At 58.1% G+C, this 67,405-nt stretch overlaps 5 protein-coding genes across 10 annotated transcripts in view; 1 reads left to right on the plus strand and 4 right to left on the minus strand.

Moving 5' to 3' along the window:
• PHLDB3 (pleckstrin homology like domain family B member 3) overlaps nt 1-730 on the minus strand; it is a 16,284-nt gene extending 15,554 nt beyond the window's left edge. The window contains exon 1 of the mRNA XM_078850409.1: nt 597-730. Coding sequence (XP_078706535.1) covers nt 597-730 — 134 coding nt within the window. The remainder of the gene's footprint in view (nt 1-596) is intronic.
• A 3,239-nt stretch (nt 731-3,969) lies between these two features.
• LOC140902730 (persulfide dioxygenase ETHE1, mitochondrial) lies at nt 3,970-7,606 on the minus strand. The gene is made up of 7 exons (XM_073323109.1): nt 7,457-7,606; nt 6,641-6,785; nt 6,224-6,372; nt 5,788-5,917; nt 5,276-5,365; nt 4,965-5,081; nt 3,970-4,769 (listed from the first exon to the last, which is right to left on the minus strand). Exons 1-7 carry the CDS (start codon nt 7,514-7,516, stop codon nt 4,717-4,719), a joined length of 744 nt encoding a protein of 247 aa, XP_073179210.1. The 5' UTR covers nt 7,517-7,606; the 3' UTR covers nt 3,970-4,716.
• Nucleotides 7,607-16,697: 9,091 nt separating this feature from the next.
• On the minus strand, nt 16,698-29,522 carry LOC140902992 (persulfide dioxygenase ETHE1, mitochondrial). 3 transcript variants are annotated; one of them, XM_073323585.2, is made up of 7 exons: nt 27,823-29,522; nt 19,726-19,870; nt 19,246-19,394; nt 18,808-18,937; nt 18,290-18,379; nt 17,979-18,095; nt 16,698-17,730 (listed from the first exon to the last, which is right to left on the minus strand). In XM_073323585.2, exons 1-7 carry the CDS (start codon nt 27,823-27,825, stop codon nt 17,678-17,680), a joined length of 687 nt encoding a protein of 228 aa, XP_073179686.1. In that variant the 5' UTR covers nt 27,826-29,522; the 3' UTR covers nt 16,698-17,677. The 3 variants fall into 3 exon arrangements, with proteins under 3 accessions (XP_073179686.1, XP_073179687.1, XP_073179684.1); XM_073323586.1 differs by lacking the exon at nt 27,823-29,522 and adding an exon at nt 23,624-23,642; XM_073323583.2 differs by lacking the exon at nt 27,823-29,522 and adding an exon at nt 20,568-20,735.
• A 207-nt stretch (nt 29,523-29,729) lies between these two features.
• Nucleotides 29,730-39,833, minus strand: XRCC1 (X-ray repair cross complementing 1). 4 transcript variants are annotated; one of them, XM_073323580.2, is made up of 17 exons: nt 39,605-39,828; nt 39,143-39,235; nt 38,492-38,599; nt 38,090-38,248; nt 36,655-36,735; nt 36,324-36,441; nt 35,870-36,018; nt 35,093-35,213; nt 34,641-34,857; nt 34,100-34,216; nt 33,699-33,798; nt 33,341-33,515; nt 33,190-33,244; nt 32,705-32,844; nt 32,322-32,412; nt 31,857-31,932; nt 29,730-31,461 (listed from the first exon to the last, which is right to left on the minus strand). In XM_073323580.2, exons 1-17 carry the CDS (start codon nt 39,653-39,655, stop codon nt 31,348-31,350), a joined length of 1,965 nt encoding a protein of 654 aa, XP_073179681.1. In that variant the 5' UTR covers nt 39,656-39,828; the 3' UTR covers nt 29,730-31,347. The 4 variants fall into 4 exon arrangements, with proteins under 4 accessions (XP_073179681.1, XP_073179680.1, XP_073179682.1 ...); XM_073323579.2 differs by having other exon boundaries at nt 33,190-33,515; nt 39,605-39,830; XM_073323581.2 differs by lacking the exons at nt 29,730-31,461; nt 31,857-31,932 and having other exon boundaries at nt 32,324-32,412; nt 33,164-33,515; nt 39,605-39,833.
• An 8,419-nt stretch (nt 39,834-48,252) lies between these two features.
• LOC140902979 (phospholipase A2 inhibitor and Ly6/PLAUR domain-containing protein) lies at nt 48,253-52,401 on the plus strand. Its single transcript, XM_078850410.1, has 5 exons — nt 48,253-48,301; nt 48,649-48,765; nt 49,852-50,004; nt 51,253-51,393; nt 52,244-52,401. Exons 1-5 carry the CDS (start codon nt 48,253-48,255, stop codon nt 52,399-52,401), a joined length of 618 nt encoding a protein of 205 aa, XP_078706536.1.
• The last annotated feature ends 15,004 nt before the right edge of the window (nt 52,402-67,405 follow it).

The following is a 67,405-nucleotide window of genomic DNA, read 5'->3' on the forward strand; positions in this document are numbered from 1 at the left end:
GACCACATCTCAGCACTGAGCGAGCATCCCTGTATAACCAGCCCCAGTGCCCCACCCCAGAGGTGGCCGCGTCTCCACGACGGGGTGCATTGGACAGGCTCTTTAGCAGGGAAAAATCACCCTGACCCTGGTTCATCCCGGCCTTGGCACCTTCCGCTTTATCTCTGGCGCTAGATTGTCCCCACTTCAACCAGCGCCAGGGGCTGGTGCTGGGAAGAGCAAAGCGGGTCAGACTTTTCCACGGGCCAGGGCAAACGGCTGATGTGGGAGCTGAGGACAGACCCCGGGGGATGTTTGTAGTTCACCTTCAAGGGGCGGGCGGGGGAGGATGCTCCAGCCAGTCTGTCTGAGGATCTCAAAGCACTTAAATATTGACTGATCTGTCCTCACAGCCCCTCCACCGCTCCCTTCCCCCAGGGGATCATTTTCTTCTGTTTGCTAGAGGGAGGAAGTGAGGCAGAGCCCAGGAGAGAACCCAGGAGTCCTGGCTCCCGGGCCCCCCATTCTCATTAATCAGTCCAGCAATCAATCAAGGGGCTCTCCCTTTAAGAGCCCCCCATAATGAGGGCCACAGCCCCAGGCCCGGCACCACTCACCCTGCAATCCGTGTCCCGGAGGGGGCGCGATCCCTGGATTTCTCCAAGCCCCTCCTCCCAGGTCGCAGGCAGAACCCAGGTGTCCGGGAGTTGCTCTGGGAACTGCGGAAGAGAAGCAGGGTCAGGCGAGCCATGGGGGGAAGGTCACGATCCAACCCCCCCGCCGCAGCCAACTTCCCCGCCCGCCTCTTTCTGTTTCTCTTTCTCCCCCCCCCCCCCCCCATGGCCAGGTGACGGCCGCTGCGCTCCGGGACCCCTGCCCCAGCCCCGCTCACCGGCCGGCCCCGGTCTGCCCTGCCCGCGCGTCTGGCTCCGGTCCCGGTCCCGGTCCCGGTCGGGGGGCAGCGGCTGCTCAAACTCGTTTTCCAGCCCGGGCTTGGAAACACAACACCTGTGACATCAGCGCCTGGGAGGGGAGGGCACGTCAGGGCCAGCCACAGCCCCAAGAACCCAGGAGTCCTGGCTCCCAGCCCACCCCCCCCCCCCCGCTCTAACCACTAGACCCCGCTCCCCTCCCAGAGCTGGGGGGAGAACCCAGGAGTCCTGGCTCCCAGGCCCCTCGCTCTAACCAATAGACGCCACTGTCCTCCCAGAGCTGGGGGGCGGGTGGGGGGAGAACCCAGGCGTCCTGGCTCCCAGCCCTCCCCCAAAAGCCCCCGGCAGGCCGGGTGTGGATCACGAAGCAGGGGAAGTTGAACAGTTAAACCGAGAGCCAGAGCCCTGCACGAGGTCTGGGCTGGGACTTTCTGCCCTTATGTAATGGCCCCTAGGCCAAGAACTCAGTCCCACCCATCTCCTTGGCTCTGGGAGGGGAGTGGGGGCTAGTGGTTAGAGCGGGGTGGGGGGGCTGGGAGCCCGGACTCAGTTTGAGCAGGTTCTTTCACCTCTCTGTGCCTTGGTTTCCCTGCCTAGGAGCAGGGAGATCAGCCTGCTCCAGGGAGCGGGGTGACTCTTCCCCTGCTGGGCCCATGTCTGCTGGTTAATTACCAGCAAGGTGGATGGGGGGGGGGGGAATCCACACGGAGCCACAAAGAACCCCACCCTTCCCCCTCCAGCCCCAAAACCTCCCCTGCCACTCACTGTGTGCACTCTCCTGGGTCAGGGGGCTAGGTCACAGGGTCTTTCCCCTCTAGGGGGCTGTGGCTCCCACAGGGCCCCAAGGTGGGGGTTTGGCTGGCTCTGGGGTGCAGGGAACAGAACATGGGCTCTCCCTGCCCCGCCTGGTTTCACACAACCTCAGGGATTATACAACCCCAACCCAGTGGCCTGTATAAACATGGGGGCTGGGCAATCAGCTACACCAGGGATTTCAGAGGCTTAGAGCAGGGGGCGCTGAGAGCCAGGACTCCTGGGCTTTATTCCCAGCTTGGGGAGGGGAGTGGGGACTAGTGGTTAGAGCAGAGGGGCTGGGAGCCAGGACGCTTGGGTTCCATCCTTGACTCTGTGACAAGGCTCCCAGGGAGGAGTCCGACATCCGTGAGAGAAACCAGTTTGTCTCCCCCGGGCCTGGCAGATCGAGACAGGCTGAGTCCTGCCGGCTGACACCCAAATTTACCTGCCGGGAGTTTCCCTTGGGAACTTTGTTCCCACGAGAGCCGGGCAGGGCACTGCAGCTGCGGGTTGAAAACCAGAACCAGTTTAAAAAATATAAGAGGGCTAATTCGAAGGGCCCCGTGCCCCCACTCCTTGCCCCCAGCCAGTTCCCACCTTGGGAACAGATGGGAGCCAGTGCACCTACAGGGGAAGGGTCCCATGTCCCCCGGAGCCAGCCAGCCCGCCCCCCTGGTCAGGGCCATCCCTTCTCTCCATACACCCCCCAGCTGCTCTGTCGCCAGCCACCAGGGGGCCTCAGGCAATTTGTGGAAGAGGGACTGGACTCCCGTGCCCTCCCCGATGGCTGCAACACACCCCAGAGCTGGGTGCAAAGTCCACAGGCCCTGATAAGAAGAGCTGCCCCCTGAAGGTCAGTGTAGGGGAGCAGTGGGGGCAGGGCAGGCAGCCAGCCATTGAAGGGTTAATTGGCCCCAGATCTCTGTCTTCCCCCTACCCCTTCCCCAGCTGACAGGTCTATGTGGGATGCCCCAGGGGCTTGTTCAAACCCACCACTGGCCTGTGGGATTCCAGCATTTGTGTGGGAACAGTCAGCATAGGCTGGGAGCCAGGACTCCTGGGTTCTCTCCCTGGCTCTAGGAGGGGAGTGGGATCTAGTGGGTTAGAGCATATGGGCGGGGAATTTCCAGCAGAGATTTCCCACCTCTGTGCCTCAGTTTCCCTCACTGTATAACAGGAATGAGGATCCTGACTCCGCTCCCCATGGCAAAAGAGTTTATGAGGCTCAACTAATTAACCCACATTAATGGCTTTGAGATTCAGGGCCGGAAGCACCAGCAGAGAGTCCTGCAATCAGCTGTCTCCCGACCCCAAACCAGAGCCGCTGGGGTTGCTAGTGCTGAGCTCTCAGCCCCTGGCTGCCTGAGGAACCCCACAGAGCAAGAAGGGGGCCCCATAAAATCCCCTCAACCTCTGCCCAAACCCTCCTCTTGGTAGACAGCAGCAAAGGGAGCCCTTTTATAGCCCTGCCCCCTTCCCAGCATGCCTCGCTGCCCAGCCTACAACCCTGAGGACTACATCTCCCACAATTCCTTTCTTCCAGGGCTGCAGCCTTAAAGGAGCAGCACCCCTCATTGGAGGGGGTGTCTGGGGGTGGCTCTATCCCAGCCCCATAGAGTTCACCAGGTAGAAAGACCCCTCCCCTTACTCCCTCCCCCCCCCACCGGCTCCTAGCTAGGACAGAGCCCCGCCAGCATTGCGCCTGGCTCTGGGGTGGTGTCCAGCTGGCTCGGCCTGTTTGCAGGGGTCAGGGTGGGTGGGAACAGACGGAGGGGTGAGAGTCCCGTTTTCAAGCGGGGCAGGGGGAATGCCATGGCTGTGGCTCTCCCCTCCCTGGAGAGGAGGGAAGGGAAAACGGAAGACGGAAGAACTAGCAGGATTGGATGAAGGAAGGATGGGGGGCAAGTTTGGCTCTGCAGGGGGCAGGAAGCCGAGTCTCCTTCCCTCTCACCCTTCTTTGGGCCAGGGCCATGTGTAGGCACCTGCGGCTGTTCCTAGGGGGGAGTCGAGGGGGCATGGGGGAGGAGAGTACCCACAACCCCCCAGCTGCAAAGCCGGAGAACAGGCCGGGAAAAGAGTGAGGGAGCAGCACCCTCTGGTGGGAAACTGCAGTAACAGGCTGGCCCCATGGGCCCAGCCAGCCTGGGGTCCTGCCCCCCAACCTCAGCCCCAGGAGCCCACTAGCCCAATATCCCACCCTGCCTGAGTCACATGGGCCCATCTACCCCGGCATCCCGCCTTGTGAAGCAAACTCAAGTCCAAATGGGTCCAACAGAATTTTATTCTCTTGGCAGCAGCAGCTCGTTTCCAAACCCCGCCGAGGTTCAGCCCTGCTCCCAGACAGGGCCCCCTTCCCTTGCCCTCGCCCCCTAAAGAGCAGGGAGTCCAGGGCCGGGCTCGCCAGAGACCCAGGGGGCAGAGATGGGGAAAGTCCAGTGAGTGCAAACAGCACTAACCCCGAGCCCCTGGGAGGGGGGGTTCCGCCCTGTTCAGCTGCAGGGTGGGGGAGGGACCTAACCAAACCAAGTGGGGTTCCCCCAGGGCACCCCACTATTCAAACACAGGGCATGGAGGGTTGAGGTCTCTCTCGAACCTCAATGCAGGCCACTGGCCTGTGTTGGGGGTTCCCTGCTATCAGCACTGCAGGCTCAGGGAAGAGGAGGGGTGTCTTTGCTTCCCAGGGGAGGCCAGGGGGACACCCCCACATGACAGCCAAAGCAGAGGAAGGTGCAGACTCCCTAATGCCAGACTGGGGGTGTCAGAAGAATGGGGGGGCTGGCGGGGGGCGGGGGAAGGGAACCTTAACACCCCCATTAATGGATGCACAATGCCGCCGAGGACACAGAGGAGGGAGCTCCCAGCTTTCACTTAAAGGTGGGGACCGGAGTGAGACTCAGGGACAGCCACCCCCAAGCCAAAGGGCCTTACGGGTCAATGAGAGGCCATGGCCTATGTGGAGGTGGGAGGGGCTTGTTGTGAGGGGTGTGGCCTTGGAGTAAAGAGGGTGGGGCTAAGGCTCCACATCCTGGATCCCACACTTCAGGTTTGCCGGGACAGCGATACCTGCAAAGGACAGAAAAAGAGACACAGGTTAGACAGAACGGGACAGGGTCCTGGCCTCCTCTACACCATCCACGGCCCACTACTGGGAATAGAACCCAGGCGTCCTGGGTCCCAGCCCCCCGCTGCTCTAACCCACCAACCCTTCTCCCTCCCAGCCCATGGAGAGAACCCAGGCGTCCTGGCTCCCAGCTTCACCAATTTGTTTGGGTTGAGGAAGGTTCAAGCTGTTCATCAGCTGGACAAAGGCCTCGCAGCTCTGGGTCAGTCGGGGGTTCAGGGTCCTCTCCTCCTCCACCGTGGACACCGTCTGGCCTGCAGGGGGCGCCAGGGGGCAGGTGAGAAACAGCACCAGCAGGGGGAGCCCCCACCCCTGCGGGCCCCCCACCCGGCTCCCTGGAGCACAGCGCCCCCTAGTGCCGGGCTGGGGCATCGGGGCCAGCCCTGACTGCCCCACTGAGCCCCGCCCCCTGCAGCACAGCGCCCCCTAGCGCCGCGCTCGGACTCACCCGTGTAGTCGTGGGCGGGGTAGATCAGACAGTCTCCGGGGAGCGTGAAGATTTTCTCGTGCACGGAGCGGTACAGGGTCTCCGGGGAGCCTGGGGGGCAGAGAGAAGTGGGGCCTGGTTACCATGGGGTGAGGGACACAGCCAACCCCCTGGCATGGCACCCCTGACATCCCCCAGTGCCCATGGGAACCCCAGCTCCCTCTTGCCATACCCCCCCAGCATAGCACCCTGCCCGTCCCCCAGAGCGCCCCCTCTCTGAACCCCCTGGCACAGCACCCCCACCATCCCCACAGCACCCACTGGCTGAGCCCCAGAGACACACCCTGCCATCCCCTTGGCAACCAGCAGCCATGGTCCTCATCGCTATGGCAACTGCTGGGCATGACCTGGAGATGTCCCCCGTTGCCATGGCAGCCACCGTCATATCCCAGGGATGTATCCTCTTGTCCCCACGGTAACCATTCACCAGCCCTCCAAGAACCCCCCCCCCATCACCCCAGCTCGCAGCTCACCCTGCTGGAAGTCGGTGCGGCCGCAGCCCCGGATCAGCAGGGCGTCCCCGGTGAAGGCCATGGTCCTGTCACTGAGCACGTAGGTCAGGCAGCCGTCCGTGTGTCCAGGGGTGGAGCGGGCTTCCAGGGCCTGCAGACAGGGGGAGCCAGCGACATGACCTCTTCATGGGACCCAGGAGTCCTGGCTCCCAGCCCCCCCTGTTCTCACCACTGGAACCCCAGGCCTTCCAAGAGCCAAGTACAGAACCCAGGAGTCCTGGCTCCCAGACTGCTACTCTGACTCCACTCTGCTCCCAGAGCTGGGGAGAGACCCCAGGAGTCCTGGCTCCCAACTCCCCCTCCCTCCACACACACATGCTCTAATCACTAGACCTCCCAGAGCCAAGGAGAGAACCCAGGAGTCCGGGCTCCCAGCCCCAGTGCCCAGGTGACTTACGAAGGCCCCGAATTCCAGGGCGTGGCCCTCGCGGAGGAGGATGTCGGCCAAGGCCCCGCTGTCCTGGGAGATCACACTGCGGCAGCCTGGGAGCATCGTCTTCAGCAGCCCGGTGCCCGTGATGTGGTCTGCATGGCAGTGGGTGTTGGCTGTGCGGAGCAGAACCAGGGATTTACAGATGGGAACCTGACCCGCTCCCCACCCGCCCCGCCAGCCGGTCCCTGCCCTGGGGCCGGATCGGGGCCGATGCCCTCTAGAGGGACATGGGGCCTTTCCCCATTCTCCACCCCCTGAGCCAGCCAGTCCCTGCCTTGGGGCTGGATCTGAACCGGCGCCCCTTAAAGGGGAACGGCCCTGACCCCATTCCCTTCCACAACAGGACAGTCCCCATCCAGATCCCATGGGAGCTGTTCTCACCTGCGTACAGTAAATTGAGGCCCAGCTCCTTCACCAGCTTCACGTCCCGCTTGGCCGTCTCCAGAACCGGGTCGATCAGAACCGCCTCCTTGGTCTTCAGATCCGCGAGCAGGTAGGTGTAGGTGCAGCTCACGGGCTCAAAGAGCTGTGGAGGGGAGATCCAGTTTGCACCGGCAAGGGAGTGGGGTCTAGTAGTTAGAGCAGGGGGCTGGGAGCCAGGACTCCTGGGTTCTATTCCTTTCCCTCCCCCCTCCAGCAGGGCATCAGTTGACGGTTGGTAAATCTCTCCCTCCCAGATATAATCACCCCTGACAGCCCAGCAGGAGTTACCGTCTCTTCACACCCACCAGCTTCGTCTCCCCTGCTCGGCACCGAGCCATGTTACTGGGTTCCCAGCCTGCGCCCTTGGGCCTAAAATCACCCCCCCCCCCCGCCCCGGAGCCCGCACAGGCCTTGTAACCACAGTGCAGCCAGGAGGGAATGATCACGGCACGGCCCCGGGGCTGGCCCCCAGGGACCCAACACCAGTGCACTGTATGCACTTATCTCTACAGAACCCAGGAGTCCTGGCTCCCAGCCCCCCCCAGGTCTAACCACTAGACCCCACTCCCTTCCCAGAGCCCCACAGAGAAAACCCAGGAGTCTAGGCTCCCATCTCCCACCACCAGCCACCTCTCCCCTCCCAGAGCCGGGGAGAGAACCCAGGAGTCCTGGCTCCCAGCCCCCTCTGCTCTAACCACTCGACCCCACTCCCCTCCCAGAGATGGGGAGAGAACCCAGGAGTCCTGGCTCCCAACCCCCATGCCCGGAGCTCACCTGCCGGAAGAGCAGCCCCTGGCCCTGGGCACGGCAGGTACAATGCGGTCTCAGGGTCATGGCCGGAGCGTGCTGGTGGCTGGAGCCTTGGGTGATGTGCTGGTGCCAGGCTGGAGGGGGGTGAGTCCTTTAAATGCCAGACGGTGGGGGCGGGAGGGGAGGAAGGGGGCGGAGGCAGAGGCGGGGAGGACAGGGCAGGCTGGAGATCTAAAAGTGGTTGGAGCTGGGGGGTGGGGCTGGGAGCCAGGACTCCTGGGTTCTATTCCTTTCCCTCCACCATGGCATCAGTTGCCGGTTGGTAAATCTCTCCCTCCCAGAGAGAATCACCCCCCAGCAGGAGTTCCCGTCTCTTCACACCCAGTGGCTCCGGTTCCCCAGCCATGTTATTGCCACGGCACGTCCCCAGCCTGCTCCCAGGGGCCCCAAATCACCGCCCGCCCCAGCCCCGGCCCCGGAGCCAGCACAGGCCTGGTAACCACGGCGCAGCCAGGAGGGAATGATCACGTCACGGCCCCGGGACTGGCCCCAGGGACCCCACAGACAAGGGGATTGAACGGTGTGCGCTCATCTCTAGAGAACCCAGGAGTCCTGGCTCCCAACCAGTCTAACCAGGCCTTTGCCCTTGCGGTGTAGTTACACTGAACTCTGCCCTTTCAGGCGGTGACAGTCGTGGCAGGCAGGATTCTCCCTCACCTGCCTTCTCAGGGACCCCCTGCCCCCCAACGGAGTCCCCCCTTCTCGCTATGGAAGCCCTGGTCACCAGCCGGCCAGGGGCCTCCTCCAGATCTCTAGGCTCCCCTGCTTCCAACCCTGCGGGTTTCTGCTTTTCAGGAAGCAGCTGAGCTGTTTGTAGAGTGGCTGGGGAGAGGTAATGGGTTGGGGAGGGGGGAGCCCGGACACCTGAGTTCTCTCCCCGGCTCTGGGAAGGGAAGGGAAGGGGGTCTCGTGGGTTAGAGGAGGTGGGCCGGAGCCAGGATTCCTGGGTTCTCTCTCCAGTTCTGCCAGGTCCTTTCCCCTCTTTGTGTCTCAGTTTCCCTGCCTTGCAGCAGGCTGATCGTTCCGAGCCAGGGCGTGGGTTGGCTCCCACCCCCGGGGGGCCAGTTCATTTTAGGGTGACCAAACAGCAAGGTGAAAAATCAGGATGGGGTGGGGGGTGATAGGAGCCTAGAAAAAGACCCCCAAATCAGGACTGTCCCTGTCAAACTGGGACACCTGGTCACCCTAGTTAATTTCAATGGAGTTGGATGTTCAGGGAGACACACAGCGGGGTGGGGGATCCACGCAGAGCCACAAACAATCCCCCCCCCGGCCCCCAAGCCACCCCTGCCACCCACTCCGGGCACCTGCCCTCCTGGGAGCCTTTCCCCGGGCTCAGGGCCCTTCTCCTCGAGGGGGTGCCGACTCCAATCCTGCGCCAGGTGGGCGACTGGCTATCTCAGGGGAGGCTGGGGGGGAAGAAATCAGACACTCATAGACATGTCAGCCTGGAAGGGACCTCGCTCGGCCATCCAGTCCAGTCCCCTGCACCGAGGCAGGGCTAGGTATTACCCAGCCCACCCCGGCCGGTGTCTGTCCCATCTGTTCTGCAAAACCTCCAGTGATGGAGATCTCACCACCTCCCTGGGCAATTTACCCCAGAGCTTAACCCCCCTGGCAGGTAGGAACGTTTTCCTAATGTCCAACCTAAACCAGCCTCGCTGCCGTGTAAGCCCACTGCTCCTTGTCCTGGCCTCAGTGCACAAGAACAATCTGCCACCCTCCTCTTAACTTTTTAGGTACTTAAAGATTGTTATCCTGTCGTCCCCCCGCCCCCGTCTTCTCTTCTCCCGACTAATTTCAATCTGCCCTCGTAGGCCATGCGTTCCAGACCGTTCATCGTTTTTATTGCTCGTCCCTGGACTCGCTCCGATTTGCCCACATCTTTCCTTGCGTGTGGTGCCCAGAACTGGACGCGAGACTCCAGGTGAGACGTCATCAGGGCTGAGCAGAGCTGAAGAATCACTTCTCGTGTCTTGCTTACAACACTCCTGATGAGACATCCCAGAAGGACGGCCTCTGGTTTTGCCACATCATTGCACTGTTGACTCACATTTAGCTTGTGATCCACTCTGACCCCCAGATCCCTTTCCACAGGACTCCTTCCTAGGCGCTCATTTCCCATTCTGTGTGCGTGCAACCTTCCGAAGTGGAGCACTTTGCATTTGTCCTTATTGACTGTCATCCTGTTTACTTCAGACCATTTCTCCAGTTTGTCCAGATCATTTTGAATCTTAATCCTGTCCTCCAGCGCGCTAGTGTGACAAAGTGGGGGATTTTCTTAGTGTTTTGCATGAACACTGTGTGTGCCTCAGTTTCCCTGTGTGCTGTGTGTGTAACGAGGGGGTGGGAGGGGGTTTGTGGTTGCAAGGGACCAGGTGTGACCTCGCTTAGCAGCCGGGACCCCAGACACCGGTCTGGAGATTGGGAGCCAGCCGGGTCCAGCCGGGGGCGAACAAAGGACCGCAGAGAGGGGCCCAGGCTGCCTGTTTACCTGGCATGGAAGACAAAGGGCAGAGGAGGGGCTGGTGGGGGAGGGGATTTAGGGGGCTCGGCTGGAAGGAGGGGCTGGGCTGGGGACAGGGAGCAGCCGGAGCCCATGGGGACGGGGACAGAGCCAGTTGGATGGTGCTGAGACTGGCCAGGCCCAAGGGCCCCGAGGGCCCTGAGAACTGCCCGGGCTGGGTCCAGACATTCAATAAACCTCCTGTTTTATGCTGGCAGAGAGTCCCTGCAGCTAGAGATTGTGGGGTGCTGCTCCCTCTGGGGGTGGGGGTCCCGGGGGCCCAGAGCGAGGGGACTCCCTGAGGGGGCCCACGGCAGAGCCAGGCTGCTGGAGGCTCAGACATGCGTTTCCAGGAGGCACTGGAGCCCATTAACCCCCATGAGAGATTGTGACCCCCAAGAAGGGCTGTCACACTGGGGGGTTCGTCCCAGGGGCTGTATGGAGCTGAGAGAGCCCGGGGCCTGGGAGACTGTGACAGCTTGCAACCCCTCCCACCCTGGTGTTGTCCTCAGACTTTATAAGTGCGTTCTCTATGTCATTATCCAAATCACTGAACAGAACCGGACCCAGGACAGATCCCTCCAGGACCCCACTCGAGGGGTCCTTCCAGCTTGACTGCGAACCGCTCACGCCTGCTCCCTGGGAGCGGTTTTCCAACCAGGTGTGCACCCACCTTCGAGTAGGTTGGTCTAGGTTGGATTTCTCTGGTTTGTTTATGAGGAGGTCATGTGAGACTTGTATCAAAAGCCTTACTCAAGTCAAGATAGACCACGTCTACCGCTTCCCCCCGATCCACCAGGCTTGTTACCCTGTCGAAGAAGGATCTGAGGTTGGTTTGACACGATTTGTTCTTGACAAATCCACGCCGAGTGTTACTTATCACCTGATTATCTTCTCGGTGCACACAAATGGATTGTGTGATTATTTGCTCCATTATCTTTCTGCGCACCCGAAGTGAAACCGACTGGTCTGGAATTCCCTGGTTGGCCTTATTCCCCTTTTTGTAGCTAGGTACAATATTTGCCCTTTTCCAGTCTTCTGGGATCTCTCCCGTCCTCCAGGAGCTCTCACAGAGAATCGCTACAGGGTTCAGAGTGGTGGCGGGTGTTCGTCTGTATCAGCAGAAAGAACGAGGGGTCCTTGTGGCACCTTAGAGACTAACCAATTTATTGGAGCATAAGCTTTTGTGGGCTAAAGCCCACTTCATCGGATGCATGCAGTGGAAAATACAGTAGGAAGATCGATATACACAGAGAACATGAAACAATGGGGGTTGCCACACTAACTCTTAATGAGACCAATCGATTAAGGGGGGCTATTATCAGCAGGAGAAAAAAAACTTTTGTAGTGATTATCAGTATGGCTCATTTCAAACAGTTGACAAGAAGGTGTGAGAAACAGTAGGGGGAAATTAGCCTGGGGAATAGTTTTTAGTTTGTGTAATGACCCATCCATTCCCAGTCTCTATTCAAGCCTAATTTAATGGTGTCCAGTTTGCAGATTAATTCCAGTTCTGCTGTTTCTCATTGGAGTCTGTTTTTGAAGTTTTTTTGTTGAATAATTGCAACTTTTAGGTCTGTAATCGAGTGACCAGAGAGATTGAAGTGTTCTCCGACTGCCTTTTGAATGTTATAATTCTTGACGTCTGATTTGTGTCCATTTATTCTTTTGCGTAGAGGCTGTCCGGTTTGACCAATGTACATGGCAGAGGGGCATTGCTGGCACATGATGGCATAGATCACATTGGTAGATGTGCAGGTGAACGAGCCTCTGATCGTGTGGCTGATGTGATTAGGCCCTGTGATGGTGTCCCCTGAATAGATATGTGGGCACAGTTGGCAACGGGCTTTGTTGCAAGGATAGGTTCCTGGGTTAGTGGTTCTGTTGTGTGGTGTGTGGTTGCTGGTGAGTATTTGCTTCAGGTTGCGGGGCTGTCTGTAGGCAAGGACTGGCCTGTCTCCCAAGATCTGTGAGAGTGATGGGTTGTCCTTCAGGATAGGTTGTAGATCCTTGATGCGTTGGAGAGGTTTTAGTTGGGGGCTGAAGGTGACGGCTAGTGGCGTTCTGTTATTTTCTTTGTTAGGCCTGTCCTGTAGTAGGTGACTTCTGGGAACTCTTCTGGCTCTATCAATCTGTTTCTTCACTTCCGCAGGTGGGTATTGTAGTTGTAAGAAAGCTTGACAGAGATCTTGTAGGTGTTTGTCTCTGTCTGAGGGGTTGGAGCAAATGCGGTTGTATCGCAGAGCTTGGCTGTAGACGATGGTTCGTGTGGTGCGGTCAGGGTGAAAGCTGGAGGCATGTAGGTAGGAATAGTGGTCAGTAGGTTTCCGGTATAGGGTGGTGTTTATGTGACCATTGTTTATTAGCACTGTAGTGTCCAGGAAGTGGATCTCTTGTGTGGACTGGACCAGGCTGAGGTTGATGGTGGGATGGAAATTGTTGAAATCATGGCGGAATTCCTCAAGGGCTTCTTTTCCATGGGTCCAGATGATGAAGATGTCATCAATATAGCGCAAGTAGAGTAGGGGCTTTAGGGGACGAGAGCTGAGGAAGCGTTGTTCTAAGTCAGTCATAAAAATGTTGGCATACTGTGGGGCCATGCGGGGACCCATGGCAGTGCCGCTGATCTGAAGGTATACATTGTCCCCAAATGTAAAATAGTTATGGGTGAGGACAAAGTCACAAAATTCAGCCACCAGGTTTGCCGTGACATTATCGGGGATAGTGTTCCCGACGGCTTGTAGTCCATCTTTGTGTGGAATGATGGCGTAGAGGGCTTCTACATCCATAGTGGCCAGGATGGTGTTTTCTGGAAGATCACCAAGATCGCTAGTAGCTCAGAGATCTCGCCAGCCAGTTCCTTACGTATCCGAGGTCAGATTTCGTCAGGCCCTGCCGACTTGAAAACATGGAACTTATCTAAGTAATTCTTAACTCGCTCTTTCCCTCTTGTAGCCTCAGATCCTGCCCCATGTCCGCTGACGTTCACTATGGTAGTCGGCTGATGAAAACAGAAACAAAAAAAGCATTTTACACTTCAGCCATTGCTTCGTTTTCTGTTACTGGCTTTCCATTCTCACTGAGTAACAGACCTGTCCCATCCTTGGTCTTCCTCTTGCTTTTCACGTATTCACAGAATGTTTTCTTGTTGCCCTTGCTGTCCCTAGCTGGTTTAATCTCGTTTTGTGCCTTGGCCTTTCTCATTTTGTCCCGACATGTGTCGTGTGTTTATGTTCACCCGTCGCAATCTGACCTAATTTACACTTTTTGCAGGATTCTTTTCTGCGGTTCAGCTCATTGACGATCCCCTGGTAAGCCAGAGTGGTCTTTTGCCATCCTTCCTACGCAGCAGGGTAGTTTGCTCTTGTGACCTTAATAACGTCTCTTTAAAAACTGCCCTGAACTCTGTGGCCCTCAGACTTGCTTCCCACGGGATCTCACCACCAATTCGCTGAGTTCACTGAAGTCGGCCTTCTCCAAGTCCATTGTCTGATCTCTGCTGTTTTCCCTCCTCCCGTTCCTTAGCAGCGTGAGCTCTGTCATTTCCTGACCCCTTTCACCCAGGCTGCCGTCCACCTGCAGATTCTCAACCAGTTCCTCCCTGTGGGTCAGAACCAAATCCAGAACCGCCTCCCCCTCGCTGCTTTCCCCAAAGCTGTCTCCAATGCATTCCAAGATCTGTGCCCGGCTGTGTTATTTTCCCAGCCGTTCTCTGGGTGGTTGAAACCCCCCGTCGCCACCACGGCCTGGGCTTTGCATGATTCTGTGAGTTGTTTAAAAAAGCCTCACCCACCTCTTCTTCCTGGCTAGCTGGTCTGTCGCCGACCCTCCCATGGCGTTCCCCCCCACCCCGGGTTGTTACCCCTTTTATCCCGACCCGGAGACTTTCAACAAATCCGTCTCCTATTCGCATCCCAGCCTCCGAGCAGGTGCCGACACCTTGGCTATACCAGCAACCCCTCCTCCCTCTGTCCCTGCCCGCCTGAGTAAACCGTGCCCTTCTGTACCGATATTGCAGTCACGGGAGTTAACCTGCCGAGTCATTGTGATGCACCGTGTGTCGTAATTGGGATTCTTCACGGGGATCTCTAGCCCTTCCTGTTGACTCTCCATACTTCGTGCATTAGCACACAGGCATCTAGGATGTTCATTAGATTTGCCCTTTAGTGTCTCCTCTGCCCCTGCCCACGTTCCCCCCAGATTCCCACCCTTCACCCAGGTTCTGCCACCTTGGCTGGCATCATATAACCTCAACCCAACACACCTGTGGCGTGGGCCTGGTATAAACATGGGGCGGGAGGGTGGGAACTGGAGAATCGGCCACACCCCGGATTTCACAGGTCACCTGGCTGAAAGCAGGGGGTCCTGGGAGCCAGAACTTCTGGGTTTGCTCCTCAGTTCGGCGAGGGGAGGGGAGTCTAGTGGTTAGAGCAGGCGGGGTTGGGAGCCTGGACTCCTGTGATCTATCCCTGGCTCTGGGAGGAGAGTGATGTCAAGTGGTTAGAGCAGGGGCCAGCTGGGAGCCAGGACTCCTGGGTTCTCTCACAGTTCTGGGAGGGGAAAGGAATCTAGTGGTTAGAGCAAGGGGGCTCTAGGACCCAGGGCTACTGGGTTCTATCCCCAGCTGTCCTGCACAGATTTCACCTCTTTCTGCCTCAGTTTCCCTCACTGTATAATAGCATTGAGTTTGCTTGACTCAGTTTCCCCAGGGAAGGAAAGGTTTGTCAGGGTCCACTAATTAACCTGTGTTAATTGCTTTAAGATCCAGGGCTGGAAGCAACAGCAGAGAATGCTGCTGGGGCAGCTCGGCGAGATGGTGCCAGGCTCCCTGCTCTGGGGGGAATTCTGCACCAAAAAAACAAAAAGATCTGTGCACAACATTTAAAAACCCTGTGCATTTTCTTAGAATTGTAGAATATCAGAGTTGGAAGGGAGGTCTCCTAGTCCAACCCCCTGCTCAATGCAGGACCAATCCCCAATTTTTGCCCCCTATCCCTAAAGGGCCCCCTGAAGGATTGAACTCACAACCCTGGGTTTAGCAGGCAATGCTCAAACCACTGAGCTATCCCACCCCCCAAATCCCATATCATCCCCTCACTTTCAACTACTTTGGTAATGTATTGCAAAATCCCTGTCAGCCAGTCTGTCTGTAACGAGACAGACAACCCCCCAGGAGCAGAGAGAGACAGAAACCCCTGTGCCCACGTGGATCCTTGCTGCAGGCTCAGGGTGCAGGTTACCCGGAAACACGGGAGCTGGGGGTAAGGCAGAGAGAGCTGATGGCACAGAGAACGCATTAGCATAGTGGGATCTGTCCCAGTCTCTTCCCAGGCAGAGGTGAGGGGGCTCCCTGCTTCTCAGTGGGCAAACACACCCCAAGACCCACATAGCTACTCCTAGCCCCCCCCCACGCTTCCTCAGCTTCCCCTCCCTCATCAGGATCCTTGTCCCATGGACCGTTCCCCCTCAGCCCTGTGCCCTCATCTCTCCCTTCCCCTGGAGATTGACTCCCCTTTCCCATCCCACAGCCCCCCCCACCCCCAGGCTCCAAAAAACCCCGTTCTACCACTGGGGAGCTCTCCTCCCCCATTCCACTGGGGTCCCTCTGCTTCCCCCTCACACCCCAACTGACCCCTTACTTGCCTGGCCCACTCCCAAGTCCCTAGCACTGGGAGCCGCAGCTGGAGAACCCCGCTCCTGGAGAAGCTGTGCAGCCTGAAAATCAGGGGGCAGGTGCCCCCCCCATGGCACCCCTGGCCAAGGCTCCCCATGGTTTCCCCACAGCTGCTTGCGTCAGCCCCACGCCTCTGCAGGGCAGGCGCGGCGACGTGGACAAGGGGCACACTCCGGGGCTGCCTGCCAGTGGGGGAGCGCGGGCCCCTGGCTGCACGGAGGTGGCGGGGCGGGGGGATCACCTGCAGCCCCCCCCCCGCCCCCTGACACAGACTCAGCCATGCACCCGCCACCGCAGAAGGGCCTGCTTTTCTGCAGCGGGCACGCCCAGCCCCAGCGGTGATTTACACCCCTCCCGGCTGCTCCCAGCACGCCCGCTCGAGACCACGGCCAGGGAAGGGCGCGTGGCCCCAGCGGCATCTCGTATTCTGCAGGGAAACACAGAAAAGCTGGGGGGGGGAACCCCCAAATTCTGCACATGCGCAGTGGTGCCCAGTTGCCCCAGGAGTGTCTCGCAGCGGCTGGCTAGCTAAGGTGTCCAACCCCCCATATTTACCCGGACCCTCCTCTTGGTAGCCGAAAAGGGAGCCCCCTTTTATAGCCCTGGTCGCTTCCCAGCATGCCTTGCTGCCCAGCTTACAACACCCATGGACCCTGGGGACTACATCTCCCACACTTCCTTTCTTTCAGGGCTGCAGCCTTAAAGGGGCAGCACCCCTTATTGAAGGGGGGTGTCTGGGGTGGCTCCATCCCAACCCTGTGGAGTTCGCTGGGCAGAAAGACCTTCCCCCTCCAGCTGGGATGGAGCCGCACCAGCGTTGCGCCTGGCTCCGAGGTGGTGTCCAGCTGGCTGAGCCTGTTTGCAGGGGTCAGGGTGGGTGGGAACAGACTGAGGGATGGGGGGGCTCCCTTTTTTAAGCAGTGGGGGTTGTGGCCGGGGTTTACCCCTCCCCAGAGAGGAAGGAAGGGAAAAGGAAAGAACTAGCAGGACGGGAGGAAGGAAGGAATGGGGGGGAGTGGCGAGTTCAGCTCTCAGGGGTGCGGGGGGGAAGCCGATTCTCCTTCCCTCTTGCCCTTTCTCTGGGCCAAGGCCACGTGCAGGCTCCTGCAGCTATTCCTGGGGCGGGAGGTGAGGGGGTCTGGGCCCCCTGGGGGAGAGCAAACCCCGGGAACAGGCCTGGGAAAGTGAGGGAGCAGCACCCTCTGGTGGACAACTGCAGTAACACGCTGGCCCCATGGGCCCATCTCACCCAGCATCCCGCCTTGGGAAGCAAACGCGATTCCGATGGGTCCAGCACAACTTTATTCTCTCAGCAGTGGTTCATTTCCAACCCCCTCCCTCCCCAAGACTGGGCCCCATTCATAAAGAGGGCCCCTCCCCCTTCCAGCCCAGAGTGGGGAACACCCGCTCCCAGCTCTAGGCCCACGGGTGCCGACGCCCCACAGAGCAGAGGCAGTCCAGCTGGTGCAAACAGCAAGTGGAGGGAGCCCTGCAGTGTGGGTGGGACCCCCCAGTTCAGGCACAGGGTAGGAAGCAGGGCCTGACAGAACTGAGCAGGGTCCGCCCAGGCACCCCGTTATTCAAATGCAGAATATGGGGGCCTGGGGCCTCTCTCAGACCCCAATGCTGGCTGCAGGGGTTCCCTGCTGTCTGCACACCAGGCTCAGGGAAGGGGGGGGGCTTTGCTCCCCAGGGGAGGCTAGCGGGAAGCTCCCACCCCACAGTGAATGCCAGACTGGGTGGGGAGGGGGGGGGGTCGGGAAGCTGCCATGGTTGAAGATCATGAACCCCCTCCCCAGTCAAGGGATGCACCCTCCCACTCAGGACCCCAAACAGGGAGCCCCCAGATTTCGCTTAAGGGAGGGACCAGAGTGAGAGTCAGGGACAGCCAGTCCCAGGCCAAAGGACCTTGCATCATCATAAGGGTCAATGAGAGGGTGTGCCCTATGATGAGGTGGGTGGGGCTTAATACAAGGGGGCGTGGCATTAGAGAAAGAGGGCTGGGCTAAGTCGCTGCATCCTGTATCCCACACTTGAGGTTCGCTGGGACAGCAAAATCTGCAGAGGATGAAAAAACAGACACATTAGACAGAGCGATAGGGGCCCTGGCCTCATCTACGCCCCCTGCCAGTCCTCAACTGGGATAACTCCACCCCCCGCTTTAACCACTAGACCCCCCACTCCCCTCCCAGCCCCGTGAGAGAACCCAGGCGTCCTGCCTCCCAGCCCCCCACTGCTCTAACCCACCAACCCTTCTCCCTCCCAGCCCATGGAGAGAACCCAGGCGTCCTGACTCCCAGCTTCACCAATTTGTTGGGGTTGAGGAAGGTTCAAGCTGTTCATCAGCTGGACAAAGGCCTCGCAGCTCTGGGTCAGTCGGGGGTTCAGGGTCCTCTCCTCCTCCACCGTGGACACCGTCTGGCCTGCAGGGGGCGCCAGGGGGCAGGTGAGAAACAGCACCAGCAGGGGGAGCCCCCACCCCTGCGGGCCCCCCACCCGGCTCCCTGGAGCACAGCGCCCCCTAGTGCCGGGCTGGGGCATCGGGGCCAGCCCTGACTGCCCCACTGAGCCCCGCCCCCTGCAGCACAGCGCCCCCTAGCGCCGCGCTCGGACTCACCCGTGTAGTCGTGGGCGGGGTAGATCAGACAGTCTCCGGGGAGCGTGAAGATTTTCTCGTGCACGGAGCGGTACAGGGTCTCCGGGGAGCCTGGGGGGCAGAGAGAAGTGGGGCCTGGTTACCATGGGGTGAGGGACACAGCCAACCCCCTGGCATGGCACCCCTGACATCCTTGGCACCATCTGGCCAAAGCTCCCTGGCATGGCACCCCCATCATCGCCCCAGCACCCACTGCCATCACCTTGGCAACCAGCAGCCATGTTCCCCAGGGCTATGGCGACTAGGAGGTGAACCCAGAGATGTTCCCTCCATCTCCATGGCAACTACCAATCACGTTCAAGAGATAACGCACCCCCCCACACCCCTCACCATGGCACCAGCAGGTCATGCCCAGCGGCTGTCACCATAGCCATGGCGGTTACCATCATATCAAAGGGATGCACCGTCTTGTCCCCACGGTAACCATTCACCAGCCCTCCAAGAACCCCCCCCCCCCCATCACCCCAGCTCGCCCTCACCCTGCTGGAAGTCGGTGCGGCCGCAGCCCCGGATCAGCAGGGCGTCCCCGGTGAAGGCCATGGTCCTGTCACTGAGCACGTAGGTCAGACAGCCGTCCGTGTGTCCGGGGGTGGAGCGGGTTTCCAGGGCCTGCAGACAGGGGGAGCCAGCGACATGACCTCTTCATGGGACCCAGGAGTCCTGGCTCCCAGCCCCCTACTCTGACTCCATTCTGCTCTGCTCCCAGAACTACGGAGAGAACCCAGGAATCCTGCCTCACAACCCCCCTGTTCTGACCCCACTCAGCTCCCACTCTGGGGAGAAACCCAGGAGTCCCGACTCCCAAGTCCCCCTCCCTCCACACACACATGCTCTAATCACTAGACCCCCCACCCTTCCAGAGCCGAGGAGAGAACCCAGGAGTCCGGGCTCCCAGCCCCAGTGCCCAGGTGACTTACGAAGGCCCCGAATTCCAGGGCGTGGCCCTCGCGGAGGAGGATGTCGGCCAAGGCCCCGCTGTCCTGGGAGATCACACTGCGGCAGCCTGGGAGCATCGTCTTCAGCAGCCCGGTGCCCGTGATGTGGTCTGCATGGCAGTGGGTGTTGGCTGCGCGGAGCAGAACCAGGGATTTACAGATGGGAACCTGACCCACTCCCCACCCGCCCCGCCAGCCGGTCCCTGCCCTGGGGCCGGATCAGGGCCGGTGCCCCCGAGAGGGGAAAGGCCCCGTGCCCCATTCTCCACCCCCTGAGCCAGGCGGTCCCTGCCCTGGGGCCGGATCAGGGCCGGTGCCCCTGAGAGGGGAAAGGCCCCGTGCCCCATTCTCCACCCCCTGAGCCAGGCGGTCCCTGCCCTGGGGCCGGATCAGGGCCGGTGCCCCCGAGAGGGGAAAGGCCCCGTGTCCCATTCTCCACCTGCCTTCCAGGGCTTCTCTCACCTGCGTACAGTAAGTTGAGGCCCAGCTCCCTCACCAGCTCCGCGTCCCGCTTGGCCGTCTCCAGAACCGGGTCGATCAGAACCGCCTCCTTGGTCTTCAGATCCGCGAGCAGGTAGGTGTAGGTGCAGCTCACGGGCTCAAAGAGCTGTGGAGGGGAGACCCAGTTAGCGCCGGCAGGAGAGTGGGGTCTAGTGGTTAGAGCAGGGGGCTGGGAGCCGGGACTCCTGGGTTCTACCCATGGTTCTGGTGCTATCCCTCCTGCCCCGTCAGTCATTCCCAGCTCCAGGCTCCCTTTACCCTGGGAGCTGGACAGGAAGTCAGGAGCCCCGCAAGCAGGGCGGGGAAGTTACAGCACCAAGGATCTGATCAGACCAGCAATAAGGCGGGCTGGGATTTCCTGACTGCCAGAGCGCCTTCTTCTGGGGAGAGAACCCAGGAGTTCCAGCTCCCAGCCCTGCCCCCCTGCTCGAATCACCAGCCCCCACTCCCCTCCCAGTGCCAGGGAGGGAACCCAGGAGTCCTGGCTCGCAGACCCGCCCCCGCTCTAACTACCAGACCCCACTCCCTTCCCAGAGCTGTGGAGAGAACCCAGGAGTCCTGGCTCCCAGCTCAAACCACCAGCCCCCACTCCCCTCCCAGTGCCAGGGAGGGAACCCAGGAGTCCTGGCTCGCAGACCCGCCCCCGCTCTAACTACCAGACCCCACTCCCTTCCCAGAGCTGTGGGGAGAACCCAGGAGTCCTGGCTCCCAGCTCAAACCACCAGCCCCCACTCCCCTCCCAGTGCCAGGGAGGGAACCCAGGAGTCCTGGCTCGCAGCCCCCAGGCCCGGCCCGGGGCTCACCTGCCGGAAGAGCAGCCCCTGGCGCTGGGCGCGGCGGGTGCAGTAGGGTCTCAGGGCCAGGGCGCGCCGGGCAGCGGCCGCTGCAGGGCGGCTCCGGGACAGCCACATGGCCGGGGCAGCGGGCGCTGCGCTGCTGCCAGCTGCGGGGACGGGCCCTTTAAATGCCAGGGGTTGGGGAGGACGGGAGGGGGCGGGGACAGGAAGCCTGGAGCCCTTAAAGGGCCAGCTGCACGAGGGGGTGGGGGCGTGGACATAGAGATGCCCCTGACACACGAGGGAAGGGTAACACACACACACGGGAAGGAGAACACAAACAGATACACACATTAGGGAAGGGTAACACAAACAGATTCACACACTAGGGAAGGGTAACACAAACAGATACACACACAAATACACACACACTAGGGAAGGGTAACACAAACAGACACTAGGGAAGGGTAACACCCACACACAGAGACACGTGCGCAGAGACATGGAGTGCCACACATGTACACACAGGGATATAATTACACACAGGGTTCCAGATACACACACAAGTCCCTCTCATAGACACACACTCTCCCTGGAATACAATTATACACACAGCGGCCCTGGCACGTGCGCGCACACACAGAGATACAATGCAACACACACTGGGTTACACACATATCCAGAGTCCCCCTCTCTGTCTCACAGTGTACACAGGGTTACACTTACACACACACATGCAGCCACAGTGGGCTACAGTCCCGCTGGCACACCCCAGGTGCACCGAGAACAAGACACAAGCACTCACAGGTCAGCCTCTTTGGAAACACACACCCACACACAGTAAAGATTTACCCCTGCAACCTGTTAATTGCACTGCTTTGTTGCTGTAGGGTCTTCCAAGGACAATTAGCAAACACATGGAAGAGGGTACAACACTGGGCCCACAGCTACAGATCGAGTCCCCTTTAAATATGCAAATGAAGGTCGCAATCCCTATCCTGATTGGTCCATTCTGCAGGACAGCTCCCGGGCTGGTAGTTTCATTTCCTGTTCATCTTATTAACCCTACAAATGCCAGATATAGGGGAGGCCGCATCACCTAGCGGAAAGGGGTGGGGTGGGGTATGGAGCCAGGACTCCTGGGCTCTCTCCCCAGGGCTCTGTTAAGGCAGAGGGGTGGAAGGGGCGAGAGCCAGGGGCAGGGCTGGGAGCCAGGACTCCTGGGTTCTCTCCCCAGCTCGGGGAGGGGAGTGGGGTCTAGTGGTCAGAGCAGGGTGGGGGGCAGTGGGCAAGGACCAGGGGACTTTAACTGTCCCTATAGATTCTTGTCCAGCTGGTCTCTGCCCTTTGCCAAAGAAGCAGCTGAGATTAACCCTTCTCCTGCCAGCCCTTTCCTCCGGGACAGGCGCCCGCAGCCCACCTGGGAGAGGGTTAGAAACCCACGAAGCAGCTCAGCGCTGGGGGTCAGGATAGGGATATGGGGAGGGGGGGAGAAGTGACGACATTGTTTATTGTCTTGGCCATATGGACTTCGTTCCCAGGGCACAAGTCAGGACTCCAAGCCCGGCCCCTGGCTCTAAGTACTGGGTGTGAGCTCCAGTCGTTAAAAGGGTGTGGCAGGCCTGCCAGCCAGGACTCCTGGGTTCTCTCCCCGGCTCTGGGCGGGGAGTGGGATCTCATGGTCAGAGCAGGGGAGCTGGGAGCCAGGACTCCTGGGTTCTCTAGAGATGAGTGCATTCTGTGCAGACCCGTTGCCTGTTGGGTTCCCAGGGGGCATGAGGCAATCATTCCCTCCTGGCTACTAGGCCTGTGTGGGCTCTGGCAGGGGGATGATTTGGGGCCCCCGGGAGCAGGCTGGGAACCTGCTGTGGCAATAACATGGCTGGGTGCAGGGCTGAGGAGCCCGAGCCGCTGGGTGTGATGAGACGGTAACTCCTGCTGGGGGCTGATTATATCTGGGAGGGAGAAATTTGCCAGCTGGCAACCGATGCCATGATGGAGGGGGGAGGGAAAGGAACAGCGCCCAGGGGTCCTGGCTCCCAGCCCCCTGCTCTAACTACTAGACCCCACTCCCCTCCCTGAGCTGGGGAGAGAACCCGGGCGTCCTGGCTCCCAACCCCCTTCCTTTGCCCTTGCGGTGTAATTACAGTAGCGCTGAACTCTTCCCTCCTTTCAGCCATTTTGGGTGGTGACAGTCACCGTGGGCAGAACTCCCACGCAATGGAGTCCCCCTATCTTCTCAAGGAAGCCCTGGTCACTGGCCAGCCAGGCGCCTCCTCCAGCAATCAGCCTGATCTCTAGGATTTCACATCGTTGCTCCCCTGCTCCCAATCCTGCGTTTTTTTACTTTTCAGGAAGCAGCTGGCTGGGGAGCTCTAATGGGTTAGAGCCGGGGGCCAGGACTCCTGGGTTCTCTCCCTGGCTCTGGGAGGGGAGTGGGGTCTAGCGGTTAGACCGGGGTGCTGGGAGTTAACCCTTCTCTTCCCCCCACCCCCCACCACAGGCTGTTTTCTGTATTTTCTGCTCCCTCAATGATCTTTTCTGACAGAAATTAAAATAAAATGTCGAGTCAAAGCCACTGAGCAGAGGGAAACCCTACGATAATAAGCCAGCCTGTGCAGTGTCAGTTCTCAGGGCAGACCCTAGAATAAACAGCATGCCTGGCCGCCCAGCGCTCATAAGCAACCCTACAGCAATAACCCTAGGCGATGCAAACCAAGGTCTCCGGAGAGACCCCGCAATAAACAAACCACTCTGCCCAGTCACCCTCCACGGAGCAAGGGAGCGTGCATAGCCCCGGAGAGAGCCAACAGACAACACATTAGTGTCTGTAGCCCCAGGGCACGTGAGAGACCCTACCGTAAACAAACATACCAGTGTTCACAGGAGACCCTACCGTAAACAAACAGGGCTCTGCGGCCCTGGTGCTCACAGGAGACCCTACAATAAACAAACGAGCCCGTGTGACCCCAGTGGTCACGGAAGACCCTACAATAAACAAACGAGACCTTGCAGCCCCAGCATGCACAGGAGACCCTACAATAAACAAACTGGGATGCCCAGATACTCCACCATCAACAAACCATCCTGCTGCACAGCCCCGTGGTTCATGGGAGACCCTGGCCTGGGAGGGGAGACCGAGCCTGGAACAGCCTGCTGCTGGGAGCTGCGGCGGGGGGGGGGGGGGGCGGGGATGGACGCATAGAAAGAACAGCCACCGCGCGTTGGCACGATGAATTTTGTCCCTCGCCCGAGCTGGTGAGAGAAACCAGCGCGCGAAGGGGGAGCCCTGACGCGCCCCCATGCGGGCACTTGGTATAGCCCAGCGCTCGCTCCCTGCTCCTGGCCCCTCCCAGCGGCTGGGTTGATTCGGCCGCGTCCGGCAGCGGCTCTTCCCCGGTGGATTCTGCTGCGTCCGCCCCCTGTTCCCTGGGGATTCCCCCGCTCCCAGGGATTCCCCCCCCCGGGATATTTACCCCCCTTCCCGCTGGGATTTGCCCCCCTCCCTCACTGAGCCTCCTGCATTGTCCCCTCCCCCTGCTCTGCCCGGACTCCAGGGTTCTCTCCCCGGCTCTGGGAGGGGAGTGGGAACTGGGGGAGGGCTGGGAGCCCGGACTCCTGGGTTCTCTCCCTGGCACCAGGAGAGGAGTGGTGTCTAGTGGTTAGAGCGGCAGGGGGCTGGGAATCAAGCCCCAGAGGCAGGAATGGAACCCAGGAGTCCTGGGGGGCATGCGGGCCCCGTATAAGGGTGAACCTCCCCTCTTATGAAACAGGGCTCAGCCGCCCGTTGGGGGAGCTGAGAGCCTGCATGGCCAGGCTGACACATAGAAAATCCTAGGGAAATTAAATGCAAACGACCCCAGTTAACGCTTCATTACAGGGCTGAGATATTCCACGCCCCGCAGCTTATCCCACCCCGCCACCAGCTCTGCCCTGACAGTCTCAGACACGGGATTTTCCCTTCTCCCCTCTGCACGTCCCAAACCAACCAGAGCCAGGGCTCTTGATGGCCCGCCAGTCCTGCACCCTTTAGAGTAGGATCCCTGAGGAGAAAGCTGCCCGTCTACATACGTCTGTCCCATCTTTGTTACCCAAGATCAGAGCCGGGCGCTGCACAGACCCAGACTAAGATCAGCCCCCCCCCCCCCCATTTGCTCCATCCTGACCCACAGCGACCCACCCAATATTCCAGTGAGGAGATGAACTGAGAACAAGTCTTTGGGGGGAGGGCACTGGGAGGGGTATATGGCACAGGATCGAGGGGTAGGCGGGGTCTGATGTGGGGCTGGATCTGGGGGATATGTGCATGGTGGAATGGGAGGGAGAAAGCTATATAGATAGATGAGGTTGATGGGGGAGTGGGGATGTGGGGCTGGATTGAGGGTATATGGGGTCAGTATGTGGGGCTGGAAGCTCCCCAGGGTGTGTGTAGCCAGGTCCCCCTAACTCTGGCCCTGTCATAACCATAAGGGTAGCCTAAAATTCCTCCTTACCTGTAAGGGGTTAAGAAGCTCAAATAACCTGGTTGGTACCTGACCAAAGGAACCAATGGGGACAAAAGATCTTTTCAAATCTGGGGGGGCCTTTGTTTTGGGTTCTTTGCCTTGGTGTTCCTTTGCGCTTGAGACTAAGCGGGACCGGACATCAGTCCATGTCCTCCAAACCCTTCTGAACCAGTCTCTCCTATTACAGAAATTCTAAGTACAGCCAGGCAAGGTGGATTAGTTTCTCTTTGTTTTCTCAGCTTGTGAATTTTCCCTTTGCTGGAGGGAGGTTTATCCCGGTTTTGTTGTAACTTTGAAGCTAAGGCTCTGGGGTGGGGGGGTTCCTCTGTGTTTTGTGCATCGTTTGTTACCCTGTAAAGTTATCTTCCAACCTGACTTTACAGAGGGGATTTTTACCTTTTCTTTCTTTCTTTTTTTTTTTTTTTAAATAAAATTCTTTTAAGAAGGGATTGATTTTTTTTTTCAGTGTCCAAAGATCTAGGGGTTTGGGTCTGTGTTCACTTTGTAACCAATTGGTTAGGATATTCTCAAGCCTCCCCAGGAAAGGGGGTGAAGGGGCTTGGGGGGCTATTTTGTGGGAACAGGAATGCCAAGTGGTCCTTTCCCTGATTCTTTGTCTAAACCCCTTGATGGTAGCAGCATACTGTTCAAGGACAAGGTGGAATTTGTGCCTTGGGAAAGTTTTTAACCTAAGCTGGTAAAAATAAGCTTAGGGGGTCTTGCATGCTGGTCCCCACATCTATCCCTCAGAGTTCAGAGTGGGAAGGGAACCCTGCCATGGTGGCAGCGGTGGGCCCCATACGCAGCCCCGACAGTGCCCCGCTCCCTGCAGCTGCCTGCAGTGTGCCCATCACCCTGGGCCAGCGGGTCTGAGGGACCAGCTGGAGAAGGACAGAGACCAGTGGCTGGGGCGGGGGGGAGGAATATGACAGGTGAGCAGGGGATGGGGAGAGGTGAGCAGGGGGAATGGGGACAGGCGAGTAGGGGGAATGGGGGTGTAGGGAGATGGATGGAGGGAGAGAGGACATGGGATGGATGGAGGTATAAGGGGATGGGGGTATAGAGATGTGGGGCTGGGGAGCTGGAAGGGGGACTGGTGCCCAGAGGGATGATGGCCAATTGTAACACAAGGGTCAGTTTTGGCCCCGTTTGTATCTTGGGCCGGGTGTCAATGGGGCCAGAGCCCCAGCGGGCAGGAACTGGCCATCGCTCTGGTGACACTCCCTTTCTCATTCACAGCAGGGCATTTCCCCTGTGTAAATCCCAGCCCGGTTTTGCTCACCCCGATCTTGGGCTGAATCCGGCCCCCGAGACTGGATTCCCGCTTCTTGGGCCCAAATCCCACCCAGAGGACTAAACTCCAGCTGCTGCTGGTGACATGCAGGCCAGGCTGGACTATTGGTGCATGACAGTGAGGTGACGCCAGCGAAATGCCTGAGGGACAGCACCATGCGGACTGTGGGGACCGGGAAACCATCGATAATCGGTCAAATGACATCATTCATTGCAGGGCCTCGCTCTCGGCCGGGGTCTGCACAGCGCCCCGGCGCGAGGGGACCCCCGCTCTTGGCTGGGGTCTGTGTTTATTGTTGTACAATCTCTAATTTATAATATTATGTTAACTAACAATATGATAATACTTATAAATGATATAATTATCAATTACTACATTTTAAATGAGAGATTGAACAATACTTTATATTATAAATACATTATTTGTAATTAATTATAAATTAGATATTGCATATTATATATGTTAAACAATATTAATCATTTCTAATAAACAATTATATAACTAAATGATTACTACTATTTATCATTTATAACATTTTATATCATAAATGAGAAATTAGTAATAAATCAGGGACTATATATTAAACACTACTTTGTATTATAAATGATAAATTAGTAATTATTATAAATTGGGCACTATTCAGGATATATCAAAATACATTAGTAGTGAGACTAAGCTTTTATCAGGGATATTTTTAGTAAAAGTCGGGGACAGGTGATGGGCAAAAAAGAAAAGTTCATGGAAACTGTGACCTGTTCTTGAATTTTACTAAAAATATCCTGGACAAAATGGGGATCGGTGGGTCCCCACACTGCCTGAAGCGGGGCAGCTGAACTGGGGCTGTGGGGTGACCCTGCCCCCTGCAGCTCTGGGGGCCCACGGCGGCTGGGAGCTGGGGGGTTCCGCCATCGCAGCTGGGGGCTGTAGGGGCTGCCAGAGACGGTAGAGGTACCCCACAGCTCCCTGTCCCCGCGGGCAGCGGGGGACCCACAGCTCCCAACCACCGCAGGCTGAAGTCATGAAGGTTACTGGAAGTCACAGATTCCATGATGAAATCAATCTTATTAGTAATTATCAGTAATTATAAATTAGCAATTGATACTCACTCTTCTGTATTAAAACACCACTAATATTTTCTATTACAGATGATAAATGATTTGATTCTTCTCCTTGCCTCAGGCCCGTCTCCCTGGGGCTGGCTCGTCTCCATTCCCGTCTGTCTTGGAGCAGTTCCTCAGAAACGCTGCTGTTCATCGAAGCCCAGCTAGCGCTGGGTCTTCCAACCCAGCTTTTACCTGCCACGTCTAACTTGAACCCCCCCGTTTCCTGACTGTTCTTTCGATCTTCCAGCCCCCTGGCCAAACCGTCCAAGCCTGGATCCCCTCCGCGGTTCTAGAATTGGTGCCACCTTCCCCGAATTCGTTTGTTCCAAGCACAAATTCATCCTCGTTACCCCCAGGGTCCAGCTGAATGGGTTTATTACCATTCTCTGCAAGATCTGCACCGGTCACTTCCTCCGTTCCCAGCATTCGGAGCCATACACGCTGCAGGCCCAATTACCGACTCGTAGTTCTGACTTGTCACTGTGCTAGCCAGCCTCCTACCGCAGGTCACGCCTCACTCCTCTTTATGGACTCGACGCCTTTCCTGCTTCGAAGATCCTTGCTGAGTTCCCCATTTTCCTGCTGCGGGGACTGACCGCTGGCTGTAAGACTTTGCCAGAGACAGGATAACTGACCAATTGGTTGTGTTAATTATTAACATTTTGTTGTAAAACCCAGATTGCACGTTTAACGAACTCTGACAAGTCATGTTATACCTAGCCTTGGAAGGGGTTGTTTTTTTATCAGTAAACATCGATAAAAGTCAATTTCACCGCACCCATGGAAACTGATGGAAAAATCTTTCTGTTGATGATCATCAAAATGTCCGGATGGGCGACGTGAGACCAGCCCGGCTGGGGAATGGAGCGGAGCTGGATTTCAGGATATTTGCTTTGTACATGTCGACAATGTGTGTTTTAACAGGTATAAAGCTTTCACTTTTTAAAATCAACGTTTAGTCATTCAATAATTATTGTCTGACCTGCCCTGTTGCATGACTGCCCCATAACTTCCCGCAACAGTGAACATTTAAATCAGTAAAAAAATTTAAAATGCTTTAAAAATTGATATGTCAAAAATGATAAAACTCAAATTGTCAAGCCTAATTATACATTAACCATTAGTTCCTAATTATTAATAAGTATGAATTCTTACTATACATTCTCAACAGATCTTGGATGATAGATTATCAGTGATCAGTTACCAATTATTATAACCAGGTGACAATGTGTTGGGTACAAATCGATAGTCACGCAGTAAAATTAATCAGATGAAAGAATGTGACGCAAAAAAACAACAAAAATAACAAAGATAAATTGTGAACTGGGAAATTTCTGTAGCAGGTTAAAAAAAAAGTTGAGTAACAAAAATAACTTTACCCAGATTTTAATTTTAAACATGTAGGTGAAATTTAACCAATCAGCAAAAAGAATTGAGAGAAAGAAAATACTAAACAACAGAGTAAAAATAAATCACCCTTGAGGGGGATAAATAGCTGGGTAGAAATTTTGAGGTTTAAAAAAATCTGGCATTTGAGGGCTGGGTTTCTAGTGATGGGAAATTAATGCCCTAGGAGTTCATGGTCCATTTCATACTGGGGTGACAGATTTTCATTCAAAAGTCAATCCTGACCTGCAGCCCCCAGTTATCGCAGCCCTGAGATGCCCCCCCACAGCTCTGCCAGTGCCCCTCACTCCTGACCCGCAGCCCTCTGCACAAGTCACAGATGTTTTCTGGGTCCTGTAGGTTATAAGTACCCCAAACCCAACCTGCTGCTGCGGCTGGAAAGGGGATGAAACCATGGGGCAAGGTTGATCCCTGTTATAGAAACGTCTTCCAGTGTATTATATGCACCCCATGGGGAGGACAGGGCGGGGGGGGGGGAGGGGGGAAATTCGCTCATTTTATTTTTTGGTACATTAATCTAAAAAAAGTAATGACTCTGTCTGTCCATCCTCTGCTGGAGGGGCTGACTGCCCCCTCCCCCAATCTTACACACATCACCCCCTGGGAAGTCTTGAATTCCCCCAAAGCCCAACTTCTCCACAACACCCCCTGCCCCTCCGAAAAGGTTCCAGACTCCAGCTCAACAGGCCCCTCCCCGGTCTGTGAGTGCCCCTCAATTCCAACCCACAGCCCCCTGCTATAACAGCCCCGGGCTCCCCCCTCCCGGCTCCGTTCATGGACCTACCTCTCGGTCTCTGTCAGCCCTGCTATCAGCCCCACTGCTTCGTTTCTGCCACTCACTAGCAGCTGTGCGGTCAGATCAACACAAGGGGGCCATAGCTGGGCTCATTAACAGGTTTAATTAGGAAAGATACACACTGGCCATGCAGCAAAGGACAGGGCCCCCCAGGTGGTGTGGGGAGCAGCTGAACTGGGCTCTGGCTCAGGACCCCCACACCCTCTCTTCTCCCCCAGCTGGTCTGAGTCAGGAAAGCACTGTGGGGCACAAGAGAGAAAGTTCCCCTGCTGGATTCCCCTGCCCAGGCCAGACAGAACATGCGGAGACCCCCACCCCTGGCTACAGCTCAGAGGGAGAATGGATGGGTTATGACTCCATGGCTGGAGATGGGGGTCACGCAGACCCAGAGCAGCTGAGGGGTGGAGCAGTAGCTCCAGCCCCATTCAGGCCCAGAGAGCGAGATGCCTCCGCTCATCAAACACGTGTCCTGAGTTTCAATACAGAGGCCACTCTCTGAACCAGTGCGGGGGGGGGGGGGGGGCGTTCGAGTTCATGGCAGCAGGGCCAGTAGCTTTTCCGCAGCAGCTCCCTGGGGGATGTGGGTTTATGGGGGCACAGGCTCAGCAGCACATCTTCTTTCGAAGGACAATGTGGGGCCCTTTCAAAAAATCCCACTGGGACAAAGCAGGGTCCCCAGCATGCACCCTCCGCTGTGCTGTGTGGGAGGGAGCCCAGGACTTGCAACCTAAATTCAGTGTGGGGCCCAGGCCAGGGCCTCAGGGAGACCAGACCCACCCCCCTGTTAAAGGGAGTTTTTAAACCAAGCTTCACCTGAAAGCCCTTTATTTTGCTCAAAGAAAATGTTGTAGAAAAGAGCTCCCCCCCAAATACAAACAGCACCCCAGGATCTAGGGCAGGAGAAAGGGAAACCATGGAGACAGGCACACAGCAACCCTGAAACTGACCAGACACACCCACCTAGGTCCCTCCCCCCAGCCTGAAACCGACCAGGGAGAGAAGGAAAGTAACCAGCTTAATTTCCTTGCTCAGAGCAGTCAAATGGTAAGACCTGAACTCACCCACCGCCATGGCTCGGTGAAAATTCACGGTGCCAAGCAGTTCCTGGCTGCACCGTTCCCAGGGCGGTAAGGCAGGGAGGGAAGGTTTCCTGCATTTCATCTGGGTTTGTAAATTCTCCGGAGTTTAGCATCTAACCCCGCCCCGCGGGTTTCTCCCTCCCAGTCACAGACTCTGTCCAGCACAAGTCACCTGGGTTTAACTGAAAAGGGGGCCCACGCAGGTGAAGGGGACTGGACATGGGGGGTCCAGCGGATGCAGACACCCGTTCAAAGGGATGTGATTGTAGGGCGGGCGAACGGCGAGAAGCAGAGTCAATCCAGGATTAACCCAACAGGTGGAAACGACAGCGCTGGCGGAAAGAAGGTTGAGGGGATGGGTGGTGAGGGCGCCTCACAGATTCGGGGGAGGGGTATATTGAGGGGAACAGGGAGGAGGAGTCAGATCAGCTGCGGGGGGTGGGTACATGTGGGGCGGCCCTGCCCCGGCACAGAGCCCAGCTCAGCCCCTGCAGTTGACGTTGATGCGAACAGGAGGCTCAGGCAGGGGCTGGAACCGCCCCGCCCAGCGTGTCATCCGTACCCAGGTACACGGGGGGGCTCCCAGCCCCGAGTCTGCGCTGGGGGGGTCTGCGAGCGCCGCCCTATGCTTGGGGCACCACCACGTAGGGCTGGTGCGGGATGAGCCGCTGGCGCTGGTTGCAGGCGTAGATCCAGCGGGGGCGGACGAAGGAGAGGTTGGCGTTGTCGTTCAGAGCCTGCGGTGGGCGACGGCAGGGAAGTGAGGGCCACGCGCAGAAGAGCATCTGACCAGCCCCCCTGCTCTAAGCCCCTCGACCCCACTCCGCTCCCAGAGCTGGGGAGAGAACCCAGGAGTCCTGGCTCCCAGCTCCCCCTGCTCTGAGGCACTGGACCCCACTCCCATCCCAGTCAGGGACAGAACCCAGGAGTCCTGGCTCCAGAAACTCTAGCCTGCACCCTGCATTAAACACCCAAATGCGACAAACAGGTTAAAGGCCCCGTGTCCCGTTCCCTGCCCCACGGAGCCAGCCAGCCCCCTGCCCGCTCCAGGGGAGGACACGTGCACCTCATCCATTAGGGGTCGCTATTCTGGTGCTGGGGGGCAGGGGGAGAACGGGGGGAGCCCTCTCACCTCCTCGAAGGTGTCGTCCCACTCCTGGGCCGTGATGACGTAGTTCACCCGCTCGTTCATGTAGCCCTCCACCTCCCTGGGGGCAGGACGGCAGCATCAGTGAGAACCCCTCGCTCCGACCCACCGTCCGTCCCCCCAGCTCTGCCCGCGCCCCTCGCTCCGACCCGCGGGGCTCCCCCCCCAGCTCTGCCCGCGCCCCTCGCTCCGACCCGCAGCCCCCGCGGGGCTCCCCCCCAGCTCTGCCCGCGCCCCTCGCTCCGACCCACCAATCGATTATAAAGAATTGCTCGCTGAACACAGATGTGTGTCCAGCACAGAGATGCAGCGGTCTCTAGGGTGGGGCGCGGAGGCTGTTTAACAACCTCCCAGAAACAGATCATGCCTAGGACAGCAGCGAAGGAGAATTTTATAACTACAAAGGGGACTTCGGGAGCTACCCCCAACCAGCAGGATTTCACCCCTCACCCGCTGAACGCCGTGATGTAGCGATTCAGGAGGCGTCGCTCCTGGGAGGGGAACTCGCCATAGAGGAAAAAGCGTTTGCCCACGAAGAAATCTGGAGGAGGAGGAAAGGGGTCACGTAAAGAGCGGGATGCTCGAAAACCGCTTGGGCGTCTCCCTGTCAGAGTTGTATGGTGTTCACCTGTGGGACTCCCTGCCGCAGGATATTAAGAATCTCCTTCATGTGTTCTACTCAAACTCACTGTTAACAGCGGTTACCCATCCCCTAGAGGAGACAGGCCCCGTGCCCCATCGTCCCCCACCCAAGAGAGCCAGTTCCCCCCATGGGGCCGGATGGAAGCCAGAGGTCCCTGGAAGGGAAAGGTGCCATGTCCCACCACACATACCAGGAAGCTCCGGGATGGGCTGATCTGGCTCCTCCTCTACATCTGTGTTCTCATCTGTAGACCCACCATAGGGGTCGTCATCAGGGTCCGGAGCTGCCTCCCGACCCGCTTGCTGCTTCTTGCGGTGCTCCTCCTCCACCCTACATCAGGGAGTGTGGGTCAGCCAGGGGGTGACACCCCTCCCGCTCCTCTGCTGAAGCAACGGAACCCCCTGCCCTACCTCATCTCCATCCCCCTCCCAAAGCCAGGGAGAGAACCCAGGCATCCTGGCTCCCAGCCCCCCTGCTCTAATCACTACACCCCACTCCCCTGAGCTACAGAGAGAACCCAGGAGTCCCTCCCCAGAAAGAGCACCGGGGGGGAGGCGGATCTCCCCCTGGGGCCCTTTTCCCATCCCTCCTGTCCCCACCCCCTCTCTGGATCAGCCCCCATGGCCAAGGGGCACTCGCCCCAACTCACCGGGGGCCAAGCTCTGCTGTACCCACCTCCTCAGCTCATCGTCTGTGTCGCCGGAGTCGCCCTCCCCGCTGTCTCTCGCCCCTGGAGAACAGCACGGGAAATCAGTCCCAGCCACCCCACAGCATTGTGGGATACCTCCCGGGGCAGGGAGCCAGGACTCCTGGGTTCTCTCCCTACCTGCGGGCTCCCCGCTGTCCGTGGAGGCCGGGGAGCTCTCCCCCCCGGCCCGCGAGTTGCCGGCGTTGGCCCAGGATGTGCCGGGCTCTGTCTCCTCCCCCGAGGACTCACCCTGAGGCGGCAGAGCCCTGGCAGGTGCCTTGCCCTGGTGGTTGGAGCTAGGCAGCCCGGCTCTCTGCAAGAGAAAGGTCCGAGGGGGGGGTCTGTGCAAGGTGGTGTAATGGGGGCAGGGCAGGGGCTTGGGAAGCTAGACCCCACCCCCCTCCCAGAGGTGGGGAGAGAACCCAGGAGTCCTGGCTCCCAGCCCCACCCCACTCCCCTCCCAGAGCCAGGCCCTGCGCCATCTGATGCCCCCTACCTGTCGGGGGGAGGGGGTCTTGCGGGGCCGGGCGGGCGGCTCTTCCTCACTCTCCTCTTCCTCCTCGCTGCCCGAGGCAGGCGGACCATCCATCAGGTACCTGCCCAGGGACACCCCTCGGTTATCCCCTCAGCCAAGCGCTGCTCCCCAGCCCCAGGGAGATCCGACTATACCCCCTGGAGCCCCCCCACCCCCCTGCAGTCCCCTACAACAGGACTGAACCCCCTGGGCTCCAGCCATCACTGATTGCCCCCCCCCATGAATGACCCCCCAGCACCCTCCCCCACCAGTCTTGCTCCCCATCTGACCCCGATAGCATATAACCCCCCAAGCCCCAGCCAGTGCTGACACCTCCTGGATGGCCCCCCAGACCCACTGGATGTAGGGTGCCCCCTCCTCACCGTTTGCAGGGCAGGTGCCGCCGGGCCCGGTGGCAGTCCAGCACCCACTCTTTCCGCACAATGGTGCCCCCGCGCCCCTTCACCTGGCTGTACTTGGGGGTGTTGGCGAAGGCACAGCTGGGGGAGAGGGAAGCAGAAGGGAGATCAGAGAGAGGTAGATCAAGGCATCAGGACTCCTGGGTTCTTTCCCCAGCTCTGGGTTGGGAGTGAAGTCTAGTGGTTAGACGGGGGTACCTAGATGAGGCGGGTGCTGTCGGGGGTCCAGTTGGGCTGGCCGGGCGGTACCAGCCGGGCAGGGGCAGGGAGCCGGCAGTACCAACGTGAGGTGGGTGCTGTCCGGGGTCCTGTCGGGCGGTACCAGCCAGGCGGGGTGGGGAGGGGAGCCGGCAGTACCGATATGAGGTGGGTGCTGCCAGGGGTCCAGTCCGTCTGGCCGGGCAGGGAGCCGGCGGTACCCACATGAGGTGGGTGCAGTTGGGAGTCCAGTCCGGCTGGCTGGGCAGTACCGGCCTGGCGGGTGCAGGGAGCTGGCAGTACCTACATGAGGTGGGTGCTGTCGGGGGTCCAGTCGGGCCGGTACTTGGCGCCCATCTCCAGCGCCTTGTCCCGCAGCTCGGAGCGGAAGGGGTTCTGGAAGCCGCTCAGCACGAAGACCGTCCCCTGCAGGAGCCTATGAAAATCCTCCCCTGCCCCCTCCGGCGACGGCTCCTTCGGCTGCTTCTTGTGGGCCGGCAGCCTGCTGGGGGGTGGCTCTGGGGCTGGGGGAGGACAATGGGGGGGGTTCATGATAACACCCACCTACTGGGACACCTGAGCCAACTGAAACACTCGGCCAAATGAGTGACAGATCTGCCCTCCCCTCCTTACACTGTACCCCGCCCCCCCTTTCTCTGGCCCTTAAGGTACCAACAGACCTCGACCCGTCATACTGTAGACCCATCATACTGTATACTATGGAGAGAGCTGGGGAGAGAACCAGGAGTCCCCTCTCACCTTTGGGCTTCTTGGGGGCTGGCTGCATGGAGTGGGGGGCCTCGGGGTCAGGCTTCCGAGCAGAGGGGGGGACCGAGTTCTCCTTGCTGAACTCAAACTTCCTCTTGGTGGGAGCCGGATCCTGAGGGAGAAGAAGTGGATCAGGAGCGAAAGATAAACAACTGGTACGATCAGCATTGGATTCCTGAACGCAGCCACCACTGCGGGGGCTGTTTATACAGGGACCCCTCACCGGGTGCTGAGATGCGGCAGCTTTAAGACAAAACGTGAAGGAGAACCCTGTACCCAAGCAAATCTGCAATGCAGCAGATTGTGGGTACCAGAATGCAGTCCCCAGTGATGGGAGCCGGCCCGGACGCCAGGGTTCACATAGATGACTACATTCCCAGGCCAGCAGGGCCACCTGTGCCCGTCAGCCCGTTCCAGACAGCCCAGGCCAGAGACCGGCCCCCCAGTCACTCCTAGGGTCGATCTTACCAAGGAACCCCGTCTCAACTGAGAAACTGCCCGGGATGGAGAATCCCCCGCGCCCCTTGGGCACTTGTCCCAATGTTTCATTGCCCTCCCTGGTGAGCACTGATGCCTTATTCCCAGGGTGAATAGAGACGGGATCACAGCTCCCGGGAGCCTTCCCTGGGTTAAACCGAACGGGTCAAGTGCCTGGTGTCACTTGCTCTGCGGGGAATTTTCAAGCCGTTCTTTGTTCTCGCGGCTCTTTGCCCGGGTTCCAGCAACCCCCACCACCGCGAGGGCTGCGCCCGGCTGAGAGGACTGTACCTTGGGGGAGGCTGCAGCGCGGCTCGGGGAGGTCCTGGCGGTGGGTTTCTCTGCAGCGGGTGGGGAGGGGGAGGAGGCGGCAGCGCTGGGTGTACTGGCCTGGAGGGTGGCCACAGCGTAGCTGGGGGACGGTTCCTCCGTCTGCGGGGCTGCACGGGAGAGCAGACAAGAGATGTCGCAGCCACAAATCACAGTAGCAGCCCGCGGAGCCAGAGCTAACCAGACGTACCACAGAGGGCAGGGGACAGCCCCTGGAAACCAGCATCTCTGGGTAACCTAGGCAGACGGCCAGCACACCCAGCTGTGGAGAGAACCCAGGAGCCCTGGCTCCCAGCACCCACCACTAGACCCCACTCCCCTCCCGGAGCCGGGCAGAGAACCCAGGAGTCGTGGCGCCCAGCCCCCACCCCATTCTATCCCACTAGACCCCCCCCCCTCCAGGGGTTCATGGTACCTCTGGGTGGTGTGAGAAGCGGTTTGCTAGCTCGGCTGAAGAACAGGGCCCCGGGCCTCATTGAGGCAGAACTGCTGTCTTCGTCCTTCACCTTAAACTGGCCCAGCTTGGTCACCTTCTGTACGGAGAGAGATGCACAGGGCTGGGCTAGTTCGGGCTGCGGGTCGGGCGTGAGGGGCACCGGCAGAGCTGGGGAGGGGGGAGCCCAGGGCTGGGCTAGCAGGGGGCTGCAGGTAAGGAGTGAGGGGCACTGGCAGAGCTGAGAGAGGGGAGGGGGGAGTCCATGGCTAGGCTAGCAGGATTGAGGGGCACCACCAAAGCTGTTACTCACCGGGGAGGCAGATTTTGATTGGGTTTCGTTGTTTTCGGGTGGCGAGTGGAACTTCACAAAAGACAGCCCATACGCTAGGGTCTATGGGGAGAACAGCCAAAAGAAAGTGACCCATTGGCAGAGCTGGGAAGAGAACCCAGGAGTCCTGGCTCCCAGCCCGCCTCCCCTGGTCTAACCACTAGACCTCACTCCCCCCGCCCCCGCCGAGACACCCTGTACCCCATGTTAGGCACTTTTATAAGGTTATGAAATATTTGGTACAAAGTCTGCTTTGTGAGCTATCATTTAAAAACTCATCATTTGCTGAACATCACTGTCCTTTTAAAATGTGTGTAACAGTGTGTGTAAAGCTACGTACTTTTACTATACGATGTTACTAAAATATGTTAGGATTCTGGGGAGCACCCACAGACTAGCTCTTCAGAGACCACAAAGGACAGAACAATACCCCACCAGGTGTTAAGAAACTATCAGCTGGGTAGGCGGCCGTTCTCTGGCAGGGGGAAGGTGTGAGTAAGAAATGTACATTTCGCCCCAGAGATGGTTCAAGCCTCACGTACACAAGGTGTGGGGTAATCCTCAGGGGGGAGGGGGTAAAGGAATGAAACAGTGGCTTCTACCTCACCTCTCCCATCTCTCTGCTCATGACATCAGTGTATTCCCTGGAAAGACACTGAACCAAAGTGGGGGATCCCAGGCTGAAAGGAAATCCAGCCTGTGAAATCTACCACAAACTTTTGGCAAGAAAAACCCTTTTTTGCTTTTAACTCCACTCAGGGGGTAAATTAGGCAGTAGCTTGCGTGCTTATTTCCTGTCATTTTTCTTTGCACCCCATTCTGGCTTTTACGTCTCATCACTTGTAAGCGATTGGAATCAACCTTTCAGCAGGTAAAAACCTTCTCAAATAGTTTCATCCAAAACAGAGTGTTTGGAGCGAAGTGTTTGGGAACCTCCACTTGGCTGGTGCACAATACCTTCCCTTTGATGGGATTTCTATGAGCTCGTGCTGTCCAGGAGGGTGCTGGGCAGTACAAAACGCACATTTCTGGGGGACAAGGCCGGGACTAAGGATTTGCGGGTGCTGCCCAGTGTGTAATTGAGGAATGGCTGGGAAAGTGTTCCTGTAACTCAGCTCGGGGTGACTTTGCACGCTGCAGGCTGTGTGAGAGGGCCAGGACTGGTGGCAAAGCAATGTCAAAGAGACCCAAGGGGACACAGCTGTTCCCCACTCCAGACTGTACCCTGGGGAACATCACACCCACCCCGCTTGAGCGGGTCGCACTGACAATGGATCACGACGTCACCACTGTTCTGCACTGCCCGCTTTCACTCACCCACGTGTAATCCCTTCCACCCCTGCCTGGCCAGTATGCGAGGGGTCCCCAGACCAGGCTGTACTGCGGAGGAAGGTCCCAGGGTCGGGAGGGGTCCCACCTTGGTGTAGGGCTGGGTGCAGACAATTTTCACCCGGTCCCATTTCTTCTCTGCTGCTGCCTTCACCAGCTTGTCCGGGCCGAACATCCGGACCCGGTTGAGGTTGGTGCCAGCCTTGCTCTCCGAGGGCGACATGAAAGACGAGGTGACCAGCAGCACCTTGCGGGGTGGGGGGGGGGGGGAAGAGGGAAGAGAGCCCGGGTTAGAGAAGCCTCTGCAAACCCCTGACATCCCCCCACCCCAAATCCTGTCGTTGCCACAGTCCTAAACAGTTAAGCCCCCTGCCGTCGCTCAGCTGGGCCCCACCCCACAGGGCTCACTGAACCAGGTCAACCCCTCTGCCCCCCACCTTAGACCTGGGAGTTCCCCAAAGCTCAGCATGCGCTGCTTCCTCCCCCTCACCTCGTAGTCCTGCTCGCTGGGTGAGGCGGAGCTGCCGGCCAGCACCTCCACGAAGGCTGAGCCCTCGTTGCCCACGTCGATGCTGTGGATCCGCTCCTCCTTCTCGAACTGCCGCAGGTGGAAGGGGAGAGAGTCAGGGGCCGGGGATGCGGTGCCCACCCAGGGCCCATTCCCAACCCACTCCGGGAACCAGGAGTCCAGGGTCCCCCCTACACCCTAGTCTCCTCCCAGGGACAGAACCCAGGAGTCCCGGCTCCCCCTTGCCCCCGCTCCCTTCCAGGGACAGAACCCAGGAGTCCCGGCTCCCCCTTGCCCCCGCTCCCTTCCAGGGACAGAACCCAGGAGTCCCGGCTCCCCCTTGCCCCCGCTCCCTTCCAGGGACAGAACCCAGGAGTCCCGGCTCCCCCTTTCCAGGGACAGAACCCAGGAGTCCCGGCTCCCCCTTTCCAGGGACAGAACCCAGGAGTCCCGGCTCCCCCTTGCCCCCCCCCCTTCCAGGGACAGAACCCAGGAGTCCCGGCTCCCCCTTGCCCCCCCCCCCTTCCAGGGACAGAACCCAGGAGTCCCGGCTCCCCCTTGCCCCCCCTCCCTTCCAGGGACAGAACCCAGGAGTCCCGGCCCCACGGGGGGGGGAGAGGAGGGGGAGCTCACCTGCAGGATGACCGACAGCTGCTTCTCGCCCGCCTGCGCCGCCTTCCACTTGCGGTAGGTGTCGGCTTTGAGCAGGTTCTCGGCGCAGTGAGTCTGGGGAATGGGGGTGGTCAGGGGGGCGAGACACCCCCAAGGATGGTCTCTTCCCCCCCCCCAGGAATGGTCTCTCCCGTCCCGTCCCCCCCCGACAGGGAATGGTCTCTCCCACTCAGCTCTCCCGCCCCCCCCACAGGGAATGGTCTCTCCCGTCCCGTCCCCCCCCCGACAGGGAATGGTCTCTCCCACTCAGCTCTCCCGCCCCCCCCACAGGGAATGGTCTCTCCCGTCCGTCCCCCCCCCCACGGGGAATGGTCTCTCCCGTCCGCCCCCCCCCACGGGGAATGGTCTCTCCCGTCCCGTCGTGGTCTCGCCGACCCAGACCTGACCCCCCCCGCCCCGCCCCCGGGAATGGCTGCCCCGCACCGGGTCGGCGCTGCTCGCGGACACCACATGGCGGACCCCGATCTCCGGCATCCCCGCGCGCCGCCGCCGCCGCCGCTGCCCCCCCGCCCGGAAACAAAACTCCGGCGCCCCCGGAAGCGAAACCGCTCTGCGCCGCCCGCTCCGCTCTATGTGGGCTCGGCCCTCCGAGCCGCTCTGCGCAGGCGCCGTTGCCCAGCGAGGGATTGTGCGCGTGCGCAGCGCCCGATCTCGCCCGAGCAGCGGAGCGCGTGCGTGGTTCCTTCGCGCCTCTTTCGCCCGGTCCCCGCTCGGTCGCGGCGCATGCGCCCCGAGTGCTGCTTGCGGCTCTTACTAGGGCGCATGCGCCTTGCCCTCGTGCAGCCCGCTCGCACCTGTTCCACCTCCTGGCGGCGCAGAGGTGAAGTCGCATCAGAGCGCGACATGACGTCATGCTGTGGCGCACGCGGCCCCAATTTTAGTTAATTGTGGTGTCTTAGTGACTGATAATGACATCATCATGACATGACATCATCAACATGAGCAGTCTTCCTGGTGTAACATCATCTGCGGTGACATCATCAGCCTATGACACCACATCACCAAGTGGTGATGTCATCAGCCCCATGGTGTGATGTCATCAATATGTGCAGACACCTGGATGTGATGGCCTGAGAATGTGACATCATCAAAATAGGCAGACATTATGATGTGACATCATCATGGGGCTGTCACGGGGTCCCCGGGCGTTTCTCGGGAACTGCTCCCTGCGAAGCCGGGCAGGACTCTGGGAGCAGCCTGTCCCCAGGGCAAGAAGCTTCCCCGGCTTCCCCCTTCCTGCGTCTGACCTCGGAGCATTCAGCGTCGCCTGCCCCACCGTGCGCTTCCTGCAGCGAATCTGCCCAGGCAGGGTCCTGGGGCAGCCAGAGGGTCCTGCCCCCCAACTCCACAGTCAGACGGGACTCTCAGCCAGGCGGGAAAACAGAAGGTTTATTAAACGACAAGAAGACAAGCCTTTCCCCTGCGCCCCAAGCCTGCAGAGACCGACTTGCTCCAGCTGCCTGGCACCTGCCCTGCCCGATGCTCCTCCTCCGGCCTTTGTCTCCCTTCTGGGCCGAGAGACACCTGGTCGCATCCCCCTCCTGGGTCTCAGGTTACGAAGGGGCAGCCACAGCATCCATGCAGGCAGCTGGAGCAGCCCTCGCAAAAGTCACCCGCTTATTCCCACCACCCAGACATTGGTGCAATACATAGGGAAACAGAGGCACACACAGCATTCATGCAAAACAGTAAGACTCACATAGGCTCACGTAGGCCCCACTTTGCAACATCTCTCCCCTCTTCGAGACCGAACTGAGCGGGGTTTCTTTAGCCAGTGACCTGGGGAAGTTCAGGCCCCGCTCTCCGGGACAAAGCATCAGCTATAACATGTGCACTCCCCTGAACATGGACCGCCTCCATCTCAAATTCCTGGAAGGACAGACTCCACCTCAGGAGCTTGACGTTGGCCCTTCTCATCTGGTGCAGGCACGGTAGGACAAGTGGTCCGGGTACACAGTGAAGCGCCACCCAAACAGATCCGGCTGCAGCCTTTCAGGAGCCCACTCCATGGCCAGTCACGTCTCCTCTATGGCCGCAAAGCCTTGCTCCCGGGGCAGCAGCTTCCTGCTCAGCTACTTGATGGGGTGTTTCTCCCCCTTTGCATTGGCCTGCCTTGGCACCGCACCCACCGGCAGCCAAGCTCCACCCCCGCCTCGCCTTCCCCCACAAGCGTGCTGCGTTCCCGCTCCTCCCCCTCCCTCCCAGCTCTTCCCGCCCCCTGCTGCCTAACAGCTGTTTGGCGGCGCTTAGGACTTTCCCAGAGGGAGGAGGAGGAGCGGGGACACGGCATGCTCAGGGGAGGATGCGGAGAAGAGGTAGGGCAGGGGCGGGCACTTGGGGGAAGGGGGTGGGGTGAGGGTGGTGCAGGGATGGGAAGAAGAGGGACGGGGGCGGGGCCAGAGGCAGGTGTGGGGGTTGAGCACCCACTGGGCAGAGGGGAAGTCGGCACCTATGCCCCACTGATCATGGACTCACAGGCCTGTGCTCTGTTCGCTGCCCATGATCCCTGGGAGGAACCCCTTCAGTGCGACAGCCCTTCTCGGGGGTCCACTCTCTCTTGGGGTTAAGCCATAGGCTCCTCCACCTCCTGGAACCGCACCTCTTGGAGCCTTCAGCACGCCCATCTCCCGCTAATCCCCCTTCGTCTTACTGCTCCCCAGTGACTAACTGCAGGATGGTCTGTCCGTGGGGTGCAGTTGATCCCACCACTGCCACCAGGTGGCATGGAGTCATTGGGGTGATGCTCTGGAACTATTCCCTACAAAGCCAGTCAGGAGTCTGTGGGAGCCTCTTCTCTCTGAGCATGCTGTTTCAAGGGCAAAAAGCTCTGAGCTTCCTGGGTCTGATCTCGGAGTATTCAGCATCCCCTTCCACACCGTGCGCTTCCCGCAGTGAGTCCACCCGTGGCGGAGCTTCTGGGGGAGCCAGAGGGCCCTGTTGTGACGAAGTGGGACTGTTCTTAATGTTTCCTCTGAATAGTGTGGGGGTGCCTCAGTTTCCCCTAGGCAGTTCTTAAGTATCTAGGGGGTGGGGTAAGGGTGTCTGATCATTGCAGAGCCCTAGAGGGCAGGTGTGTGCAGGGGTCTGGAAACAGAGAATGGCCGACACCCTGTTTCCTGGCCACTGATGGCCTGGGCCCTTCCCCCCTGCAAGGTGAGAGCTGAAGGGTTGGAGAACAAAGGAATCAGGTGACCTCCTGGCCCGGGAAAGGGACAAAGCCCAGAGGAGGAGGGGCTGGAGGGGGAGGGAGTTTGGGGCTGGCTGGGACATGGAGTGAAGGGCAGATGGGGTTGTCTGGCTCACTGCCCCCCAAAATGGACCCAGCTGAGGGGTCCCGTTCTCTGCACCTGCAAGCTCTGTGTTAGACCATGTCCCTGTCGTCTAATAAACCTTCTGTTTTACTGGCTGGCTGAGAGTCCCGTCTGACTGCAGAGTTGGGGGGCAGGACCCTCTGGCTTCCGCAAGACCCCGCCTGAGCGGACTCGCTGTGGGAAGCACACAGAGGGGCAGAGGAGGCTGAATGCTCCAAGGTCAGACCCAGGAAGGTGGAAGCCGTGTGAGCTGTGTGTCCTGCAGACAGGCTGCTCCCAGAGCGGAGACTTCCCCAGAGTCCTGACTGGCTTCATGGGGAGCAGGTCCAGAGCATCGCCAAGGGACTCCGTGACACCTGCACCCCAACTCCGCACTCACACCTGACTCTCAGCCAGCCGGGGAAACAGAAGGTTTATCCGTCGACAGGAACACAGCGTAGGACAGAATGTGTTAGCACAGAAATCAGTGACTTTAAGCTAAGTCCATCTTGGGGGGACAGTCCTCCCCCTGAGCCCCAAGCCTTCCGAGACCAACTCGCTTCCAGGTGCCTGGCGCCTGCCCTGGCCATTGCTCCTCCTCCGGCCCTTGTCTCGCTTCTGGGCCGAGAGTCACCTGGTCGCATCCTCCTCCTGGGTCTCAGGTTATGAAGGGGCAGCCACAGCATCCATGAAGGGAGCTGGAGCAACCCCCACAAAGGTCACACGCGCTTATTCCCACCACCCAGACATTGGTGCAATACACAGGGAAACTGAGGCACAGCCGGCATTCATGCAAAACAGAAAGACTCACATAGGCTCACGTACAACATAACAAGGGGAAATCCCCACTTCGTCACAGGGGCACAGTGCATGCAGTGACATCAGCCTGATGTGACATGACATCACAGGCTGGTGACATCATCCAGATGAGCAGACGTGATCAAAATGGCCCCATCCCAGTACGCCGTCACCATGCCAACAGCCCAAGGCCCTCATGGCAGCAGTGTCCCTGTGGCACAGTGGCGTTACGGTGGTCCGGCAGCACGATGACAGCATCGTTAAGGGACATCGCCATCACGTGACATCACCTGGGGTTGATGGGCTGGGGCAGGTGGTTGGGAGGGATGTGAGGGTGTCTCTGGCTGAGGGTGTGGGCTCTGGGGTGGGACTGGGGATGAGGGGGTTGGGGTTCAGGAGGGGGCTTTGGGCTGGGACCGAGGGGTTCGGATTGCGGGAGGGGGCTCAGGACTGGGGCAGGGTGTTGGGGCATGGGAAGGGGTGAGGGTTGCAGGCTCTGGGTGGCGCTTACCTCGGGTGGCTCCCAGAAGCGTATCTGGCTCCCAGGCGGAGGCGTGGCCAGGTGCGCTACCCCCATCCGCAGGTGCCGCCCATGCAGCTCCCATTAGCTACAGTTACAGGCGGTCCCCGGAGACTCTCCAGTCTGTCTTGTCACCCAACTAAACTGGGCTTAGTGACCAGTAATCACTTACACCAAAAATCACCCCACAGAAGGTCACTTCCTGAGATCAATTGGTGCCCTAGATCCTACACCAAAGACAAGGCCTGCTGCAAATCCTGTAATAAACCATCTAATGCATGCCTGACTTGTAGTGATCTGTCGATTCGAAGTGGCTTCCAGGGTGGGCCCAGGGGTCACCCTTGGGGATCTCGGCCTCAGTTTAGAGATTCTGGCCCTGTCGGAATTCAAACAGTGAAGAGAGAGATGGACAATTTTCCCGTGCTTGGTTTTATTTCCTTCATTCAGCTTCCAAGCCTGCAGGCCGAGCTTCTGTGCACCGTTTCCCAGGTGCGACAGGGCCGTTAACCAACCCTCTGGATTGCAATGGTCCTGGCTGGCCCGTCTGATTCGGATAGGCCTGCTGGCTGGGCGGGGGGACGATTCCCAGGCTGGGTTCACAAGTTCAAAGCAAACGTTTTCAAACTCTAGAGCAAAACTGAGCTATTTCCTTGTAGGCTGGAACCCAGACATGGCACGGGAGGTTAATGCAGGCAGCCAGCGGCCTCCCTCGAGGCTAAACGTTAAATACAGTCGTACCAGACTGGCACCAGTTCTGAGCAAAGTAACACATGGGTAACCTGGGCTGGTCCCCAGTTCTTAGCTAATTCCGGCCTGCCAGTGTCACCCCATCCCTCCCCACCCGTCCTGCTTCATACACATCCCTCTGACTGTCCATCCGTCCCCATTCACACCTTCCTGCCCATCCACCCATCTCCATCGCCACAGTGGTGCCGATTCTCATGATTCTGTCACGAGTCTCATGATAAGTATTGTTTTCGTTTAAGCCCCAGCTCCCGGAGTCAGGTGGGTCTGGGCTGGTTTCAGCCTTAAAGAAGAGGGCCGTTTCGAGTCCTCCCGGCTGTGGAGAAAGCTACAAACCGTGACCCCCGGGGCCCCCTAACGGCTCAAAGAGCAGACGGCAAATAACAAGACCCCCAGATCTCATATCTTTACGTAATCTCATCACTTTTGAACCTTTGGGGTTGGCAACACTGCCTCCATCTGTCCTGTTCGCCATCCCCATCCCCAGCCCTCAGTCTCCCTGTCTATCCCCATATAGGATAAGGTGCCTCTCTAGCCTAGCATCAGGGCCCCCCTGGGATCACTCTCCCCCCCAGATAAGCGGGGATCCGCGGCCCACTGGGGATCTGTGAGCCCTTTCGCTGAAACCCTGCGCCCTGGTGCCCAACTCCCCTGCCATGGGGCTGAAACCAGGAGTGGCGTGGGGCTGAAACCCCGAGCTCCCTTCTCCCCCTCCTCCCACTGAAGCCGGGACCAGCATAGGGCTGAAACCCTGAGATCCCCCCCGCCCCAGACCCCCGCTGAAGCCTCAACGTGGGCAGAAGCCCTGAGCCCATGGACAGAGGTGAGGGGGCATGAGGTCATTGCCCCCCCAAACTGCAGAGTCTTACCCAGAGTGGGGCAGTCCTGGGGGCAGCTCCACCCCGCCCCCCTCCTTCAGCCCCACTCAGGTCCTGCCCTCTGGCCAGGTCCTAGGCGGGAAGCCGGAGCCAGGCAGTGTGGGGCAGCTCCTCCTCTGGCTGGTGGTGCCATGGGGCGGGCAGCCATGGCATTCCCCCGTCTGCTGCTGGTGCCCGGGGCTGCGGCTGCTCCCAGCCCCCTTTGACTGCTCCTGCAGCCGGTCAGAGCCGCCTGGGCAGGGACCCGGGGCCGGCAGAGCCCTCGGGGAGCAGCTGCCGGCACAGCCCCAGACAGGCGGGGGGCTGCTGAGGTGAGTCCGGGGCTGGAGGCGACTTTCCCTCCCTGGACCCCGCTGTGCAGAGCTGGCCCCTCCCCAAATATAGAAGTCAAACTACGCCTATGCCCCAGGGTCCCACCCCTGGCCGGAGCCTCGAGTCCCCCTGGCCCCCGCACCGGGCCCTGGAGTCTTTATAGCACTCAGGGTCCCGGCGCGGGGCTCAGGAAGGGAAAGGCTGAGAACCCCATGCTAGATCCCAGCCAGCCGGGGGCCCCTGGCTTGTCACTGGAGCCGGCTGGCCAGACCTCAGTCTTTGCTGCTGTCTGACTGTCCCAAAGGCCTTTCTCCAGGGCCCTGCCCAGAAACTCTCCGTCCTGCCTGCGCTGGCCCCCAGCCAGGCCAGCCGCGCCTCTGCCAGCAACCTGGGCGCTTGGCTCAGCTTCCCTCGGCCCTCTGCCCGGAATCAGAGCCGGGGAGAGAACCCAGGAGTCCTGGCTCCCAGCCCCCTCGCTCTGAGCCTCAGCTCCCCCTGCTGGTCTCGGGAGGGGGTTCTCTGCCCTGGTCTGAGCCCACCCTGCTCTCTGTAACCGCCCCCTCCCCACATGTGGTGCCTGGTACCTCCAGCGGATGCCCCCCACCTCCCATGGGCTGAACTGCCCAGCCTCCTTCGCCATGGATGCTGACACCTGCCAGGGGGACCCCGGCTTGAGCTGCGCAGGGGCCGAGACCCACTGGGCTGGGGTGGAAAAGGCGTCGTGCCGAGCTGGTGCCAGGCCAAGCGCTGGATTTGCTGCACTTAGGGCAGGGCTGAGGTGTTGTCAGGTGGGGGATTCTCCAGCCCCCGTTGCTGTCCCTGGCCTGGCCATCTCCCCGATGCGACATAGAGCAGCCTTGGGGCTGCTCTATTTTACAATCTGCCCTATGGGCCGTGAGGGGCAGGGAATAGCCCCAGCGCAGAGTGCCCCAGCTACACCCCCGATCCTTTGGGCCCTGGAGACAGGAAATAGCCACAGCACAGTGCGCCCCGGCCATGCCCCGATCCGTCCCATGGGCCCTGGGGGGCAGGGAATAGCCACAGCAAAAAGCGACTCTCTCTCACGCTCCACAAGGCCCCTTTGTCCCTCTTCACAGTGTGGGGCTCTCTGCCCCCCGACATGTGTCTGCCCCGTGGGGTTGCTGTATTCCCGGAGAGAGGCCATCTGCACCCTGCTGCTCCAGCCCACCCCCTCCGGATTGCCCCCCTCCCCCCCACTGGGATCTCATTGCGGCTGGATCTGTGCTCCAGCTCCTCTTCCCCCAAGGGTCTCCCCCAAGCGAGGGTCCTGGACCCCCCCCCATCTTGCCACTTTTGGGGGCAATTCTCATTGCTTTCCTGCAGCCTGTCCCCGAATAAACCAGTGCTGGGAAACAAAAGGCTACTGTTTGATGTCTATCCGTTTCCAGCCTACTCTGACCCACCAGCCCCTGGTCCCCTGCCAGGGCTGGAAAGGGAACCCACAAGTCCTGGCTCCCGGTCCCCCTGCTCTAACCCACTAGGCCCCACTCCCCTCCCACAGCCGGGGAGAGAAAATCCCTGGTGTGGACTTTCCATTCCCCCCTCGGCCAGACAAAGACACTCCTTCTGGGACCCCGCCTTTATACAGGAATAGCAACAAAGTAGGTAATATCCCCTGATGGGGCTAGTTACCACCCGTGTACCGGCTGGTTGACCCAGGCTCAAGCCATCTCTGTCCATGCCCCTGTCATTCTGAGTCTAGCCTTGGGAGGGGTCCGGGTGTCCCCGTATCGCCTTTGGGGAGTGTGTTTACCCCTAACTCGGTACCCGGGGGGATCCTTCGGGAACGTCTTTGGGGAAGTGCCCAGCACCCCGCCTAGCACATCTTAGGAGTGTCTGTGGGTTTGCAACCCCAACCGGGTTCTTGCCAAGTTCCCGTACCAGACGGAGAACCTGCAGGAGTCCTGGCCCCGGCCCAGCAAGCTCATCCTCCCCTCTGGACAATTTCACTGGCTGCTCAGAGGCCTGTCTCCTTGGCATCGGGGCTACATTCCCCCCTTGATCTCGGCCCCCTGCCACATGCCGAGGCACTGGCTGGCCTGTGTCCCTCCTGGGCTCCCTGGGCTGGGGACAGGGAGAGCCCTTGGCCGGATTATGGGCTGGGGCAATAGGGGGGTCAGGCCGCACCGGTCCGGTGACAGGCTTCCCTTAATGGGATCCCCCATATTCCACCCCTGGGCTCCCCAAACTCTCACCCCAACCCTGGCCCCCCTTCACCCACCCACAGATACCCCATGGTCGGAGAGCGGCAGCCCCAGGCCTGTGGGTGCCACGTCCCCAGGCCGGGCGGGGTGCGTGGCAGGGATCGAAAGGGAGACGTGGCCGGCGGTGAGAGGTCCAGGCCAGGGTAATTGATGGCCCCGGAGCCGGATCCCTCCAGGAACTGGCTGTTCCCAGGCCCTGTTCCCTGCCCTGGCCCAGCCCCGGGGCTATAAATCCCCACTGGGCGCAGTGCTGGCTGCATCCGACGGCCAGCTGTGCTCGCTGCCCCGCGCTCTGCCCTGCACCATGGTGGCCCGCCTGGCCCTCTGCCTGCTGTCTGCGCTGCTGGCCACGGGTGAGTGGTAATGTCTGTCCAGCACCAACCGCCAGCTCCCACTCCCCTGCAGAGCTGGGGAGAGAACCCAGGAGTCCTGGCTCCCAGCCCCCCTGTTCTAACCCACTAGACCCCATTCCTCTCCCAGGGCTGGGGAGAGACTCCAGTAATCCTGGCTCCCAGCCCCCTGCTCTAACCACTAGACCCCACTCCCCACTCAGAGAACCCAGGAGTCCTGGCTCCCAGAACGGCAGCCCCAATCTAAGCTCCGCTAGTCAGCTGCTGCGCCCCCACTGGAACTATCCATTAAGGGGGGGCTGGTGGCCCTGCAGATTATCCCTCTCCCAAGTCCTCCCCTCTCTCCCCAGGTGGCTGCCTGAAGTGCGAACACTGCAGGAGCGCTGACAAGGTGTGCTCCGGAGAGCCACAGGACTGCGCACCCTCCCAGACTGCCTGCCTCATCCTCAGCTCGGAGACCAGAATCGGTGGGTGACGGCACCATGCCCGGGCATTGCCCCTGCCCCGATGGGGAGGGGCTGGGCTCTGCTGCTGGCCAGCCAGCGGTGCCCCCGTCGCACCAGGCACTGCCCGGACCTCAACTGAGATCGGGGCCCGTTGCGCTGGGAGCTGTGGAGTCAACTTGTGGAACTCCTTGGTAGAGGACATTGTGAAGGCCAAGACAATAACAGGGTTCAAACAAGAACTAGATGAGTTCCTGGAGGACAGGTCCATCGATGGCTATTAGCCAGGATGGGCAGGGATAGTGTCCCTGGCCTCTGTTTGCCAGCAGCTGGGAATGGGCCACAAGGGTTTGGTCACTTGATGATTCCCTGTTCTGTTCATTCCCTCTGGGTAGGGTGGCCAACTTTCCAATTGCAGAAAACCAAACACCCCTGCCCCGCCCCCTTCCCGAGGCCCCACCCCTTCTCCAAGGCCACTCCATCCCCCCTCCCTCCATCGCTCACTCTCCCCCTCTCTTGTTCAGTTTAACGGGGCAGGAGGTTGGGGTGTGGGAGGGGGTGAGGATTCCAGTGTGGGACCAGAAATGAGGGGTTGGGGGGGTCCAAGCTGGGGCAGGGGGTCGGGCTATGGAGGGGGGTGCGGGCGCTGGTGTGGGACTGGGGCTGAAGGGTTCAGCGTGCCGGAGGGGGTGTGGGCTCTGGGAAGGAGTTTGGGTGTGGGAGGGGGTTCGAACCTGGGGCAGGGGATTGGGGTGTAGGAGGGGTTTTGGGGTGTGGGGTCCGGGCGGCACTGACCTCAGGTGGCTCCCAGAAGTAGCCGGCATGTCCAGCTCCTAGGTGGAGGCGCGGCCAGGTGGCTCTGTGCGCTGCCCCCATCCACAGGTGTCGCCCCCGCAGCTCTCATTGGCCATGGTTCCCAGCCAATGGGAACGGCGGAGCCAGCACTCGGGGTGCGGGCAGCGCATGGAGCCCCTGTTAGGAGCCAGAGGGGGGACAGGCTGGCCGCTCCCAGGAGCCGAGCAGAGCCAGGGCAGGCAGGGAGCCTGCCTTAGCCCCGCTGTGCAGCAGCCCGTCCGGCTTGGTGACGCCTCCCCCGTGTCTTGCCCCCAGGGCAGGAGCAGAAGCTGGGCACCTACAAGGGCTGCACCGAGACCAAGTTCTGTCCCCCGCGATCCTCCAGCCTCAGCGCCGCCTTCGGCCTGCGTGTGCGGAGCGCCGCCAAGTGCTGCCAGCGGGACCTGTGCAACAAGGGAGCCGTGAGGTGTACGGGACCAGTCGCCTGCCCGGCCCCCACTCGAGCCACAAGACCCCGCTCCCCTGCCTGAGCCGGGGAGAGAACCCAGGAGTCCTGGCTCTCCTAGTTCCCCCGCTCTGACTCACGAGACCCCGCTCCCCTGCCTGAGCCGGGGAGAGAACCCAGGAGTCCTGGCTCTCCTAGTTCCCCCGCTCTGACTCATGAGACCCCGCTCCCCTGCCTGAGCCGGGGAGAGAACCCAGGAGTCCTGGCTCTCCTAGTTCCCCCGCTCTGACTCATGAGACCCCGCTCCCTTGCCTGAGCCGGGGAGAGAACCCAGGAGTCCTGGCTCTCCAAGTTCCCCCGCTCTGACTCACGAGACCCCGCTCCCCTGCCTGAGCCGGGGAGAGAACCCAGGAGTCCTGGCTCTCCAAGTTCCCCCGCTCTGACTCATGAGACCCCGCTCCCCTGCCTGAGCCGGGGAGAGAACCCAGGAGTCCTGGCTCTCCTAGTTCCCCCGCTCTGACTCACGAGACCCCGCTCCCCTGCCTGAGCCGGGGAGAGAACCCAGGAGTCCTGGCTCTCCTAGTTCCCCCGCTCTGACTCACGAGACCCCGCTCCCCTGCCTGAGCCGGGGAGAGAACCCAGGAGTCCTGGCTCTCCTAGTTCCCCCGCTCTGACTCACGAGACCCCGCTCCCCTGCCTGAGCCGGGGAGAGAACCCAGGAGTCCTGGCTCTCCAAGTTCCCCCGCTCTGACTCATGAGACCCCGCTCCCCTGCCTGAGCCGGGGAGAGAACCCAGGAGTCCCGGCTCTCCTAGTTCTCCCGCTCTGACTCATGAGACCCCGCTCCCCTGCCTGAGTCGGGGAGAGAACCCAGGAGTCCTGGCTCTCCTAGTTCTCCCGCTCTGACTCACGAGACCCCGCTCCCCTGCCTGAGTCGGGGAGAGAACCCAGGAGTCCCGGCTCTCCTAGTTCTCCCGCTCTGACTCATGAGACCCCGCTCCCCTGCCTGAGTCGGGGAGAGAACCCAGGAGTCCTGGCTCTCCTAGTTCCCCTGCTCTGACCCACGAGACCCCGCTCCCCTGCCTGAGCCGGGGAGATAACCCAGGAATCCTGGCTCCCAGCCCCCACCCACACTTCCCATTCCAACCCAGTACACCCCACTCCCATCTCAGATTCAGGAGTCTGCTGCTCTGACCATTAGGACACCCAGCCCCATCCCAACGCCCTTCCCTGCTCCGAGCACAAACACTGACTGTGTCTCTCTGTCCCTAGTGCCACGGGCCCAGCCCAAGCCCAGCGGGCTGCAGTGCCCGGGCTGCTTGTCAGAGGGCACCGAATGCCAGGCCAATGAGACCGTGACCTGCCTGGGCCCCGAGAACCACTGCGTCTATTTTGCTGGATCCATCACAACCGGTAACCGCTCGGGGGAGACATTTGGGGCGGGGAAGGGCTCTTGCATCTAGCGGAGGACGGCAGGGCAAGGAGCGAGTGCGGGCGTTAACGCCAGGCACAGTCCAGTCAGAGATAAGGCCCCGTTGTAACAAGCTTCTGCGGGCTGGGGTGGGTTTGCCCCCGTAATGTGTCCTCTCTGGCACCTGCTTTAGCGGAATACAAGTCACTGACCTCCGTGCCGGGGGAGACTCACCGGGGCTCTGCGGGAGGGGAAACTAGCCAAGAACATTCTTAAATTAAAATGTAGGTAAGATTCAGAAGAAGAAAAACCCCTAGGAAAATTCCCCACCCGCGGGAAAGCTCTGGAAAGCCAGCCAGGCAGAGGGTGAGGTCCCGGCTCAGGGCCGGCCAGGCGGAGGGTGAGGTCCCGGCTCAGGGCCGGCCAGGTGAACAGACGGAGGGTGAGGTCCCGGCTCGGGGCAGGCCAGGTGAACGGACAGAGGGTGAGGTCCCGGCTCGGGGCCGGCCAGGTGAACGGACGGAGGGTGAGGTCCCGGCTCGGGGCCGGCCAGGTGAACCGACAGGGGGTGAGGTCCTGGCTCGGGGCAGGCTGGTCAGGCTCTGGTAGCCCTGGGACCTGCATCCAGGATACCCTGTGGCTGGCAGCATGGTACCGTCCCGGCACCCACAGGACCTCCCACCTGGTGAGCTGCGGGGGGCGGAGGGGCTGGGATCAGGGCGTCCCCCTCCCCTCAGCAGGCAGGTGCCTGGCAGAGTTTGGTCGCAATCGAAGCACCTCGGGGGGGCTGTTCCCAGGGGCCTCTCCGGGGTGCGGTCCCCTCGGTGACGCCCTCCTCCACTCTGCTTCCAGGCACCCGGAATTACACCTATGCCGTGCGCGGCTGTGCCACGAAAAGCACCTGCACCAGCAAGGTGGGGGTGTACAAGCTGCCGGGGGTCTTCACCGACATTGTGATAACGTCCGAATGCAGCCCGGCCCCCACCCCTGGCCCCAAGCAGGGCACTTAGCCCCCCACAGCCTGGGGCACACGCAGCCCGGCTGGGTGGTCGCTCCTGTCGCCGTCGGCTCTGAGCATGATCCAGCATCGAGCTCCGGCATCGGGCGTGTGCCGCAAGCGGCCGTGTTGGGGGGTGAGGGTGATTTCCTGGGAGAACGTCCCTGAATAAAGCATCACCAGAGGGCGAGGGGCAAAAGACGTCTGATTTTTTAACACTGGCGCAAACATGGCGCAACAGGGTGTCACGGCCTCCCAGGTCGTGCCCTCTCCTGGCCCTGTACGGTCCCTGGGGGGACCCCCCTTCGGTGTGACAGCCCCTCTCGGGGGGCCACTCTCTCTCGGGGGTTAAGCCCCTCCACCTCCTGGAGCCGCACCTCTCTGAGCCTCAGCACACCTGTCTCTCCACTCCCAGCAGGAATAATCCCCCCCCGGCATCTCTCCACTCCCAGAGGGAATAATCCCCCCCCCCGGCATCTCTCCACTCCCAGAGGGAATAATCCCCCCCCCCGGCATCTCTCCACTCCCAGAGGGAATAATCCCCCCCCCCGGCATCTCTCCACTCCCAGAGGGAATAATCCCCCCCCCCGGCATCTCTCCACTCCCAGAGGGAATAATCCCCCCCCCCGGCATCTCTCCACTCCCAGAGGGAATAATCCCCCCCCCCCCGGCATCTCTCCACTCCCAGAGGGAATAATCCCCCCCCGGCATCTCTCCACTCCCAGAGGGAATAATCCCGCCCCCCGGCATCTCTCCACTCCCAGAGGGAATAATGCCCCCCCCCCCCCCCCCGATCTCCCCACTCCCAGAAGCAATAATGCCCCGTGTCCTCTAGCCCGGAGCGACTCTCAGCTGGGGTAACACAGGAGGGTTTATTGAGCATCTGAACCCAGCACAGGATACTCTCCAGCCTCAGGCCTGGCCTCCCCCAGCCCAGCCCAGCCCAGCCCAGTCTCCCCTGCACCCAGGGGGGCTCTGCCTGCTCCCTCCCTCCAGCATCGAGCCCCCCTGCTTCCCCGCTGGGCATCTGCTATCACTGGCCCCAAGCCCCCCCTCTGTCCATTGTCTCCTCTCCAGGGAAATGGGGTCGCCGGGGCCCCCTCCCCCCTCTTCTGTCCTCTGGCCCCTCTGGCTGGACCCGGCTGCTCCGGTCACCAGGGTCCCCGCAGCCCCTTGTCCTCCCGCTGGCCAGACCCGGCTGCAATTCCCGAGCTGGGCTCTGGGTCCCCAGGTCCCCAGTTGCTGGGGTCTCCATTCTCCAGGCCATTGGCCGGGGTCCCAAGTGCTGTCGCTGGTCCTGTGTCCCAACAAACTCCCTCTCCCCTCCCCTCGTTAAACCCCTAACACCCAGGGAAACTGAGTCCCACCCCCTCTGCATGCAACCCATTGGAAAAACCAAGGAAAAACCAAGAACCCTCCACCCCCACTTCATCACACAGGGCCCCAATCTCGGCTGGGGTCTGGACAGCACCCACCACCGGGGGGACCCTGGACTCGATTGGGGTTGGGGCAATACCTGACACAGGGGGACCCTGGTCTTGTGCAAGGTTTAGGCAGCGCCCAGGGAGTCTTGGCTGTGCCTGGTGTGAAGGGGTCTCCAGTCTTGTTTGGGGGTTGGGACCTCCCCCACACACACCCAGAACCTCCCGCACTGAGTGCCCCCCAGACCCTCTGACGAGCCCCTCCCCGCACTTGAATCCCTCCCCTGCCGAGCCTCAGCCCCTGCATGCGGATCCTGCCCCCCAGATCCTCCACGAGCCTGCCCCCCCACCCCTTGTCCCCCCAAATATGGACATCAGACAACACCTATGGCTGCAACGGCCCTGATCTGGTGCCACTTTGTCACTCTGAGCCTCAGTTTCCCCTTCTGTGCAATCATCTTTTTCTTTGTCTGTTTAGATTGGAAGCTCTCCAGGGCAGGGGCTGGCTCTCAGTGTGTGTCTGGGCAGTGCCTGGCACAACAGGGATTCCCTGATCTTAGCCAGGGGGTCTGGGCAGAACCGGCATAATAGGGCCCCCAGCACCCCATTGTGACACCCTGTACCCCAAAGCAACACCCTCGCACCCCCATATTTACCATGGTGATAGCATTGTGATGTGTTTTGTACACAGTCTGCCTTGTGAGGTATCATTCTAAAAGTCTTGATCTGTTGAGCATTAATCTCCTGTTGGATTGTGTGTGCTAGCATTGTATGGGGAGTGTCACGGAGTGTGGGGGAGTCCAGGCCCTGCACCCCTCTTCCTGGGATCCACTGAGACTCTCAGCCAGCCAGTAAAACAGAAGGTTTATTGGACAACAGGAACACAGTCCCCAACAGAGCTTGTGGGTACAACCAGGACCCCTCAATCACGTCCTTCTGGGGGAGCAGGGAGCTTAGACCCCAGCCCTGGGGTTCCCTGTGTTCCTCCACCCAGCCCCAAACTGAAAACTAAACCCACCCAGCAGGTTCCCTGCTGCAGTCTCCGTCCACATTCCTGGGCAGAGGTGTTACCTCCCCCTCCCCCTCCTGGCTCAGGTGACAGGCTCTCAGGTCTCCCATCCCCAGGGCACATTCCCAGGTCAACACTCCCCCCTCCCTGCTGAGTCACATCGTCACAGGGAGTTATGACGTTTTGCTACGTGTGTGTTACTGAAATAGGTTGTGAGGTTGGGAACACCCACAACCAGCCTTTCAGGTGCAACAATGGAGCAGCCAGACAGTGTTGCCCATTGAAGGGACTCCACACTCCCAAGGACGACCCCAGGAACTGGATATGATGGAGACCTCTCAGGGAGAGCACGGAGACAATGGAGGCTGCTTGACTCATGTCACAGCGAAAGCTCTTTCCAGCCAACTGGAGGAACCTGTAAAGGGAGGGAAGTGACGTCTTCACTTGTCTTCTCTCCCCCCACAACCCAACACCTGCAAACACGTCTGGAGGACAAAGACTGAATGGGGGAGCGGATCCCCGGGCTGGAAAGGAGAATCCCAATCTGTGTATCAAGGATACTGTACTGTCAGGGTGAGACACGGCCTGATTCAAACCCTGGCTAGTTTCTAGAACTCAGCCTGTGATTTTACTTTTTATTTCATAGGTGACCAGCTTTGATGTGCACACTCACTCCTTACAGTCACTGAACATCTCTCTGCAGTTAATAAATTGGTTTTATATTTTACCTATAACAGTGGCTTTTGCGTGAAGTGTTTGGGGAATCTGCACAAAAGCTGGTGCACGTCCACTTTCCTTTGTAGAAATGAACTTACACTGGCAGGCTTCTGACCAGGGTAGGACAGTACAGCCCGGGGATCCTACACTGGGGAGACGGGGGAATTGGCTGCAGCCTCTCTATTGGTGGTTCATGAGTGGCTGGGAAAAGCATTCATGTAACTCAGCTCGGAGTGTCCCTACCTGTGGATGTCTGGGTAAGTGCAGGAACTGGAGGGGTTTGCAGCTTGTCACAGCATCACAATGTGAGAGGGAGCCCAGGTTGGTGCGACAGAGGGCTCAGTGGTACCCCAGTTCCAGGTGGCTCCCCGGGGAACCTGTCACACTTGGGCAGCGAACAGTGTGAAATGCACAGCTTGTTGTTCTGAGTGAGATTTGCACTTCATACACTAGTGTAGAGCTTTGAAGCAAGATGTTAAGTGTGGTGGCTAAGAACACTCAGAGAGGTTACCAGTTTGTTATTTTCTGTTTGCTTATTTTGGGAAAGGGAAGTAGGGACAGAAAAGCAGCAAGATGAGTGAAAACAGAGAAACCATTGAGACTGGGAATGGTTGATTCATCATAAAAAGTAACCTATTTCCCCTTGTTTATTCCTCCCTGCTCCCACTGTTCTTCAGACGTTCTTGTTAAACCCTGGATTTGTGCTGGAAATGGCCCACTTGATTATCATACACATTGTAAGGAGAGTAATCACTTTAGATAAGCTATTACCAGCAGGAGAGTGGGGTGGGGGGAGAGAAAACCTTTTGTAGTGATAAACACCCATTTTTTCATGGTCTGTGTGTATAAAAACATCTTCTGTCTTTTCCACAGTATGCATCCGATGAAGTGACATGTAGCTCACAAAAGCTTATGCTCAAATAAATTGCTTAGTCTGTAAGGTGCCACAAGTCCTCCTGTTCTTTTTCGAATACAGACTAACACGGCTGCTCCTCTGAAACCTGTCATTGAGTAGCTGGAGCTGTTCAGATTGCAGGTAGCAGAAAAAGAGAAAGAACACCGGTGAATTTTGGAGCTAATGCTGGCAAACACTGCCAGAGAGGAGGCTGCACACAGTACTCCTGGGGGAATTCTGCACCAAAAAATTAAAAACTTTGCACACAACATTTGAAAATTCTACAAAATTCTCTTCTTCTCCAACACTTAGCCAGACAGTTGGCCATGGCAATCGTTCGCCATTTGGTCCACTCCTGCACAACCACAAAGGCTTGACGGCCTGAGAGTCCAACATTGGAACAGACTTGTTGAACCCATGTAATAGGGGGTCTGCCTCTGGGCCACCTCCACCCCTCGGTTGGTGGAATTTTATCCCAGATGTTACAAGCCACCTGGAGAACGATGTTCACTGGAATGTCTTGTGGCATCCTTGGGACATGTCCGAAAAGCGTAAGGACCACCTGTAGACAGTGACCCCAGTAGTCTGTAGACCAGAGTGACCATAAACATCTGCATTACAGATGAAGTCTTTCCACTTTATGCCCAGTATACAACGTTGACATTTTGTGTGGAAAGCCTCTAGCTTTGTCCAGTCTGCATGGCGGAGTGTCCATGTTTCACAGCCGTACAACAGTATGGGAAGGATACAGCTCGAATAAATCCTGAACTTGGTTGTCACACTAAGATGATGTGGATTCCATATCCGTTGTAAACAGCCCGTGGCAGATGCTGCGATGCCAATCCGACGGAGAACCTCCGTGTGAGAACTGGAGGAGCTGGTAAGTTCAGAACCCAGATAGCAAAAGCTGGAAACTGATTTGATGGTTTCGTTGTTCAAAGAGATTGGAGTCGCGGGTGGACCTGGTCCTAGATTTTGCAGTTTTGTCTTTGACCATGGAACATGGAGACCAATCTTCACTGACTTCTCCTCCATATGCTGGAGTGCCTCACAAAACCTGTCAGGGCTCCATACTAAAAAACCAATGCCATCAGAGTAGTCAGGGTCTGTGAGCGAGAGATCACCAACCTCAGCGCCCGTGGACCTGACGGAATGCTGCATTATGAAATCCATTGCCCGACAAAAGAGTGCAGGGGCCAGAACGCAGCCCTGCCTGACCCCAGACACTGATTTAAAAGGTGCTGCTGTCCGGTTGCTCAGACGAACATGGGCAGTGGTTCCATTAAGCAGCTCTCTAATCAAGTCCAGCAGAGTGATAGGGGCACCTACGCCCTTTAAGGCCTTCCATGACGCGACATGGTCTACTGACTCAAACGCAGCCTTAAGATCAACATACAGTACGTGCAGGGGCTTCCTGAACTCGCGATGTATCTGTGACAACAAGTGAAGGGCCAAAATGGCATCTAATAAGGACCTGTTCCTCGTAAAGCCTGCCTGTTGGGGATGACGCTTCCGATATAGCAAAGGCTCCAGGCATGCCAGAAAAACATGCACAAACAGGGAACAGGGAGCAAGGTGATCAGCCTGTAGCTCTTACATTCACTGCGCGGTGCCTTGCCCTGATGGAGTGAGATCACAATCCTGTCCTTCCAGGCGGCTGGTAGGGCTCCAGTTCTCCACACCAGACGAAAGATGGCCAGAGGTGATTCTGCTCCTGAATCAACAGCACCTTTTAGCAGCTCTGAGGGGATGCCATCGGCACCGGCTGTGCGTCCGTTTTTCAGTTTGGAGATGGCGCACTTCACTTCATCCAGTGTTGGTGCATCCATACAAACGTCTGGATCCGGAACCGCAGTGACAGCCAGATCATCCAGCTCTGAACAAGTGGCAGCTGGAGGACGGTTCAGGACACTGTGAGAACGTTCCACCCAGCATGAGAGAATGAGATTTCCATGGATGGCCTTGGCTGCCATTCACGATGCAAAATACAAAATTCTGCATATTTATTTGTCAAATTAACACAATAGAATCATGTTAGTTTCAGTGATTTTGGTCATTTATTTCAAAATATCGGTCAGCAAGCATGGCCGTAACAATACAGACCAAAAAAGAATGATTCTGGTATTTTTTTTTTTTTGGACAAATAGATTCCTTACGAGCATTTTAATACAGAACTTTGTGTAATTCATTTAAACGACACAACAGACCTGTATGTCCCGCATCCGCCAGAAGCAGGGCAAAGGCCAGCGGGAGTTGGGGTAACAGAGGAGCTGAGGGAGGGGGAAAAAGCCTGGGAGTGAACCTGGAGGCTGTTGGGGGGGAAGTTTTTCTTTGGGGGAGGGGGATTGTTAGGGAGTTGGGGAGCCTCCCCCATGCAGACCCTGCCTGACCCCAAGCCTCTCCTGTTCAGTCAGGCACATTTGCCCCTGTCCCCTTACCCCCCATCCCCATGGGTCTCTACAGCCCCCCTCCCGCGTCCCCAGGCTCAATGCTGGCTCCCCACTAGCTCCTGAGCCCCAGTCTGTGACCCCCCAGCAGCCCTGGGTGCCCCCTGTACTATCCTGGCTCCGCAGGCAGGGGGGCGGTGCTGAGCTCTGCTCGGGGGGCAATTCTGCAGCCCTGGGCAGAGAATTTTGTGTTTTCGTGCCCCCGAAGCACTGCAGTCCCGCCCTGTGCCCACCAGAGGCCACTGTGGCCTGAGAACAACCAGCGGGAATGCAGCTGGCTGGTCTGGTGCCAGAGTGGCCTCTGTGGGCACAGGGCGGAACTGCAGCGCTTCTTGGTCCAAATATATTTTATGCAGGGAAATCCTGGTCCCAGGTCTCCTGGGGAACCAGGAGCGCCCAGAAGCTGCTATCCCTGTAATTCCCCTCCACCACGCTGAGCTTCTAATCTGCCGGGGGGGGGCCTCAACCCCAAGTTTCAATCCCAGGCCTCGCCCCCACTCTACCCTTTCCCCGACACCCCCACCCTGCCCCGCCTCTTCCCACCCCCATTCTGCCACCTCCCCTGAGCGTGCCCTGCCTTCGCTCCCCCACCCCCAGTGCCTCCTGCACGCCTCGGAACAGCTGATCCACGGGGGGCAGGAGGCACTTGGAGGGAGGGGGAGTTTCTGATCGGCGGGGTGTTAGGGAAAAAGGGTTCCCCTCCCGTCTAGGGTTAGGAGGGTAGCCTTCCCTGGACTTCTGTATTAGCCAAACAAAACACAGAGTCTTGGCTCTTTGATAAAGTGAGGCACTTTATTGCTAGCAAATACGACAGCTGAAGGGCTCACCAATTCCTTTTCAGAGGAAAATGGTGAAGCCCCGAACAAAGAACAGGGATGAGCTTTTATAGCTTGGTTCAACATACATTGTGATATCTCTTCCAGTTCGAACCGGTTAACCCAGTCTGTTTGAAGTTCTGGGGTAGGTACGAGCATGGAGGCTTATCTGTATAAGGAATTCTCTCCCCAAAAGCAGGGAGTGCAGGTTACACACAGTTCACATTCTTTCTATCCATAAACAAAGTAGAAAGGACAGATAAGCGTAGAAAAAAAGACAGCAGCGTAGCTTTACATGATTATAGGGTCGTTTTCTGGGTTTTTTTCCCTATCAGTTCCCCCCTTTGAGCCTGAAGATAATTATCTTACATGGCTCATTATTCATTGTTTAACATGTTCATATGTTTCTCATCTTGGTTAACACCACCCTTCTTTACATATAGTATCTTTGCTGGGCTCATGGTTTTGGTACATACCCGGTGGAAGAGGGCACAACAACTGGACGCACAGCAGAACAGCAGACCCACAATCATAAGGAATCCCACTCCATACACAAACAAGGTTTTTAGCCATCCAAAGTTAGGCAACCAGCTGGTGAGCCAGCCCCACAAGTCAAAGCCCACACTGGGAGAAATAGAGGCCTGCTTATGAAAGAAGGCTGACACGTTTGCAATTATGTTAGTATCTGTGACTATGCGTCCGCTTTGATTTACATAAAGGCAGCATGTGGCATTGAGAAATGTGCACACCCCTCCCTGTGCACTTAAAAGCTGATCCAGGGCCAACCTGTTTTGCATACTGTAGCGAGCTAGTGAGCTTATTTCTTCTTGCAAAGCTTGGATTGCATCTCGAGTGGCGTTAGTAAATATTTCCATTTCGGCTGACATATTTTTTAGCGCGTATTCAAGTTGGCCCACCCCCACCCACGGAAAAAGAATACGGAAGGCGCGCATGCCTGTACTGCCTTCCTCGACAATAGGATTATAACTGGTATCTCGACGGGTTGTGTCTCTGATTTCTATTAAGTCTCTACGATGCATCCCTCCTGGCCAGGCAAAGGCCACCGTGCATCTTTCCAACCACTTTGGGGGCAAGGTCTTTCCTGCCCAAGTGCCACATACCCACCATAAGTGATGATCTCCTAATACTATGGTATAGTTGCCTTTATTGCCCCCTGAGTTCTGAGATACTTCCTGCAATCGTCCCACCAGGGATGCAGCATCATCAGGATTGGGTCCTATCCCCCCCCATTTCCATAATGTAAGGCCGGCAAATTGAGTCGCATTTTCTCTGAGAATGTACCCCACATAGCCTCCAGCACGGGCATAGTTGGCTACCTCAGTACCATTGGGATACAGCAAAAGAGTAGTACTTGCATTGTTTCCCAAAATTAGAATTTTCTCACAGTGGGTTTTTGGGTATTTTCCCAGAGTAGTTTTGCCTCGGGTGCGTAGCGACCTTTTTTCTACGCACAAGGGGGCCTTAACGAGCAAGTCTGGGCGATGGTTCGGGATCCAGGTCCTAAAATCTATGGGTCCCCTTCCCCTTTTTCCCTTTTGGCCGTACCACGCCAAACCATTTTGCCAAGAATTGAGGAGCGCTGGAACCGGCAAAATGGGGAACCCTTGCAGTGAATGGGAAGAGAAGTGGGAACACACCCAACAGTCACTAACATTCCATGCGTTGGTTAAATTTTGGGCTAATTGTAGAAACGTATTTTTATCCCAACCCCCCAGGGCAGAGGTCCAGGTTAACGCCCATAGCCATACATACATTATAAACACTACCAGCTACTAACAACTCTAAAAAAAATAATATTAATACAATATTTGTAACAGTATACTAATACTCCAGAGTTCTGTAACTGCTTCTGATTCCGCTGATTGACCGGTACCCAGTTCATGTAGAAGCGGCGGTCGTGATGGGAGTCGTTGGGGATGTTGGAGCAGGAACCTTTTTACAGTGGCTGCAGTGCACCCATCTATCGATGCCCTCGACCTTCATTGCAGTTGGAGTAGTCAGAAGGACTTGGGCCGGGGCCGACCACCTTGGTTCCAGGCAATGCTTCCTTCGATGGATTTTAACACAGACAAAGTCTCCTGGAAAAAGAGAGTGCGCACAAGTATCAAGCGGTAAAGGTTGGGCATCTTTTACTCTGGCCCATGCATCACTCAAGGCATCTTGCAACATGCGACAATAACCCGCCAACTTATCTTGCCCAGCCATTAATGAAGTTTTTGCTGGGGCAAACCCGTCTACACTGGTTAGAGGAATCGGCAAGGGTCGGCCAAATAGAATTTTGAACGGTGTCAACGAATGCTTCCTATGGGGTGTATTACGAAGATTGGTTAACACTATGGGTAACACTTCAGGCCACTTTAATCCAGTCTGCTCGCATAGCTTTGCCAATTGGGTTTTTATCAGCCCATTCACCCTTTCTACTTTTCCTGAACTTTGTGGATGATAGGGGGTATGCAAGGCTTGTTTTATGCCGAGGGCCTTTGCTAAGTGTTGAATAATTTGGGAAGTGAAATGGGGGCCTTGGTCACTTTCCAAACGAGTCATTATCCCGAAGCGGGGCACTATCTCCTTGAGGAGACACTTCGCTACGGATACTGCATCTGCCCTTCGAGTGGGGAAAGCCTCAACCCACCCTGAAAAAAGATCAACCAGGACAAGCAAGTGTTTTAGTCCTGTCACTGGTGGTAAGTCCATGAAGTCCATCTGGACCACAGCAAATGGGTACTCAGGCAGTTTGCAATGTCCCATAGCTTGTGGTTTGACTGCTCCTTGGTGATTGTACCGTTGACACAATTCACACTGTGCAGTGACGGTCTTCGCAGCTGCATGGACCCCCGGAGCAAAAAATAACTTCTCCATTTGAGCTACTAATCCCCCCTTTCCCAGGTGCGAGGCCAGGTGGAGTGCCTGGGAAACCTGAGGGAGGAGTTGTCTTGGGAGAACCGGACAACCGTCCGGGCTGACGTAGAGGTTGTCCTCATTTAGGTGGCATCCAATGGATTTCCAAAGGCTAACTTCGGCCGGGGACGTCGTCTGCTGGGCAGAGAGCAAAACGGCTGGCATCACTGGTTGCAGTAGCAGGGGTGCCAAAAAAGGAAAAGGGGCTGGAGCCCCACAGAGGGCAGCATGACGGGCCGCCGAATCGGCTGCAGCATTTCCCTTGGAAACCTCGTCCGAGGCGCGGGAGTGGCCCTTACAGTGTGTAACCGAAACAGCTGCAGGAAGTTGAATAGCCTCTAACAAGGCAGAAATCAAGGCAACATGGGAGATCTGAGAGCCACTGGAGGTAAGGAACCCACGATGCTTCCAAAGTTGTCCAGTAGAGTGGCATACCGAAAAGGCATATTTGGAGTCAGTATAGATGGCCACAGTTTTGTTTTCAGCTAATTGACAGGCCCTAACAAGCGCCACGAGTTCTGCTGCTTGCGCTGACTTTTGTGTAGGTAAGGCATGCGCTTCAAGCATTGCCATCAGGGTAACAATTGCATAGCCAACTCGTAAGGCCCCAAACTCGTCCCGACAGGCGGAACCATCACAAAATAATTGGAGGTCAGGATTCTGCAATGGAATATCAGAGAGGTCAGGACGAGGCGTGGAGATCAAATCCACCACGTGGAGGCAATTATGAGGTTCCCCATCCTCAGGCAGAGGCAAAAGGGTTGCAGGATTCAGGACTTCGCAGCGGCGTAGGGTAACAGCCTGATTGGCGAGCAAGGCCAATTCGTACCTGGTCAGTCTGGCTGCTGTGAGGTGCTGCGTGGATCCACGATTAAGAAGTGCTGCAATGGCATGAGGCACTTGAACTAGAAGAGGGTGGCCCAAGGTAAGCCCCGAAGCTTTCTCGACCAACACAGCGGCAGCCGCAACAGCGCGGAGACAGGGCGGAAGACCCTGAGCCACTGGGTCAAGAAGGACCGAAAAATAAGCCACCGGTCGCTGGCCAGGCCCAAAGGGCTGAGTTAGCACACCAGACGCCGTGCCAGATTGTTCATGGCAAAATAAGGTGAAAGGCTTTGCGTAATCCGGTCTGCCCAGGGCTGGTGCAGAAGTTAGTGCTTGTTTGAGGGCGGTAAGGGCGTTGTTGTGTAGAGTCGTCCATGGTAAGGGTTCGGGAACGGAATCCAGCAGCAAATCGGTGAGGGGGTGCACTAACTCCGCATAAGCCGGAATCCAGGCTCTACAATAGCCACTTGCTCCCAGTAACTGGCGGAGTTGCTTTTTAGTGGTAGGCCTTGGCATACTCAGAACGCTTTCAATCCTGTCCTGAGTAAGTGCAGTAGAAGCATATGAAATACGATGCCCCAAATATTCCACCTCGGGTTGGGCAAACTGTAGCTTGGAGAGTGCCACCTTGTGACCTTTTTCGGCCAATGCAAAAAGAAGGATTCGAGTGTCCTGTACACAGGCAGCCTTGGCTGTAGAGCACAATAACAGATCATCAACGTATTGAATCAAAGTAGAACCCATAGTCAACGAAATAGAGTCCAGATCTCGCTTTAAATACTGCCTGAAGATGGTAGGGCTCTCCCTGTAGCCCTGAGGGAGGCGGGTCCATACGTATTGACATCCGTCAAAGGTAAAGGCAAATAGGAACTGTGAGTCTGGGTGCACAGGGATGCTGAAAAATGCTGAAGACAGATCAATCACAGTAAAATAAGTAGCCCCTGGGGGAATAGCAGTTAAAATAGTTGCTGGATTGGGAACAACCGGAGCTCTCGGGATCACAATAGCATTAATCAGTCAGAGGTCATGCACGAAACGGTAAACCGGTTTGCCATCGGGGCCAGGCTTGGGTTTCTTAACAGGAAGAATAGGTGTATTGCAAGGGCTGGTAGCCTCCTTAATGATTCCTTGAGTTAAAAGCTGTTGTAGGACTGGCCGAATGCCCTCTATGGCCTCTTTAGGCAATGGATATTGCATTTTTCGGGGCAGAGGGATATCTGTACGGTAATTGATATACACCGGTTCTGCTGACTTTAAAAGTCCAGTTTCAGTGGACGCCGAGGCCCACAATGCTTCAGGAATATCAGATAACTCAGCAGGGACAAAGGGGGCGGTGGGTGTAGTGGCTAACAATGCCATTACCGTAGCTTCAGGGACCGAAGTAGGGACTGAGAGATATAGCCCCTCCGGGCTGCAAGTTATAGTTGCTCGTAGTTTACATAACAGATCTCTACCTAATAAATTTGCAGGACAGGAAGTTGCAATTAAAAAGCTATGATCCTCTGATAACGGGCCAAGCTGGACCGTTTGCTCCGCAGTTAGAGGAAGGGTGCACATGGTGCCACCAATGCCTATAGCTTTTACGGTTGCAGAAGTGGTAGGAAGGGTGGGGTCCTGTAGAGTACTTCTATCTGCCCCGGTGTCGATTAACATTGAATAAGTTTTTCCTCCCACCACAACTGGAAGCTCCGGGTGGTTTGCATCCAACTGCACTGTCCAAGAAGCGGAGGGGGTTCCTGGCGAGGGGGACGAAGCATTGTGGGCGGCTAGCTTTCAATCAGTACTTCCTTTTTCTTCCCCCCTTTCCTGTACCCTCTGGTAGGCTTGCATAAGAGGGTCAGCTGGCTGGAGGGGGTAATTTGGGCACTGGGCAGCCCAGTGTCCTTTTTGTCGGCACCGCCGGCACTCATCTGGCCCTGCCCTCCCGGGCCGTGGCTGGAAGTTCTGACCTTGTGGTCCCCATCCCTGGGTAGAGCTGCCTCCTCTTCCGCCTCGTCCCCGAAAGCCTCCCCTCCTGCGGCTTGCATCCCGTCCCCGAGAGCCGTCTTGGAAACCTTGCAACTGCAGATTAAGGAGCTTTTCGGACCTCCTAGTGTCTAATTCCTTCCTATTCCTCCAGGCATGGGCTGCTAACCCCACCACCTCCTCCAGCGTTTTGTTTTCATAAGCTGGTTGACTACACACATACTTCCGAGCGAATGGTAATAAATTTTTTACATACTGGCCGATCACTTGTGTTTTCGCTACAGGGGAGGTTGGATCTAAGCCGCCGTGGTTTTTCAAAACCTTACAAAGGCGGTGGAAGAATTCCCCTGGGTGCTCATCGTGCTTTTGAACACATGCATCTACCTTTCCCCAATCATACACAGGCTTAGACATATCCTCTAATGCTTCTAAGATTCGCTTTCTCATTTTATCCCACTCTTGAACGGTCTCTGGAACATCCCAATCCATTTCAGGTTTCTCTTGCGGATAAGCCGCCCTGCCTTGCACCGTCTCTCTAGCTTTCTTATACACCGTTTCCTTCTCACCCTCGCTTAGCACTTGATTTAAAATCATTTCCACATCGTCATAATTACACTTATACATTGTGAAAATACCCTTTAACTTTTTAATAAATTCTTCCGGACACTGTCGAAATGAGGGAAAAGTAGATGACCAATTCATTAGATCCGTGCTGGTAAAAGGGACATACACCATCTGTGTCCCCCCCCTACCGCTCGGCAGTTGTCGCATAGGCATTTGGACTGCACTGGCTATTGCAGCTCCAAGAACTTTTGCCTTAGGGGTGCCTAGAGAACCGTGAGACCGGGTCTTTGCAGGGGTCGCATCACTGGGGTGTCGCGGATCAGGACGTGTCAACCCCCGGGTAGAGGTGCCAGCCTCCGGATCGCCCCCCCGCTCTGCGTTAATTGTGGGGGTATCGGTGGCTAGTGGGAGAGGGGGACCGCTCCTTTCCCCGGTTGGGGGCGTGGGTGCATCAGGGTCAGGCTGCGGTACCCCACCCCATAGCCAGCTACATTCTTCCAATGGTATAGGGTCCCCCGCTTCTTTCAATGGGAGTTGGGGATAAATAGACCTTGACGTTTTTAGCTTCTGGTCAGCATGACTAGATTCTGGATTGTATGGTGGGGGCTGCATGGCTTTAAGTTTTTCTACCTCAGCACGTAAACTAGTAGTTACACTGGCACTTCTGCGCCGTTCGGCCTCCCTGATCCATACATCAGAATACTTAAGTTGCCGCGGTTGTAAATCATACAATACTTTTCGTAATTGAACAATGTTATGTAACTCAAATGTTCCTTCCCCCGGCCAGCGATTTCCTGGTTCCGGGTCGTCTTGCGTCATTCCCACCCAGGGACCTTGACACAAAAATATAAACTTAGACAAAGCTTTGTTGCCATCCGATTGTAAGGCCTTGATATCCCTATCATAATGTTTTAACATATAGCCCAGAGGCGTAGAAGGATCAACAGTTCTACTGGACCCCCCCCCCATCTTTTCCCAAAGACAGGACCCCCAGCTGTTGTCTAGACAATCACAAAGGAAAAATTCAGAACTCACCAAGTTCCCACCGGCCGGTGTTCACCAATAGGTCCGGACCCTAGTGCCTTCGGGATGCCTTATTTCGCCGAAGCGGCGGGTGGAAGCGAGACGGGAAGCCTTCAGGGTTAAAGCAACCCGGGTGCCGGCAAGAAGGATTCAGAGTCCCGACCGTCCACCGGTCCGGAGAAGAGGCGATCCCGGACGAGCCCCCAAATTGTTAGGGAAAAAGGGTTCCCCTCCCGTCTAGGGTTAGGAGGGTAGCCTTCCCTGGACTTCTGTATTAGCCAAACAAAACACAGAGTCTTGGCTCTTTGATAAAGTGAGGCACTTTATTGCTAGCAAATACGACAGCTGAAGGGCTCACCAATTCCTTTTCAGAGGAAAATGGTGAAGCCCCGAACAAAGAACAGGGATGAGCTTTTA

The sequence above is a fragment of the Lepidochelys kempii genome, chromosome 24 (assembly GCF_965140285.1).
Source record: "Lepidochelys kempii isolate rLepKem1 chromosome 24, rLepKem1.hap1, whole genome shotgun sequence".
Taxonomy (NCBI): domain Eukaryota; kingdom Metazoa; phylum Chordata; order Testudines; family Cheloniidae; genus Lepidochelys; species Lepidochelys kempii.

Bases quoted from the DNA above. Each gene is read 5' to 3' on its own strand.
- LOC140902730 (XM_073323109.1), bottom strand. From the start codon at position 7,516: ATGACCCTGAGACCGCATTGTACCTGCCGTGCCCAGGGCCAGGGGCTG. The intron at 6,786-7,456 runs GTGAGCTCCGGG...TCCCCTCCACAG, and splicing joins AGGGGCTGCTCTTCCGGCAG to CTCTTTGAGCCCGTGAGCTG. The intron at 4,770-4,964 runs GTGAAGCTGGGA...TGTCCTTTGCAG, and splicing joins TCCTCAACCCAAACAAATTG to GTATCGCTGTCCCGGCAAAC.
- LOC140902979 (XM_078850410.1), top strand. From the start codon at position 48,253: ATGGTGGCCCGCCTGGCCCTCTGCCTGCTGTCTGCGCTGCTGGCCACG. The intron at 48,302-48,648 runs GTGAGTGGTAAT...CTCTCTCCCCAG, and splicing joins GTCTGCGCTGCTGGCCACGG to GTGGCTGCCTGAAGTGCGAA. The intron at 50,005-51,252 runs GTACGGGACCAG...CTCTGTCCCTAG, and splicing joins CAACAAGGGAGCCGTGAGGT to TGCCACGGGCCCAGCCCAAG.
- LOC140902992 (XM_073323583.2), bottom strand. From the start codon at position 20,675: ATGTGGCTGTCCCGGAGCCGCCCTGCAGCGGCCGCTGCCCGGCGCGCC. The intron at 19,871-20,567 runs GTGAGCCCCGGG...TCCCCTCCACAG, and splicing joins AGGGGCTGCTCTTCCGGCAG to CTCTTTGAGCCCGTGAGCTG. The intron at 17,731-17,978 runs GTGAAGCTGGGA...CATCCTCTGCAG, and splicing joins TCCTCAACCCCAACAAATTG to ATTTTGCTGTCCCAGCGAAC.
- XRCC1 (XM_073323579.2), bottom strand. From the start codon at position 39,655: ATGCCGGAGATCGGGGTCCGCCATGTGGTGTCCGCGAGCAGCGCCGAC. The intron at 36,736-38,089 runs GTGGGACCCCTC...TTCTCCCCATAG, and splicing joins GCACCCAGCCCTACACCAAG to ACCCTAGCGTATGGGCTGTC. The intron at 34,217-34,640 runs GTAGGTACTGCC...CCTCTCCCCCAG, and splicing joins CCCGACAGCACCCACCTCAT to CTGTGCCTTCGCCAACACCC.